Here is a 72,089-nt window from a genome sequence, read left to right as displayed (position 1 = left end):
AGTTAAGAAATACTTCTAAGCTTTTTTTTTTAAAAAAACTATTTTCCATAGTAAAAATGTGATGTATTTAAATAGTTAAAGGCTTAGATGATAGCATATGGCATCATATCAACTAAAACATACTATTAAAATACATATTAAAATCCACTTTTTGTGGGAGTACTGTGTATGAAGATCATTGTGAGAGTGATAGTCTGGCCTTCATCCATACATTTCAAATATAACCTCTTTAGAGATATAAAAGACATTTGGGATGAGACCACTGGGTTTGCAAAATTGAAGCAAAACCAAAACTGCAACCTTCCAATTATTAACTTTGTAAACTTAAGGTAGTTTTATGATGTTTTCTCATCTGTAAATTGGGATGGGTTTGGTTGTGAGGATTAATTGAGATAATATAGTCCAGTTCCTAACAATTTCCAGCACATTACCAGTTACCTACAAATGGTAGATCTTTGTCATTAACAGGATTAGGCATTCATGGTAACTCAGAAGGACTTATATCTTGCAATCCATGTGTCATATTATCGTCATCATTTTAAACTAATCTGTGTATTGAGGAAATACCAAATACCAAAGAGAATTGCTTTTAAAAACCTGGAAACAGAAGTTTAGCCTACACAGAAAAATAACAAGCTTAGGCCCGCCATTCAAAAATAATTCTGTCGAATTTCTATGCCAAGAAAATGGAAAGGGAAGCAAAGTTCTCTTTTTAGGTATCTACTGAGTAGGCCACATAGCAAACTTTAAAACAAACAGCAGTAATTTTATTCCAACTCCCTTTTAAAAACACTGGTAAAAATTCTTTACATTTGTATACTACTTTACAGTTGACAAAGAGCTTTCACATACATTATCTCCTTTAAAAGAGACTGGAAGGCGCCTTTCCTGCCCTGATTGATGTTTATGAATGTACTACTTTCCCCTAGGCTGTAGTCATCAATAGTCAATGAGAAGAAAGGCTGGCCTTTTTGGAAATGCTTTGCTGCCAGGTAACTGCATTAACTCTGCTATTGTTGAGTGGAGCGATGTATTAACTGTGCCACAGGACATCATCCATATCAACTAATGAATATTTGAATTCTTGTTCCTTGTGGAGCAGTGTCTGAGACCCGTTCCTCTCTGCTTATCCAGTGCCCTCCCTCAGGATCTATATCTTCAATGAGGTTCTGTCAGAAGATTCTAGACATTTCAGCAAAACCTACACTAAGCAGACTTTGTTTTAAAGAAAAAAAATGTGGAAGTTACAGAAACAGATAAACTGCTGCATAGAACAAGAGTTATAGTGTTCTGAGGGTGGAAATTGATCCTATTTGTTCATGTGATGGAATCACATTTTGTTTTCGTATAAAGAACTTTCTGTAATTGGAGAGATGGCATACTAATGAAGTCTCTCACTGTGGAAATATTTGACACTCTTCTGGGATGTGCAGAAATCTCTCTTCGGTGGGCTTCCTATGCTATTTGGGAATGTAGAGAATTTCTAAGGTCTATTCTGATTCTAGATTCTCTGCTTCTGAGATCCTACTTGTTCTTAAATTCTCTGTGTGTCCCATTATGACAAGTAGAATCCACCATCCGTTGACTTAAAATGGAAGCCAAACCAAACAATACAAACATCGCATTATGTTCTCTGGAAAATTTGTAGGAGCAGGGGTAGAATTAAATTTTGGGACTCAGCATCTCTGAACCAGCACATTTCAGTAATGCTTTGCTTTATGGTTATATAGGATTTCCTCAATCTTCCCACCATTTATCATCTCTACAAACAATGATGCTCTTGATGTCTTTCCAGGATGACTTCTTAAGTTTCAGCCTGAGTTCCCAGGTTCAACAGGCCAGTTTCAACTGCTGCTTTAACACTGCATGGGGAGGCAATACCCCATCTGAGCACTAGGGATTCTCTTAGCAACTGAACTGAGTCCACTCTTCAGAGTCTTTCACTTGTGATGGCCCACTTCTAGGAACTAGTTTCAGAATCAGTCATAGCTATTTGGTTGCAAGTGGCAACAACTCAACTCAAATAGCTAATGGCTAAAATGGAATGGATTAATTTGCCACTGGAAACTGCTTTGTGGTGAAGTTGACCTCAGTCACAACTAGATACTTAACACATCTTGATATGTGTTAAGTAACCTAACCCTAACCCTAACCCTAACCCTAATTGTCCTAAAACAAAGACAGTACAGTGTTTGCAAATAAATACATTATCTTTAATATTTGTAAGGTAAATCATGTAAAACATTTGTCTTTCAGGGACAGTTATCATAATACTTCTGAAAGTTTATATACAATAACATTCAACAAGATTTAATACACATGTTCTAGTTTATATCACTTATAAATGGTTTTTAATGTTTGCTTTCTTCACTAGACTGGAAGCTACTTGAAGTCAAGTCACTAATACTAATTATAATAACACACAGCCTAGTGCTATACATACTTATTGCATGAATGAATGAATGAATGAATGAATGAATGAATGAATGAACAAGAAGAGAAAATCTAGCATGGCATGGTTGAAAGAATACAGTTTTTAGAATAAGACAGTGTCATTTAAATCTGAACCCTACCAACTTTCAACATGGTGTGGGTTCACATATATTACTTAAATTTCAAGGTTCAATTTTTCAGTTGTAAAAATCAGATAGCATGATATTCTTCTGTGAGCACTGTTGTAAAAATTAAATATGATGTATTGAAATTATCCAGTACTAGTGAAGCTTGATAAATTACTGTTGTAATAAAAGGCTCTTTACTAATTGCTAAGGATACCAAGGGAAACCATTGAGAAGGGAAGAAAAGATGTGTGAGCAGATCACTTCATACCAAATGATAAGATGAATTTTAGAGGACGGTATGGTATGTGCTATGGAGAACACAGGAAGGACCCTGCAGAAAGTAGTCATTGTGTTGGATAACTTTAAAAGTCACATGCACATTGCAGTCTGTAAGAATGGAGGATGCTGCATAGCTGTCATTCATCTAGCTTATTGGTTGAACTATATGAAATTACTGATATTTAACTATTTTTGACATATAAAAATAAAATGCGAGTGTGCCCCTGCAACTGAGCCATGTGGAATCACTTCATGGGGAAGAGGGAAGAATCAGAGACGTCATAGAAACAATTATGTATGAGGTGAATCATGGAAGGTGAGGAGGCATCACAGTAGTGAAGAAGCAGAAGCTGGCACATGCACAAGAATTGAGGCTTGATACAGCATTTGAGAGGCAGCTACAAAAAAATTAGTGTTTCTGAGAACAGAGATGGAAGCAAGATGAGACAGGGTGTAAATCCAGACAAGGGTGGATTATTTGAAAACTACAGAGACTCTACAGCCTTGAAGGAGGTTACAGAGTGGATGTTGGGGAAGACACTGATTCTAGAATCCCAAACAGAACTGCTCGTTACTAAATTAAATATTGCCTCCATCAGGGCCTTCTTTAACTTTTCACTCTAAGTCTAGTCTTCCCTCCATTTTCTTTTATGGCAGCCTATTCTCCTTTTTAATAGTTTCTTTGTTCTTTTTTTCCCCTCATGTTTTTAGACTAGTGTGTATTTATTTATTTATTTAATATTTGTCTCTTCTAGTAGATTATAATTACAGAAAGGCAAGGACTTTGTCCAATTTGTTTAAAATTACCTACGTGGTACTTAGGAAAATGTCTGATACTAAGTAGGGGCTCAATAAATATTGGGTGTAGCAAATGTGAATTTTTCAAAGTCTGCTCTTCCTAGACTAGTTTCTTTTACCTAGAAATACTTGAAGGAGGTCCATTGCCAGAGTCTCTAAGAGAATTACCTCTAGCACTTGTCTCAATTACTTAATTCACATAAAAGGGGCCCTTTAGCACAAGAACCAGATGCATGAAAAAGATGGTATCCTTTCCTCATGGGTACTCAAGACTCAACCCTGAGTGATGCCAGGTGATAAGGAGAGTTGGCTGCATGCCAAAACAGAGAGATGTAGAGAAACGTTGCTTATTTTTCTTAACTCATGAACTCGAAGCCTCTTAGCTGGAGATGAAGAGGTTGGAATGTTGGGGGTAATAGATAAAGACAGTATCTTTTTAAATTTTTACTAAACTCAAGGCCATTTGTCATGGAGTGTCATCTGAGAGCTGTTTCAGTTACAAGAATGCAGCATGCAATTCAATTTGGCAGGCATTTGGATATTGTAAGAACGTGAATTAGATCTTGTACTACATCATTAGTCACTAAAGGGAGTGGGGAGATCCCTGTTGTTGGGCTCTGGCCTATCAGTGTTAAGTATCTCCTTGCTCTACCATAGTGACTAGCTTTTCACTTTAAAACTGTTAAGGCAAATCCAGAATATTTCCTTCTTGTACCCAGTGTTTTAAATGATGGTTCAATTGACTTCAGTAGAAGGGGAAAGTCTTAGATAGAAATACAATACATGACTACTTCTATTTCTCTTAAATTCCCACTCCTCTGTGAACAGAACCTGATCTCCTGAGTTCTTTTTCTACTTATAGGAACTATCAACTTTTACAATGTATCAACTACATTTCCATTCCTTTCAATGCAGAAATCCCCTTTGAATGAAAACATTTAATATCTGAAATATTAAATATGAAATGAAGGGAACGATACTCTTAAGAGTGGAAAGATCTTCACTCAAGTGAAGAGAATTCTGTAAACCTGATATTAGTACATGGAGTGTTTTTAGGAATAACCTTTGAACATTAACAATGTCATTGTTGTCTTAGGTATTTGAAACAAAACATTTATTACTAATCTTAAAATGTGTTAATTTTCATATTGATTGAAGAATTTACAGAAGAATGTCATACTTGAAACCTTTGATAGTCCTTAAATATTGCTGCTTTTAAGAGACATCACATCAATGCACCATTTAAAGAGCTCTTCTTTAGAGTTTCAGTAAAATTGGCTTTCAAAGTGTTGTGTTGGGCTTGATGCTATGTGGAACTGTAACAGTGAAAAAAATCAATTTGGATTTGGGAATGCAAATTTCTCAAGTTATGAGAACAATGCTACTATGTGCCTGCAGAGGTCAGTGAGGAGAGCATCCATATCAATGCTCAGCAAAGCCAGAAATCCAGGTGGAAGATTTGACCTATGTAAAACCTTTCCAGGATCACTGGCTGTTGTGAGATTTAAGTATTGTGAAAAACTAATGGCTTTATCAGGAAGCCATGAGTATTAGATATTAGTCACCTGTTAGAATGAAAGTGACATTTACAGGTAGTAAGGTGAACAACTGATAGTGATTTGGGCACCCAAAGAAGAAAGTCCACTAAGTGAACCAATAAAAAATAGACACTGGGCTTGGGGTATAACTCAGGGGTAGAATGCTTGCCTAATATGCTTAAGGCCCTGGGTTCAATCCCCAACACTTCCAAAAACAAAACAAAACAAAAAACAGACTCTCACTAGGAATTCTCAGATCACATCCTCATCATCAGAGCTGGAATGATCTATTACTGCCATGGAGACTGAATGAGATGAGAGTAAAATAATGTGTACACCAGTGCTTTTTTGCAGAAGAATTAGAAATTCTGAGACATCAGATGCATCTTGTAGGAAATTAACCCTAGTCCACACTTGACTTGCATGGCGATTAATTGCAAAGCACTTTTCAACACAATGAGTGGAGAATTTTACTTTACTTTTCTGAAGGGCTGATGGTTTAAGAATCGAACTCTATGTATTGGGAAGGAAAGAAGGTAACACTAAAGACTTAGGCTTCCTGCAGAAAGATATTAGGGAATCTGCAATTTTTGTTCGATAAGAGTTTTAAAATGTGGCTGGGATGTTTTTCCTCTCACAGTCTCTGAACTCAGCTGAGCAGTTGTACCCAGGTAGGCCCCTTCCTCCCTCTGCAAGTGGTAACTCTTGGAGAGAAGTGGAAGAAGCCAGTGCTCACATGAAGGCAGGCAGGATTGTGAGGGGCACTTGGGGAGGGGAGAGCAATTAACTCTCTCCCTCAACTGCAGAGAACTAGGCTTCTCTTGATCTCACAGGAGACTTCAGCCAGTGGCCAGGATTCTTTTCAGTGAGTGAAATGGAGAGCCATGGTGCAATACCAAAGAGGAGACCCGCCCTGGTCTGGCGTTCATAGAGAGAGAACTTTCATAATGAGGCCAGTGGATAAAGAACAGAGATCCTTTACAGCAGAGGGAAGTGCAAATAGGGTGCGTCTGAGCTGATCTCTTGGAGCCACTTCACCTCTGAGCAGGTTTGGAGCTTTCAAGCCCCTTGAAGTTTTAAAAAGGCACTGATTTCAGCATGAGATGTTTGCTGCACTGTGCTCAGCTGGAATGAAACGAAGGGGAGGAAAAGTAGCTTCTTTCTTGCATTCAGAAAGCAGAGGCCAATTGAATGGATTCTACTCAAACTGATTGCGTTTGTAGTTTTTGAAAAGAAAAAAAAAAGCTAAGAAGTTTAAATCCTATTCACTAAGTTCACAAAAACAAAACCCGGTCACAGAAGGACTCTGAGAAGTGCACACATCCTTACAAGAGATGGACAATTTAAAACAAGCTTCATTAAATAAGTCCCTTTCAAACTGGATGCTTAGTATAATTCAGAAGCTCATACTTCTTTGCCTTATTTTAAGGGCTTTCTTTATGGTGGGCTAGTTTAAATCAACTGTTTTACATGACTCTGTAAGTTTACAAGGGTTTATTTATTCATTGAGTTAAAAAACAAAAATCTTTTTCTATTTCCTCTTTAAAGAATAGAATATGTTTCTGTACCTCCCCTCCACTTGCCAATTACTATTGTGCTAGGTAACATGAAACCCAATCCCAGTGTTGAAAAGTGAAATATGGTGATTTTTGATGTGTTTGCTTATTATGCTCATCTCCACTCGCTCAAAATGCACAGAACACTGACAGGGCTCTTACTCACCTCTCTTCCACTTATTCTTTGCTCCTGTAAAACATTTTACTTATATCTACCCACTTAATTCATGCAATGCTTTAAAGCTTATTCAGCTACCTGATTCTCCTTTACATCTGCCTGCTCTAGCATTTTTGGTCTTGGTCTGAAGGCCTGCAGAGATCAGGGCATTGAATATTACTTCATTTTATAGAGGACCCAAGACAGTACCTTATACAGATCTGTGTTCAACAAAATCTTTTAGATAACGATGACAATGATGAGCAGGTGCCATCTCACTACGTATGATGAACCTTGTAAAGAGAGGGTCAAATTATATGATGTTGTCTGTTGGAATTTGCATTTAAGGTGATGGATTGGCTTATTCAAGAAATTTTGATGCTTAGGAACAGGACTACATTTAATTAAGTAGTCTGAAACTCACAATAGACTACATAATTAACACATAGAGAAGAATTTCCAATTTTATATTTTTAATGCACACGAAATAAACTGGACACTGAATGGCATTAGATTTGTCAATTAATTAGGAGTTTACATTTTAAAATTACATTTCAATACATTTCTGTAGTCAATAATTTATGATGTATGAGTCTGCAGAAGTGGTGGCTCCCAATTCCATTTTATGGATCAGGATCATTGATTATAAGAAGTTGAGTGAAATTGGAAACATCTCGGGCTAGAATCACCTAGTTAGTTAAGATTTGAAGTGTAATTAGAGGTCACATTCCAGGAACCCTATGCTACTAGTTAAACTATTGAATACCAACTGCAATATGTGGGTACTCCTATTTTCTATCCCCATCATTCTTAACATAATGCTAATATGCAAGTGTTGTTTTAGTTACAAGCAGTGAACCAGCTTGAAGAAAATAGCATGGCTCTTCGTAAAAGTGGTATATGTGCTGTCCCTTATATGATGTTTCAGGAAATGTCATTATAGTGAATGACGAATTGTTGCCACACTTATGGGTAATGTAGGATTACATTATGCACACACCAGGTCTGTTCATCAAGATGTCCTACACATAGAACTGGCTCCCTCCCTAACTTCATAGGCCAGCCAAGAGAAAACCATGGTTCATAGGAAGACAAGGAGAAGCCTGCCAAACTCACCCTCCAGCATAAGCTGGAGCCAAGTTGGCTTTCTTCTATAAAACTTGTGGAAGTTGATTCCCAATATAATCTCCACTGCTTCATCCATCTTTCTTCTATTCCTTTCCCTTTTATCCTCATCCACATTAATGTTATTAAAGTCACTGATAGGTTTAAGGTTTAGAAGAAACCTTAGACATTAGTATCTCTAGGTCTACCTTACCAAAACATTAACACTACAACTTTTACCTGCTTCAAGTAACTGCAAGTTAATTGTGTTCCCCTCAAGGAAAATAGTGCAGTTTTTTCTTATGGGCTTTTGATTTTTCAGTTCTTCTTCTTTTCTAGTGATGATGCCAATCCTGAACACTTTAATTATCCCTGCTAGTTTGTACTTTGAGTTTGAATCTGTTTAATAAGAATAAAATCTGGTGCTAAACATTTTATCCCAACTAGGTGCTTAATTTGTCATTTTTTCTCTAGTGGCAGAATAATTATGTTTCCCATTCCTGTTCCTATTAAAGAAAGTTTAAGCATCAATAAGCAGCACTGAATTGTGTTTTGGGGTAGAGGTGGAAGAAGACAGTGGAATGAAACTTCATTTTTGGTCTCAAAGGTAAGTTAGATAGCTTTTTTATATGTGCATTGGTTGAGGGGGGATATACTGCCTGGGACCCTGTGAGATTTCTATGCTCTGGGTTTTTTTCTCCCCCATGGAGGATGAATCCTTAGTTGGTTCCATGAGCTGCTGGAGGGTGAGAGTTTGGCAGGCTCCTTCTTGTCTTCCTATCAACTGTGGGTTTCTTTTGGCTGAACAAGGAAGTTAGGGAGAGAGCCAGCTCTATATGCATAGGACATCTTGATGAATGAAAGCCAAAAGAGGGCGGCTGTGGTCTCAGCAAGGAAGACTGTAGGCAAGTTCCTGTGCCAAGGTGTCAAATCAACCAGGTTAGAAATACTTACTCAAATAATGATAAACTTACAGGAAGTTCTGTGCATAATGGTTAACTGGATGTAAGAAAATTCCTTAGTAATGCCCCCAAAATCTGAATGAATTGAGAAGGACTTGAGTCTGGAAAAATGATAGTTGGCACTTGATTGGAGATGATGAAATCACATAGGAAGAGTCCCATAATAATAAAACAAAATAAAAAAGGAAAATTGTCTTCAGTGATATTCTCTATCCCTTGTGAATTACTTCGTACTTGGGAGCATTAAATGTACCTTTTTGTTCTCTTTGAGATTTTGGTTTAGGGCTGACTTAAATTATCTAATTTAGGGCTGGAGTTATGGCTTAGTGGTAAAGCACTTGCCTGGCATGTATTAGGCCCTGGGTTCGATCCTAAGCATGACATATAAATAAAAGATTCATTGACAACTGAAAAAAAATTTTTAATTATCTAATTTATTTCCCTGGATGGTTTCCAACATTAAAACATCTTCATAGCAAGTCTTTTTTCTTTAAAAATATTATTATTGTTGTTATGGTTTGGATATGATTCCCCCAAAAGCTCATGTGTGAGACCATGCAAGAAGGTTCAGAGGAGAAATGATTGGGTTGTAAGAATCTTGTCCCAATCAGTGATTTAATCTCCTGACAGGGATTAACTGAATGGGAACTGAAGTGTAGGAGGGTGTGGCTGGAGGAGGTGAGAATTGGGGCATGGCTTTGGGGTGTATATTTGTTTCTGGCAAGTAAAATCTTTCTCTGCTACCTGATCACCATGTAAGCACTTCCCTCTGCTACACTCTTTCCCCATGTTGTTCCTGTCTCACCTGGAGGCCTGAGGATTGGAGCCAGCCACGTATGGATTGATCCCTCTGAAACCATGAGCCCTTAAATAAACTTTTCTTCTTCTACAGTTGTACTGGTCAGGTCAATTAGTCACAGCAGTGAAAAAGCTGACTGAAACAAGTATAGTTAGTTTTTATTAACAAAAATTTTTTAAGTAGATTTAGAGACACAGTAAAATTGAGAGGAAGGTATAGAGATTTCCAAAATACTACCTGTTCCCACACATGAATACCCTTCTGCATTGTCAATATTGCCTACTGGATTGGTATATTTGTTATCATAGATAAGCCTGCATTGATATAGAATCACCTGAAGTCCATTAGGTGAGATATATATATATATATATATATATATATATATATATATATATATATATATATATATATTGTTCATTCTTTGTGTTATATGTTCTTTGGGTTTGGAAAAATATTGAATGATATGTATCTACCAAAAGAATATAAAACACCAAGAGTTTTGCCTTTTTTAGAATGCTGTGAAGGTGGGATTATATAATATGTAGCATTTGCAGACTGACTTCTTTCATTTAGTAAGATGAATTTAAATTTACTCCATATCTTTCTGTAGTTTAATAGCTTACTTTTTTTTAGTGATGAATAATATTCCATTACCTGAATATAGTAGTGTTTATATATTCACTTACTGAAGGACATCTTGCTTCTAAGTTTGGGAATTAATGAATATATTTGCTATAAACATCTGTATACAAGTTTTTGGGTGGACATGATTTAACTCCTTTAGGTAAAAAAAAAACACTAAGGGATGTGATTGCTGGATCATATGGTAAGACTGTTTAGAAAGAAACTGTCAATTTGTCTTCCAAAGTAATTGCATCATTTTACACTTAGTCCAGCAATGAGTAAGAGTTCTTGTTGCTTCTCATCCTTGTCAGCATTTGGTATTGTCGGTGTTCTGGATTTATGGCTTTATAATAGATATGAAGTTGTATCTCAATATTGTTTTCATTTACATTTCTCTGGCTGATGATGTGAAGCATCTTCATACTCATTTGCTGTCTGTATATATTATTTGGTGAATTTCCTGTTGGGGTTTTTGGCTCATTTTTAAATTGGGTTCTTGGTTTTCCTATTGTTGAGCTTTAAAATTTCTTTGTCTGTTTTGGATAGCAGCCCTTTTCAGATGTGTCATTTGCAAATATTTTCTCTCTGTCTGTGGCTTATATTTGCATCTTCATGACAGTGACTTTTTCAGAGTAGAAATTTATAAGTTTCATGTAGTCTAGTTCATCAGGTTTTTTTCCTTCATAGATCATGCCTTTGGTGTGTATTTAAAAAGTCATTGTCAAACCCAAGGTCATCTAGGTTTTCTTCTATGTTACCTTTTTATAGGCTGCTTTACACTTAGGTCTGTGGTCCGTTTTGAGTTAATTTTTGTCTGTGTCTATATTCCTTTTTTTTTTTTTTCATGTGAATGTCCAATTGCTCTAGCATGGCTTGCTCCTTTGTCAAAGATCAGTTGATAGTATTCTGTGGTTCTATTTCTGGGCTTTGCATTCTGTCCCACTGATCTGCCTATTCTCCTTCCATACCACACTGTCTTGATTTCTCTAGTCTTATAGTAATTCTTGTATTTGGGGATTATCAGTCATCCGACTTTGTTTTTCTATTTCAATATGGTGTTGACTATTCTAAGTCATTTATTATCTTTTATTATCATATTTTTATTTCTAGCAAAGTAACACATGTACTGACTTTAAAAAGATAAATACTCGTGGCTTCAGATGGGTTTTTATGCAAGTTTTTTTTTCCCAACACCTAAGAAAATGTATAAAGATATAATTAAAATCTCACATCGACATTATTGCAATGAGCTTCTAATAGTTCTTGCTTCTTGTACTGTTACCTATCTTCACTCTACTCCCAATAAAACAGCCAAAGAAATCCTTTAAGAACTTTATTCAAAACATGTCTATGACTAAAACCATAATACTCAGAGTTGACGCCTTTCAATAGTCTGCAAGGCCCTGAGTAGCTGGCCACTATCCCTCGCCTAGTTTAACTTTATGCTTCCCTCCCTGGAGTCCAGGCACACTAGCTTCCTTACTTTTACCATTTCTCAAATATACCCAAGTTTATACTCCTTAGCCTAGGTGTTGGCTACTCCTTCTGGTTCTAACATTCTTGCCCTGGGGCTCTTCCTGGCTCCTTCCTTTCCTCCTTCAACTCAGTGCTCAAATATTACCTTCTAGCTGATGTCCTCCATGATCAACTTACTTAGAACTGAAATTTGATATTTTTTACACTTCCACCTCGCTGTCCCCAGTCTTTCCCTCTTTCCCCAAGCTTTAGTTACCTTCTAGCATATTCCATTACTATTCTTTTCTTCTTTATTATGTTCCCTTTTACTCTTTATCTTCCTTCATTCCTCCTTTAGCAACATATACTGGATGTTCTTTCTTTGTTTTTTATCTATCTTGTTCATCTGGTACACAGATCTTTAATAAATATTTATTGAGTGGATAAAATACATAGTAATTTCTCTTTCATGAAGAAATAATGAACTTTCAGATTAAAAGAGTGTGCAGTATTCTTGAAATTTGGATATGGAGTATTTAACATGGATATATAGCATAATTAAGATATTGAACTTCAAGGATTAAAAACCAAAGTCTTTAAACTTAAAGGAAGGTAAGGCAGATCATCTACTATGGCTTAAAAAGCAGCCAGATCTCAGATTTCTCCTCAGCAACATTTAATACTAGATATGATGGAAATATTTCTACAAAGTTTTGAAGGGAAGAAAAAAAGCTAAGATGTCAAGAGAAAAAAGGATAGCATACAGGCATTTTCAACATGAAAGAATTCGTGGACCATGGCACTCTAGAGTCCGTCTCGAAAAAAGTGCTTGACGATTAATTCTAGTTAATTAAGAGATAAATCAAAATAAAGAACTTGGGAATTGAGAAGCAGCGATAAAAAGGACTGATGGTGTTTGAATCCATTTAAATATAGAATTAAGACTAAACAACTAAGGGCATGATTACTATGGAAGGAAGTGTGAATATTATTAATCAGAACAATGTAAAATTAGTAGTATAAAGACAATTGGAAAGGAAGACAGTCTCATATTTCTAAGTAGGAGTCTACTGATAGTGTCTCATGTGGAAATATGTAATAAAATAGTAATAACTCCAACTCGTACTCATTCACATCCCTGTAGCCCTGCCTGCACTCTTAAATCCTATAGTGAGGAAACTCTTATTTGAAAAATCAACAATTTAGTTTTGCTTTGGTTTCTCCTTTTCCTATTAAAGTAAAATTAAATTTAATACTTTTAAAATGAAAATGTTATCTACATATGATCTCTTTTTACCCAAAAGCAATTTGATTAATCAAACTCTATTAATGTATCTAACAATCTCATTATTATTTCCATCCTTATCTATTTAAACCTTACAAAACAAGGTCTGAAATTGTGTTCACCAAATATAATGGCAGTAATTTTTGGATGGCGCAATTTGAAATTGGCTTTTTATTTTCTTCTTTGTATGTTTCTGCATTAATTATTTTGTAGGGACTATCGTTATTTTAAAAAATAACAACTGAAGAAAAGTAGTATAAAGACAATTGGAAAGTATGGGGAAGGAATTTAAAAATTAAATTTAATAATTAAAGTCTTTCCATCACCTCCCCCACCAAAAATTGGAAAAAATTAATCTTACATATTGATCAATAGTATATACGGAAATATGGATAATCATTTCTTTTATCTTTATACCATTCTGTATTCTGCCTTATAACGTCCTTGCTTAGCATCTACGTGGCCATCTTAAGTGACAGCTGCCATTTTAAGTAAAAAGTTTTGCTTTCCTGCTCAAGGGCGTTTCTGAGAAAGGCTCACCACTCTCTCATACCAACCCAACCCCTAACCGCCTGCATTAGGACCTGCCTGGCTCTGATTCCTGAGCCTGCCCCATAAAAGTCCTGGAACCCAAGCCTGTTTTGCCTCTCTCCACTATACAGAGAGGACCTTTATTTGTCAGCTCTGACAAATAGACTCTCATGTGTATCTCTGCCTGGTCTCCATCTTTCATTTGTTGCTCACTCATCTCCTGGTTCTACATTTTCCCTTCATTTTGGTGCCAAACCCAGGATCAGGGTCCCTGGTGTGCACATTCCCCTCTTCGAGGGTCACTGAGCGTCCTGGGGCTGATCCAAATTCCACGGTGGGACCAGGTCCCCCATTCTGCCGAATGCCCTCACTACACCCACCATCAGTCATTCCAGGTAAGACCTCTGTCTCTGGTCGACCTAAATGATCTACAGTCCAGGAAATGACCATTGAAATGTCTGGCATTCCTAGGGTTATCATGTGGTTGGGGGCACCCCCCAGCCACAGCTTTCACAGCTATGGCTGATCCCTGCTGTCAACTGAGTCTATAGGTGTTTTTATTTATTTATTTATTTTTTAATTTAATTTGTTATATATGACAACAGGATTCATTACAATTAATATTACACATATAGAGCACAATTTTTCATATCTCTCTGGTTGTACCCAAAGTAGAGCCACATCCTATGTATATAGATGGTTTTTTATTTGGGTCCTGGGTTTTTTTATTTGGGTCCTCTCTCTCACCCCTGACCTACCCCCCCCCCCATTTATCTGCTTGTGCAATCAGATCTGGCCTCAATACCCTTTGGATAACAACTCTAAATGGCTGCTTAATGGCACTCTAGATCCCAATATTATCAGGGATCTTTTCAACTATTATGAGCGTTCAGGAAAATAGAAAGAGAGATATAATACGTTCAGGCCTTCTCCTCTCTATGTTCTAAGCCCTCTCTCTCCAACTCTTGCTTTCGTGTACAAGTACTCATAGCTCTCACCTCCCCTACACATGCTTGCAAAGGGACAGAAGATCCGAAGCAGGACTCCTCCTCCTTCAACCAAGAGGATGATCCCCCACCTTACCACAATTCTTTTTCTGATGAAGCCGCTGCAGCAAGTGTTCCCTTGGCTCCATATCTCCTCTCTCCTCCTGCCATTTGCTCTCAGGCTGCTGCTGCCCAACCTGCATCTCTGTGTTCTCTATGCAAGGTGACTGGGATAGATGGTGTAATCCGGCTGGGTTCCTGTGTCTTTCTCTTTGTCAGCTCTTTCACAGATGGAAAAGTGGCTTGGGTCCTATATCAAAGAGTTTCAGTATCTGACTCAATCATATGATTTGACCTTGTCTAACACCCTCCTGCCTGAGGAGCACAGGTGAGTTTGGGAGCAAGCTAGATGCTGATGAGGTACATCAGACCTCCCATGCCCATCCAATTGGCACTGAAGTGGTCCCTGATCAGAACCCCAACTGGGATTATAATTTGCCTGGAGGAGTAACTAGTACAAATCAATTCATTACTTGCCTCATGGCAGGACTTAGAAAGGCAGCCCATGAGGCTATCAATTATGAAAAGCTCCAAGAAATCATCAAAGATAAGAATGAGCATTTTTAGACTGCCTGACCAAGGCTTTATTACAATATACTAATCTGGATCCTAAAATTCCAGATGGGAGACAATTACTTTTTTTGACCTTTTTTCCCCCCAGAGTTTCCCTGATATTAAGGCCAAACTAAGGTGCCTCAAGAGGGGTCCCCTAGTTCCCCAAGCTGGGGTTCTATGAGTGACCTTTAAGGTGTAGTACCGGAGAGACCAGAAGGCCTGGAAGCAGAAATATTAGATGCTTGCTCAAGCTGTCTGTTGAGCCTGAGCATCTGTCCCTTGTTCCACTGGCCCTCAGGACCACCTGGACCCTGTTTTAAATGTGGTCAGATGGGTCACTGGGCTCGTACATTCCTAAGCCTCACAAGCCTCTGGGCCCTTGTCCTAAATGCCATTAGGATGAACACTGGGTCATTGACTGTCCCCGAGCCCTTAGCAGCCCCAGGACATCTGGCCCTTCTGGTTCCCCTTTCCAACTTTTAGGACTGGCTTTTAGTGGTAGGGTGATGGGGACTGGCCCAGGTCCCCATCACCCTATCACTACCATCACTTCGTGGGAACCCAGGTAACTCGGGTATTTCAGGTAGGCCTGTCTCCTTCCTCCTAGACACTGGGGCTATACATTCAGTCCTTAAGGAGTTCTGGGATCCTACTACACATTCTATGACCTCTGTTGACTGGGTAGAGGGTAAACCTTACCAACCCTTACAGACACCTAGTCTTGTTTGTGCTTTTGGTTCTCTAATTTTTACCCATTCCTTTTTGGTCACTCCACAGTGCCCTGTTCCCCTTATGAGAGGGGACATCCTCACACAGTTGGGGGTTACACTTTTCTTCTCCCCTCTTACGCTTCCATCCAGGCTCCCCTGCTGCTCCCCTGATGCTCACCCTTACCTTAGGACCATCTCCTATTCCATCTGCCAGTGCCTTCCCATTACCCACTTCCAAGGTGGACCCTACTGTCTGGGATGTCTCGAGTCCTCTATCGCCTCACGCCAACAAGCCCATTCACATCCTTCTCACAAAACCCTTCCATTTTCTGGCCCAATAACAATACCTCCTCTCTCTCCTTGCTGCTGCTGTCCCTCTCTTTTTGCAGAGCAGCCTTGTCAGGCTCCTCACAATAAACCTGCTTCTTATCCCAGGTGTGTGTGTGTGTGTGTGTGTGTGTGTGTGTGATTAGACCTGCGCCACTTTTCTTTCAGCACTGATCCTCTTTCTCTTATGATTTCCCTCCAGAGAGCCAACTGCTTTTTATCTTTCCAGATATTTCTTCCTATGTTTATCTACATGTGTTTAAATTTGTATTACTTTCGTCATTTTAGACATCATTTATTTATTTCCCAGTTTTCCCATAGAGATTTTACTTTTATACTTCCTCTCTCCCATCCATACTACAATGTTTTCTTCTATTTCCCTCTAATATCGTTGTATTGCAATTTATTTGTCAAATAAAAACACGTTTACTTTGTGATGGCTACATACTTGTTTATGTTTGGGTCAATAACATGTCATGTTATTTTCCTCCATCACAAGATCTTTTGTTATTCTTGGAGTTAATAATCACTTCATTTTAAAAGTCTACTTAATTTTTTCATAGCAAGGACTCAGACCCTTCACTGGGCCTGCAAATGTCCAGTGGGTAACTAAAAACAGGGTTAAAAGCTTGACATCTCTGTCTCCATTTTGCCTTCTGTCTCCGTTGGTCAGACTCATCTTAGATTCCTGGAACAATAGTTATGATTAATAAATATCTTGTTTTGAGGAAAAATGACCCTCAAGACAACATTAGCTTTCTTATTACAAGGAGGTGCTACCAAACCAAGCTTGAGATGGATCAGACCAAGAGCATTTGCTCTGTGTAAACCCTCCATCTATGCAAACCCCCAAACCCTGCCCCCAATACCCTTGCTATAAAACCTCAAAGTCCTTGTCAGCCCCACAAAGATAGGGCCAAGGACATGGGTCCCCCTGTCTTCCTGGTGTAGCTGCACAGATAAAAGCTCCTTTCACTGTTACTTTTTCTACTTTATTTTTGGGATGAATAGCCATATCTGATTTGTTGGATCCCCCGCAGTCAGGCTGTACCTGTTTTCCCTTGTGTCTTCATAGGTCAATCAAATGCCTAGCAATAATTCTTCCAAAATGCCCATATTATCTACTAATCACACCTCTGTATTCTTTACTTCTTCATTTTTTTTTAAACCTGGAGGTTTCTGTTCTTCTGTTATCCAACTTGCTCCAGAAAAGTCTGTTTTCCTGTAAATTCCTTTTGCTGTTCTCCTGTTTTAACATTGTGTATCCTTTGTTTCCATTTCTTGGAGATATTCTTATTTTTGTGGAGTACTTACACCAGCCCCTTTCTGAGAATGAGTAATACTTTTAGAGCTTGCATGCTTCAAAATTGCCTTTATTATGCCATCACCTTTGCTTAGTAGTTCAACTAAGCATAATATCCTACTTATTTTATTTATATTTTTCTTCTAATGGACACATGAAAATTGTCCAACTTTGGGATTAGAGTGTGATGATCAAATCAGGATAATTAGCATTTTCATCTCACTATCATTTCTTTGTGTTTGGAGACTTTATACTGTGCTCTTCTAGTTCTTCATAAAATACACAGTAGTTTGTTGTAAACTAGTTCTACTGTGCTACTAGGACTTAGTCTTCCTATGTTGATACTAATTACCCTTCCCCACCTTCCTCCCAGCCTCTAGTAATCTCTATTTTACTCTCTTCTTCAAGATCAACCTTTTTTATCTTCCATGTGTGAGAACAAGGCATAAAGTTTTAGAATGAAAATAACTTCAGAACTCTAAGGGCTGTGTTCTAAGGTCTTCTGTCCTTCAATTGTGATACCAAATGTCTGGTGTGAGTCAGATGAAGAATCCTCTGTAAATGACCTTCTAATATCTCCAGAAGACCTTGAGATCTTTTCTTTATTCCCATGGTTCTGAATTTATGTGCTGGTGTTCTCTGGTATGGGTCCTTTGTGATTCAATCAGCTGGGCAATAAGTGAGCCCTTTGAACCTTGATCTCCGTGTCCTTGTGTTTGGTGAAATATATATATGATTCCATTTCTTTCATCTTTCTTTGTTATCTGAATGTTTTTCTTATCTTCTCTCTTCCACTTCACAGGTCTGTTTTTGTTATTTGTATTTCTTAATTCTTTGTGGGATGTTCTCAACTTTATCTTTTATCTATTCAACTGAGCATTTTATCCATTCAACTGAGCATTTCATCCATTCAACTGAGCATTTTATCCATTCAACTGAGCATTTAATTCTTCCACATATTTAATTTCATGATCAGTTTAATATATTCTCATTTTTCCTATAAAATAGCATCATATTTTTATCTCATAAATGCATATTTCACCTTTTTTGTTTAAATATTTTGATTATAGGCTGTAAGATGCTCTGTATTCTTCTATTCTTCATTACCATTTTCATGACTTTCATTGCTCAAAGGAAGGAAGAATACCTTATCACTGGGAGGTAAAACATTCTGGCCTTGAACTTTGAGAGTAATTTGTTTATATTCAATTCATTCATCATTTTACTGGTACAGTGGTTTTTCATTTCCACTGATCTTACTATGCCATTCTTTTCCTTAAAATCCTTCTGTGGCTCCCAAGTCCTTCGACATGAAATTCAAGCACCATGTACTTCCTGTATATTCTCATGCTATCTCTGCAACCTGTCTCCTGCTATTTCACTGAACAGACCCCACATACAGTCCCATCAGGTTCATCCTGTGTCTAAATGACCCATGCATTTCCTCCTCTTCCATGCTTTGCAACATGACTTTCCTTCCCTCTAATTAAGTCTTCATCCTTTAAGCCTTGGTCAAATTTCTCTCCCTCTGGAGTCTTTCCTGGTTCCTACTTCTCCCACCTTGGTTCATGCTAGTTGGTTCCTTGCTACTACTCTGGCACTTCATGCTTTATCATGGTGCTTAGTGCATTATCAAAACTGTTGGTTTACTCTTCTCTGTCTCCCTTTAGTTCATAGACTGATTAAGGACAGGGATTATTTATTGACCTCAAGATCCACATTGTCTACTGCATTTCCTCCTGGCACCTGGTAGGCATTTAATACATATATTTGAATAAATGAATAAAAACTGGAACCTAACTATGTAGCTTTCTCCAGTCTTGCTATCTGAATAATGCTTGGAAGATCTTCAGGGTTGAGTAGGTCACATGTTGCAGAGAAACATCATCTCAAATATCAACTGTCTCAGACAGACTTTGGAGAGCAACTAAATAGCAGAAAAGTGCAGGCTGAGGTTACCAGTGAAAAGAAGGTATTCTGCTTTGTTGGCTGAAAACACAGCCACATGCTGACGATGCCAGTGATGCTTTATAGTGGGAATTTAGCTTCTGTGCCTGTTTGAGGACCATGCTGCTCATGTCTGCACAGTTGCTTCTTGCTATTTTCCTCTGAAATCTCAGAGTTGCAATGCTCTCTGCTCCTTCCACAACCACAACACTCTCCTCTGTTTATGGCATCAGTGTCTGGCTGTCCTGTCTCCAGTTCTCAAGTTACTAATTCTCCTCTTTGAATGAACAGCTATGTGCATTTGTCATGTTTGATTCAGATATTTTTATAACAAAATGAAAGTTTAAGATACAGCAGAAACTCCATTTGTAGCTGTCCCAGATCTCATCTTCCTTTTTTCCACCTCATACCCAGGGGGTCTATTCAAAACAACTATTATACGTTTACAGATCAACAAGGTAGCAGGGAATCAGATCAAGGGAAAGTTTCTGCTCAGAAGTATAAGACAGAACAAACTAGGTGACTATCACTAAACTACCACTAGTTAAGATACAGCAGATTTATGAGTGTGAGTTTGTACCTTAGGCTTGTCATATTTTTTCACCTTTATGTTAGTTAATTGCAGAGTAACATAAATTAACTTTGGAACACAAGCAAAAATGGGAACTTTATTTATGAATTTCTTGGATTTCTTTACCTCAAGCCAAACAACTAAATTGCTACTTAGCATAAATTATTTATGGGCCCTGGCTCAATACCATCCAGCACCAGCCCCCGGAGGTATGGGAGATATAAAAGATTTAAAGCATCGCTGCGACAGTGTTCGGGCCGCCACGGAGCTCTGTTTCTTTCCAGAAGGGTCCACTTTATTTTGTTGTAAATAAATAGAGGCTGGATTTCCAGGGAGGGAAGTTAGCTTCCAGCAGGACTGTGCTGGTGTTTTGCATATGTTAATTACACAACCCTTTTATGACAGATAGACACAGTGTTTGCACAGCTATTTCTCAAAAGACTCATAGACCAAAATGGATCTTTTCATTTCCTGGCACAGAGTCATTTCTCTCATTTGATCTCACTTCAAAATCTAAAGTTATCAAAGCTTGCCACTCCAACTGCTCAATAAAAAATAGTCCTATCCATACAATTCTAGCAGAAACAAATGCACATCTGCAATCCTTAAAATTCAAACTCAATAACACCTCCCTGACACCTGTGACAAACTCATTGTCACTTCCTAGGTTGTCTTCCCATGGCTCTGACCTCCGCATGTCATCCTTTGCTCCCATATACCTGAATATACCTTGTTTCTCAGACATAGTCTGGTTCTAAGACAAGGTCACCCCTTCTTTTTCTTTAGGTCAGACATATTTCACTTGGTTTACACATTGTTTGATATCAGAAAACATCACACAAAAGTGTAAATTACCAGGGTTTTTTTTTTTTTTTTCAACTTTCAAAATTGAAACATTTAGCAATTCTGGACTTTTTTTTTTTTTTTTTTTTACCATGAGGCAGCTGTTTGCCTCAGCTGAACAAACAGCTTCTTGCCTCTTCTCTATCTCCAGTTTACTGCACTCCCTGCTACTCCCTAACATTCTCACCTAGCCTACCTCATCCAGTTAGGTGACCTCCGTCATTCATGGAAGATATCTTGAATCTCTCATTTGGGTCATGCCTTGGCTGATAATATTTATAGCTGTTATTTTTTGGGGGTAACGTTATTTATTAAAAGTTACTAAGTCCCCAATAAAAGCTTTTGGCAAGCTGTAACAGGTTTAACTATCATTTTTTAGGAAGCAAATACACAAATTTTCACTTAAACACAGATTAGGCAGATTTGCTTCTTTATCTTTTGGAAGCCATCACGTGTATAACTACATTCCTCAAACAACAGAAAAAGCCTTCATTCTCCTAAATCCTTTGTATAGTCTTCAAAGTACCATGTTGGCTTGTTCACTTGCCCAACTTAACACCAGTCAGGCTATGCATCCCTTTCAGACATTCAAGCACAAACAAACCTTGGCTTGTTCTGTCCTATCTGTCAAACAGGTGAAACACTACCCATCTTGCAACACTCTTATAAATATAATTGTGAGTGTGGATTTTAAAGGTATTCACTGATTTACTCCTATGTTTTAGTATTGTATGCTATAAATCCTCTTGCTCCATTCCTCTGTCTCTGACCACCATGCTTGTCTTGTCTTTATTTGCTGATGAAAACACAGAAAGTCCTTGCTTCTTTCTTATGATGCTGGATCACCTTTGTCTTGTCCCAGTTCCATCCCAAAATGTGATGCTCATCAGGGAAAATAGAAAGAGTGTCTGCAGAGCTGGATTCCAGCAGAATCTGGATCAGGTCAAAGCAGAGTTGATCCACTTCAAGACCAAAGAGGGGACCCCCGTGAAGGCTGGGAAAGCTTGTTCTTCCATCTCTCTTTGCACCCATTCCCAAGGAAAGAAGAAGAAACCCATATGAGTGATCATCCCCAAACTGTCCACATTGCATATTTTTATAACAAAATCGTATGTGTGGATATTATAATAGATAATCTGAATGTGCTATACACATTCTACATAAAACATAAATAGTTGCTTGTCTCTGTCTCACATGCATTTAAAAAGCTCATTTTAATATTTAATGCTCCTAACAGCCATCTAAATCTCAAAAGGTAAGCGAGGTATACCATATAAAAAACCCAGAGTCTAAAACAAATGTTATTGATATGATCTGGAATTTTCCCTCCTTCTTCCACATCATTCTAGCTTCTAGAGAGTGCTAACATGGCGTAAACTGTTTCCTCCTCTATAGTTCTGCGAAGTACTTTTGAAATGGACGTTATGAAAAGATACAGGGAATATCTAAACTCTTATAATCCAATATCCATATATAACTTCTTAAACTGTTTTGCATTCTTTTTTTGCATTCCTTTTCCTTTTTAAATTTGCATTGTTAATTTTTAAATGTATAGTCTAAGCCATAGTATTTTAGGCAAGAACACTCATCATTTAGCCAGCCTGTTTAATGACTTCTGGGACTAGGGTATATCACTTCGGGGTGACACTGAGGGCTGCTATCTATAGCAGCTGGTGTGTTGGGCAGTTCTTTGCCAAACTTGTTAAATCCCCTGGCATGCTCTAGGCGAGGCTATTCACTTGAGTATTGGAGCATTCCTCAGCAAAAGGAATAGAATCTCTTTCAGAAGAGATTGTGTCACTCAGGTCCTTCATTTTAGACTTAAATGTCAGAAAACACTGGAAACATTTTTTTTTCTGTATTAGTATTTTATTAATTTAGTATTTTTATGTATTAATGAGTATTTTAGAGTGTTTTGCATGTGTGTGCATGTCAGTGTGTATACATGTAGATTCTGGCCTGCTAAGCAATTGGGTATTCTCTCTGGGTTACTTTTCTATTGTGTGTGATACTGTGGATTCTAGAAGAAAAATGTTTCTCTTGCTGAGATGCAGGGGAGGGTCACAGAGTGGGAAACAAAGGAAAGGAGAGGTAGCAGAATAGTGAATTAGTAAAATGATCAGTGTTTTCCCCTGCATTTAATGAAGAGCTAACTCTTACAGGTAATCATTTAAGGCCAAAAGATTGGCCAAATACTTCAAGCTCACAGTATGGAGTGGGCCTCAGTTTCTTTCAGCTTCTGCTAAAGCATCATCTTCCCTTTGCCTTGAATCCTGTTGAGGCTGCTGTAATTGGCCAGAATTCAATTGTGGTGGGATACTGTGGCAGGCAGGTGAAAAAAGAGTGTGGTCAAGGGAAGTTTTTAAAAATTCACATTTTTCTGCTACAAAAGCAATTTCAAAAGCCCCGCCCTATTCCTCTCTGCTAAACCAGACTCAAAATATGTGAATTTTGCATTTAAACTTTGAATGTGCCTAGCATGCAGTACAGAAAGCTCTCCTGGGTAATTTGAGGAAATATATGTATTAAAAATGAAGTTATGAAAAATTGAAAATTGCTTTTGAATATCCATGGTAGTAAAGCCCATATATTGCAATTTCCCTTACTATTCTAATATGGAATTTTTGCATGAGAGTTAAGTGGCCATGCCTTCCAGCTTCTGTGAAGGGGTAAATCATGCCTTCTGTGTATAGTCACTTTATTTTTGTATATGGATGCCAACTCCTTCTATAATGCATGCTCTAACTTATTTTTTTAATTTAAAGAGCACAAAAATCTTAAATGTATTTTAAAAGAAGCTAGTATTTTAAAATATACATAAAGAAAAATAGTTACAATTCTCAATTTCAGGTTGAATCATCCTATTGAATAGTTACAAAATTTCAATTTTTGATTGGAATCTAGGAAGCACACTTTTTGCCATAGTCCATTCTTGGATGGGGCAGGGCATATATTGACCTATTCTTTATTTTAAACAAAGTTACCCTTGCAAGTGACCTTTGTATTCAGAGGCAGTCCTTGAAAGGGGCCATTTTTTCCCATCTTCAGACACACTTCAATCTTTTTGCCCATACAGGGACAGAAATGTCTCTGGGGACCCCCATTAGAGGGCAGATATAGGTTAGAGAGGAAATCTTGGGAGACCTGTCATCCTGATAGCCTAGGGAGCTTTTCTTTCAAGATTCATTTTTCTCTACCTACATGTGTTTATTCAAGTCTTTCTTTTTCTTCCAGAGTTTATTAGAATGAAAACAAAAACAGTGGGGCAAATCAGAAAAAAAAATCAGTATCAGTTACATTTTAACTACCTTATATCCTTTCAACTTTAGACTTTTCTGAAGTTGTCATTGTATGTAAGATCTCTAAGATAGGAGGACCAAATTGTAAGTGAATATGTATTTTCATAATCATTTTGATCCCTCTTTCCTGAAACAGGATGGGAAACAGAAGTAGGAAGATTCAAGAAACAGTAATACAGATCCTTAGGAGCCTAACCTCACCATCTGAGTGGAGAGAAAGGGTGGCAGGGAAAGAGAGAGGGATGGGTGAAACCAGTGGTTTCTCTACAGGAGGAAAAATCAAGGTGGTTGAAAGAAATTTCACTGTGAGAAAGGCACAATGTGATATAGGAGGAAGAGCACTGGATTTAGAGACTGCTAACAGGGTTCCCAGCCTTTGCTCTGACATTTATTTGTAGAACAATTGTAGGTCACATGGTCTCTCTATTGTCTTCTTTTCTAACAGAGACTGCTGTTTTATTCCAGAATATGGTGAGGTCTAATATACTAATCAACTCAACAGTTTTTTCAACTTAACTAGGATACCCTGGGGAAAACTGAGTTATTTTCACAGAGATCCGAATGCTCCTAAACATAAGAGCTGACTCAGCTCATTCATTTGGAAACATTGGGGCCAGGTAATGCTACCCACCTCACAGCCCTGTATTTAGTCCTGTCCTCTGGTCATCTGCCCATTTGCACACACTGGCTCTCCCTAGAGCATCATGCTTCTTTTCTAGCAGATGCTCAGTTCAGGGTTGGTTTGGAAGAAAAAGTCTTACCCATTTTCATTCTTCAGGATTGTGTCAAGGTTTTTAAAACTGTGCCTTTCAGCAAAAACAACCCAATTCTTTGAGATATCATGCCCTCCTCCTGCACCTTCTTTAATAATTCCTAGTTGATAGCATATACACAACTCCTGTCTGAGCCTCTCTGTTCACTGATGACGTTGGAACATGGTTTACCATTTTCTACTCTAGTTCTGACATGATTCTGGCATTTAGGTGCTAAGTGGACATGATGGAAAGTTGGAGTTCATGTTTCTTTATTTTCTTGATTCTCATGTCCCTAACCTCCTTGTTAGTTAGTTCAGCTACTCATGTCTCCTCCTTGACTAACTTTTCCAGGAATGAATCTACTGCTGAGTGCTTGGATTCAGCTTTCCATCTGCAACTATCTTGCCTTCTGGTACTTTCAGTATATTTCCTCATAATTCCTCATAGTCACTTGCAAGTACTATATTGAAAATGGTCTGCAATGGACCTTGTGAATAGGTATAAAAGGAATGGAGTTTCCCCTTAATTCCAAAATGTAAAAGGTTGGCAGTTTTTAAATGAAGGCAGAAGTGTGAGTATTTGTTGGTAGGAGTGACCATCAGGGGTCAGAGAGAGAAGTAGAGCTGCATCTTGTATAAGAGAGAACTTTCCAATCAAAGTTCAGAAAACTCTGAGACACAGGACTCAGCATCTGGTTTATTTGCAGTTTTTTAAAATACAAAGATATAAAAATATCTATTAAAGAAAATAAATTTTAATCTCACTATATAAGAAATTTATTTCTGCTAAATTAGATTATATTGCTCTATTTTTTTCAGATTCATCCTTCATGAGGATACTTTTGCATACTTAATTTACAAAGAGAAAGTATGATAAAACTAAGGAAAGAATATACAACTTGCACACCCATTTATCTTCCTTCACTTATATAGATGTTTCTTAGGTACAATGTCTGGTGACACACTGGGATTATCAATGTCCAGATGCAGATCCTCTGATAAATTCTTGATTTGCCTTTTTCATTGCTCACAAAATAAAGGATACAAGGGAAGATATTATTCTGGATGGAATTCTTATGCATAAGGAAGGTTTATTTAATGGAAAGAACTGTGGGATAAAATGATGTCATTGTAGGGTCTTTGAAAAGCAAATTTTAATACCTGTTCAGAGAGAAGAGAGAGATGACCTTAGAGTTTCAAACTCTTGACATATAAAAGCATAAGAAGGATGAGGGGGGGTAGGGTTGGATGAAAGGACATTAAAAAGGTTCTGATCATAAAATTGCAAGTGGCCCTTATTAATATGGAAAAATAAAGGAGCAGTTTGATTCATGAGGAACACAGTGAGATATAGGTAACAAAAGAATTCATACAAAGATGAACACACAAAAACAAATCCTCAATAGAGAAACACTCCTTGGATAAAATTTCTAACATACTTAGAATGTTAATGTACTATTTGGGAGTGGTGGTATGTGACTAAAACTAACAGTAAAAATAAAGCTGCTATTACATAATTTTTCCTTTTAATTCTGTTAGGAAACATGAGCTTTAAAGTGAAGAGGGTAGAATGGTTTAGGAAGAAGTACAGCCACAGTGACTATGAAGATGGGAGACCACTCTGCTTCTCCAAGCTGGGAGAAATGAAATCACAGAATTCACTAAGAAGTTTTGAATGAGAAATGCTGGGTATAGGAAGGTGACAGAACATTCAAGATTAGTAAATGAAATTCTGAATTTTAAAATTTCTAAAAAATCAGATTGTAAAACAACAGATCTTTTGGCAATCTTGGCAAAATTCTAGTAAAAAATATTAAGCAAAGGGTTACTGAGATTCTGGGGGAAGAATTAGCAGTTACAAAGTATAAGGATTAGTTAATTAAGAGAAAATCTATACAAGTTTTATTAGATTTTTGAGTACTGGGTTTGATTTCAGGGGTTTTGACTCATAAATCAAGAATTCTACACATATAATTCAATTTCAGGACATTTGTATATTTTAAAATTGGATTTTAAAAATCTTGAGTTGAATTCCTTTTATTCTGAATATTTTTCTCTTGTTGGAGGAGTAGTTGGTGCATTTTCTCCCATTCTGTAAATTGTCTCTTTACTCTCATTAACTGCTTTCTTACCTGTGCAGAAACTTCTTAGTTTGATGTAATCCCATTTTTGAATTTTTGCTTTTGCTGCCCGTACTTTTGGGGTCATATCCAAAATATCCTTGCCTATACTAATTTTATGAAGTGTTTCCCCTGTTTACTTCTATTTCTTTGATAGTTTTAAGTTTCACATTTAAATATTTGTTCTATTTTGAGTTGATTTTTTATATGATAAGAAGTAGAAGTCTAGTTTTATTCTTCTGTATATGAATAACCAGCTTTCCTAGGATCATTTATTGAAGCAACTTTCCTTCCTCCAATGTATGTTCCTGTAGACTTTGTTGAAAATCCATATATAGACTAACTTCAAGAATATTCTGTTGCATTGGTCTAGGTGTCTGTTTTTATATAAATACTATGTTGTTTGGTATAGCTATAGCTTGGTAGTGTGTTTTGAATTCAGGTATTGTAGTGCCTCTTTGTGACTCTTTCTGTGGAAAATGTCACTGATATTTTGAAAAGAATTATATTGAATCTGTAAGTTGTTTGGGTTAGTATGGTCATTTTAACAATATTAATTCTTCCAGTCCATGAACATGGGATAACTTTTCATTTTTTCTTTTAGTCAATATTTTTTAAAATTTTCATTGTAGATAACATTTACTTTCTTGTTTAAATTTATTCCTAGTTTTCTTTTGTAGTTACTGTAAATGGAATTTTTTCCCTTAATTTCTTTCTCAGAAGTTTCATTGTTGGTTTGTATAAATATTTCTGAAATGGAATATATATATATATATATACACACACACACACACACACACACACACACACACACACACACACACATATATACCATAAGTACTAACTATCAGGAAACTTCAAATCAAAACCATGAGATATCATCTCCCTTTGGTAGAATGACTATTATTGAAAAGAAAAAAACAACAAATGTGATGAGAATGTGGAGAAAGGGGAACACTTATATAATTGTTAGTGGGAATGTAATTTCATACGGCATTATGGAAAAGAGTTTGGAGGTTTCTCAGAAAACAGGAAACAGAACTGTTCATATCCATCAATCCCATTATGGGATATAATCCAAAAGAAATGTAAAGAATATATTGAAGAATCATCTGCACTTACATGTTTATTGTAGAACTAGTCATGATGCCAAGACATGGACTCAACTGAGCTGTTCTCCAGAGGATAAATGGGTAAAGAAAATGTGGTATATATGCACAATGGAATATTATTCAGTCATAAAAATAATGAGATCATGTCATTTGTAGCAACATGGATGGAACTGGAGGCCAATAAGTTAAATGAAATACGTCAGGCACAGAAAGACAAATACCATGTGCTCTCATATATAGTAAAAGCTCAAAAATTTGATCTCATAGAAATAGAAGAATAGTGATTATCAGAGCCTAGGAAGAGGGGAAAGGGAGAAGTTTTCAGAAAGGATGGTTAAGGTGCAGTTGGATACGAGGAATAACTTCTTAATGTAGGTTGAATATAGTTGAATTAATTGGATATTTCAAAATAGCTAATAGAGACTATTTTAAGTATTACCAACACTAATTAATGATATATGTCTCAGAGAATAGATATGTTAATTACTCTGATCTGATCATTACACATTGTACACAAGTATTGAAATATCACATTACACATCACAAATATGTGCAATTACTTTGTGCCAGTTAAAATAGAAAACTTTAAAATATTCTGATTTCTTTAAGACATCTGACAATATTCCTTATGATATGCTTGCAAAAATATAAAGGAATATGGTCTGGACAATAGGTTTGTGAAATGTGACTAAAGAATGGGTTAAGTGAGTGCCATGAACTTCGAACAGTAGCATTAGTGGAATATCACAGGAGTCTTTCTAACCTATCATCAAAACATGACATTTCCATAGAATTGATGACTTAAAATGCCCTCAGATGTATCATCTTAATAAACATTTTAATAATAGCAATTGGTTAAGACTGTACTATGTGGCCATGCATGAATAGGACACTTCTTTTTATTGTTGCAACCAACTACAAGGCTGGTGCTATTTCATTTTATGGATAAGGAAGCAGGCACAAAACAGTTAAGAACATACATTGTCAATGTTGTGAATCTAATGAATGGCAGCATTTGGTACTCTAAACCTTATTCTATGTGACTCCAGAATTCAAGAATTCTATGGGATTATTAGGAACTCTTAATTCCACTTTTCGGAAGTAAGGGAGACTTGAATATAAAGTTTTATTGTGGCTTTAGAACTAGTAAAATCAGAACCAGAACTTGATCCAGTACTTTTGATTTTAGATCCAGTGCTCTTCATAGATATGAACAAGTGAACAATAGACTTAAACATAATATTTTGTTGGACAGATACATAACAACCAACAATTGTCTTCTTCTGAAAACTTGAAGTGTGGTTCCTTAACCAGGAGCATCAGCGTCATTTGGCAAGTTGTTTGAAATGCAACATCTTGTGAACTACCTCAGAGCAACTGAATCAGAAACTTGGTGGATTTGACAGAATAGAGATGCAGCAGACTTCGTTTCACCAAGCCTTTTAAGTGATACTGATGCACACCAAAGTTTGAGAGCTGCCAAGCTCAGGAATTTAGCTGAAAAGTAGTCATCAAAAAGCAAAAGTGAGAACACAAACAGTTCTCTTGGCTTGCATCCAGGTAACAGCACTCCCGATGATGTGTACTTGTTGAAGGAACTGGCAGTGTCTAAGCCTGTTCAAGGTGACTAACATAGTTTTCTTGTGTGAGAGGAATTAATTTATTCTGTTGCCACAAAATTTAATAAGTGGTTGAATTTTGAGCAAAAAAAAGAATTTCTAGGAATTATCCTGTTACTTATTGCTCCAAATGTGGTCCGTGGACCAGCAACATCAGCTTCACATGAGAGTTATTACAAACGCAGTCAGACTCCCACATCAGAGTGATTTATATTCTCATTGAAAGTTTGCAATCACTTCTCTGATCTCTTATTCTATATGAGAGGAAACAGAAGTTTAGTAATTTTCCAGCAGTCATAGAGCTAGGCAGATACAATCTGAAACTCACAAAGGAGAGATCTCTCATTTTATTCCAGTTTGTTTGTATCCCTCTTATATGAGGGAGTTGTGAGTTCCCCATCCATAGTCGTAAAAATTAGGGAGTGAATGCCTAATTGTTGAAAGCTGGTAGGGTGAGGATTACTAAATTGATTAGAGTCTTGGACTAGAATTATGTTCAACTCTTAGGTGCTCTGTCTTGCCATCACTGCACTTGGGATATTGGGAGAAAGTGGTAGAGAATTAAAACAACTTTTAAATTTATTATTATTCTTAAGCGCAGATGACTTAAAGGTATAGATTTCCTAGATAGTGGCTGAGAAAGACAGTTCTGCTCTTCCCAAGAGTCATCTTTCGGGTCTGTAATTACAGGTTTTCTCCGAGAGACTTCCTGGGTGAATCCTGCAACTGTTTAGTTTCTCCATACACATTTCAGTAGGAACTGCTGGAGTTGTTAACAGCCTCAGTATGGTATTTTTAAGTTTCTCAGCTTGACTTTTCTTTCATCCAATCTGTTCCTAGAATCCTAAGTTTTTCATTGCTAGCTTATGCCCCCACCATGGACTTAAAATTTCTTCCTAAAGATCATACAACTAATTGACAGATTCATCTCTTGTAGGTATGGATCTTCATCTTCCCTCCTGACCTCAGATCTACATTTTCTCTTTGGGACATACACGCATGCTTACAGCTGTTCTAGGAAATAGCCAGCAGGGACCAGCTGGGTTCTTAAGGACGCATGGCTAAGATGTGTCCTTAAGGAGATGTCCCCTCAAGGGACTCCTTCCTTAACCCTGATAGAAGCACCATGGCTACTTCTTAGAATCTAAATTCTGCCCAAAGTAACACATTCCAAATGGTAGAAATCAAATGGAGGGAAAATATGAAATAAGGAATAACATAAGGATAACCAAAAATGAGAATGCCCAAGGTGAGAGTTGGTCAGGGTTAATAAAGATCAGGTTATGTGGAAGGCCACACCTGAAGGAAGACTTTCAAATTAGTTAAATAAATAATTATTGGATATCTCAAGATAGTTTCTTTCTAATTACAGGTGGACAGAAGGGGGTTTAAGTCCCTCTTAAACACACCAGATAAGTCCCTGAATTGGAAGATGAAAATGAGTAGAATTTTGAGGACTCATGTGCTTCCTTCTTCTGTACTTTGGCTAAATCCATCAGGGGGCTGATAAAATTATTGCTGCTGGTGGTTTAGGTAGTCTAAAGTTGTAAATGCATTCAAGAAATCACATCTTTAGGGAACTTGGTTCATGATGATTTGTTTCCTCATGTAGGTCTAAAATCCATAATTATATAGAATGGAGTTGGCAAACGAAAGCCCACAGGCTACATCTGGCCAAAGCAGTCTATTTTTGACCTAAGAATGCTTTAAATTTTTAAAGGTAGTATAAAGACAAAAGGAGGAGGAGGAGGAAGAGAAGGAGGAGGAGGAGGAGAAGGAGGAGGAGGAGGAGGAGGAGGAGGAGGAGGAGGAGGAGGAGGAGGAGGAGGAGGAGGAGGGATAGAGAGCACATGTGGTCCTTTACAGAAGGTCTGTTGATCCCTGATGTAGAATTTACTTACCACAAAGCTATTCTTGGCAAGTCAAGAGCCAAGAAGTCTTTTGATTTAGTTCACATTTGATAAAATCTATTGCAACTTTTTATTTTATTTCTTGTTTTATCTATATTTTCCACTACCACATTCATTTTGCACTTTTAACCTCATGAGGAAATTAGGAATGTTTCTTTCTATTTATTTCTGAAATTAAATCAATTAGATAATGTATCAATACAGGTGCACTCTATTAACTTGCTTAATGTGGCCATTTTAACTGGCTGAGAATTTTAACTATTCACATTTACCCATTCATACAGCATTCCTTCTTTCATTCCTTTTATTCAACAATACTAAGTGGGTACCTAACATGTACCTGACTTTGGAATAAAGAGGGAAAACAGAAAGTCTAGAGAAAGTCAAAGAGCAAAGCAGAGTAAGCCAGCATGGGGATAGAAATTTATATCAACAATTATTGTAGGGGGTATTTTCATCTTTCCATGTTAGTTGTAAATGTGAATGCTAAGGGAGTGTGGGAGAAGAGGTGCTTAAGTCTTGCTGGAGGTTTGAAAGTTTGAATTGAATTGAAGTAAGTTTAAATTTAAAACCGAGGTCAAAGTCACACTGCCAAGTGGCGCCATGATTTGCTGAGGAAAATCAAAGTAATTTCATATGGCAAAAAGATAGGGAGCCCATGTTAATGAGAGCCAAAGGATAAGATAAGAAGGGTCAGATAATGAGAACTTAGAATACTGTGCTAGAAATTAGAATTTATTATAAAGGAGAGAAGTAGCAACTGAAATATTTTAATTATTTATGTATTTTAGTTCTGGGGATTTAACCCAGGGAGCTTTACCACTGACTTAAATCCCCAGTCCTTTTTTATTTTGAGACAGATTCTCACTAAATTGCTGAGGCTGGCCTCAAATTTGTGATCCTCCTGCCTTAGCCTCCCGATTCACTGGGATTACATATTCATGCCACCATGCCCACTACAACTGAAATGTTTTAGTATCTGAGTGGCGTTATCTGTGATAAACATTTTCAAAAAGTCCCTCTGGCTTTCCCTGTACAGGATAGAGAGAGTAACAAACGAGGAGACACTAGGGTGATGACTCTGACTAAAGTTACCATCAGGTGACACTCAAAAGAATCACTTGGATGATATTGTTATCATGACCAATTGGATATGAGTAATAAGGGACTGGGAAGAATCAAAGATGACTTGATGGTTTCTGTTGGAAAAACAATGGGAAAAATTAATGAAATAGCAAATGCAGAAGAAACAAGGTGAGGGAAAAAGGAAAAAGAGATGCATATTGATGAATTTAACTCTAGATATGTGAAGTTTGTTTTTTTGTTAATTAATCAATTTATTTTAATTAGGTATATATGGCATCAGACTGCATTTTGATTCATTGTACACAATTGCAGCACAACCTTTCATCTCTCATGACTTCACGTTGCACCATTTGGGCAGTCACACATGTACCTTGGATAATGATATCCATTTCATTCCACCATCTTTCCTGCCCCCAGGTTTGTTATTTTTATGGGGCCTTTCAAAGGAAAATTCTTAGCAGGTGCTAAATATATGGATTTGAAGTTCAAGAGAGAGGTCTGGGTTGTAGGTAAACATTTTGAAAATTCTTTCTTTCAGAGATTATTCTTGTCCATTTACATATAGTATGTGTATACTATATGTATGTGTATATGTGTGTACACACACACACACACACACACACACACTAACTTTAACATCGATTTAAACTAAGATTGCAACCTGCGTCTGGTTTCTAGCTTATTACAGTATGTCCCAATGTTATTAGCAGCTCTGCAATACAGTATCTTTTTTTTTTCCTATATCAGTTAGCAAATTGTAAGCTCCTCAAAGACAAGGGCTCTGCTCTTTTAATCTAAGGCCCTGGTGCCAATTGAGTGATTGGCACAGAATGGGAAATCGATAAATGTTTGTCAAACCAATAAATGAATGGGTCAGTCAGATGTGACAAAGCACAATTATTATATCCCATGGTGAATGTTTATAATAGTATTCACATAGTACTCTGGAGTGCTGAGGGGGGTTGGCCCTGTCTGGGTATGTCTGGGAAAGCATCATGGATCATTTCTTTAGAGAGTAATTATAAGTCACATAGAGAAGAGAGGAAAATCACTCCAGGAATTGGGATGTGCTTGCAAAAGCAAGGAGAATACAATGACATTCTGAAAATTTAATGTGTCTGGAAAATATGGTGCAAGAGGTTGTACATACATGGAGAAAGGAAGGACTCTGTGGGGCTGGTCTAGGGCTTTTGGCATCTTTGGGATTTAAAAAAAAGCAGCTCAGAAGAAAATGGGGACTCATCAGGGATAGCAGACAGGTCAGCCACTCTAATGAGGCCTTGTCCATAGAGGTCTGAAGTGTAGGCCATGTTACACTGAGGCACAAAGTGGCATTTGTTGGAGGAACAATTCCTGGTATTTTAAAAGTGTTAAATGAACTTAAATAAATTCCTGTGATTTGAGGCAGGTGGAAAAGCTTTAATACAGAAGCGGTGAAAGCCAAGTGTCCTGAGCAGGAGCTCAGGAGATGAGGATTCTATTGATCTTATTTCCAGCTCTTAAGCCCCAAGCTGTAAAACCTTGGGCAGATGCTTCCTTGTCATGGATCTGAACTCCTCTAGGGATCCCTGTTAATCAACTTTGTTTCCCCAGCTTCAGCAGAAAGCCTGGTTCATAGTAAAGCTCAATAAAAGATTGTTAAATACAATAGGACTTTGTCTCATTTATAGAATGAAGCGGTTAGATTAAAACAGGAAAACAAGAAATTGACATTTTATGACTTGACATTTTATGACTTCAAGGCCTTAATTTCTAATTTTTAATAGCATTGACAAATCCATAAAAGACGGAGATATCATATTTGTGTATTGCTCAACTATTTACAAAATGCTTTCACATCTTTTATCTCAATAAAATCTAATAACCCCCAAAGCTAGATTTAATCGTCTGCATTTTAAAGAAGAAATTGAAGGTTGCCACAGAAGCTAAACAGTAACAGAGCATGGATTAAAACCCAAATCGCCTGATTGCAAATTGAATGCTTTTCCCACCCATCACATGCCTTCTTCCCCCATTTGTAAGAGCCAAAATGTTCTTGCCTGTGTCAGTCATCTCTTTAGAGCATTCACCCCACCCCCACCTCCTGGAATATGAGATTGCAATATAGCCTGTTGGCATTTTAGATGAGAGAATGTGGCTTATTTGATGACTCTGAGACAGAGCCAATAGGTCTAGTAATAAAAATAATAATGGCATTTTGAAAACCTCTACTCTTTCAATTATCAGCTGTGACAGTGACTAAACATTTGCAAGGATGCGACCTTCTACCTGAAAGCATGAGGAGCCCATGCGTAGAATCACTCACAGAGATAACTAGGCACATGCATTGTGCCACTGTGCCTGCCTTGAGTTTCTTCAGGAAGTTCAATTTTAACACTGGAATCAGCTTTACTGATATGGCTTTACATGACTAGGTAAGTTGAATATAAATGAATCCAAATTCTAAAAAAGCACAGAAAAACCCAGTTTTAAACATTCTATCAGGAATTCTTTGGGTAAGGGCTCAATTACAGTAAATTAAGTAGCCAGCTAGCAAGGCTAAAAGAGTTAGTAGGCAAATACAATGTGCTCTTTTACAATAGCTTCAGGAACTATAGGTCAGCTTCTACTTCTGTTGGGAAAATAGCATTGGGGGGACATTTGTAAAGGGCCTATCATTGCCTTGATAAGTTGATACTGAAACTGGTAATCAGTGAAATTGGAGGCATCCTATTTCTTGTTTGAATAGAAGAGAGGCAGAGGCACAAAGAGAGAGTCCATCTCAATTTGTCCTAGTATTTCCTGATTCAGATCTCTCAAGCTAGTATCTCTTACTTAGTCATACCTTAGGTGTAGCTTCCAGGGAAAGTCGATGATACAGTACACGATAAGAAGTAATTATAGGAGATTGGATTAGCTGATTTTTTTCCTTTATAAAAGCAGTCACACACAATAGAAGTTCTTATTGCATAAACAAATGGAAAAAAATCTGTAAGTGAATTCCTGAAATACATCTTGGAAAATGTGAAAATTTGTTTGTAAGGCAGTGCAATATCTTTCAATTACTAAACCCATAGGTACTCTGCTGTGTAAGTTTCTAGAAGGGAAAACAAAAACCATTCGGAATCCTGTTAAACCTATGGTTTTTCACAGGGGAAAAAAAAATGTTAGCCTGCTCTGCTTGAGATGTCTGGGTATACATATGCTCAGTTACAAAGGGGTTTTGGTCCACAGCTAATGGGCCTCACTTTAGTTAGGAATAAGTTTTAGGTTCTTCCTCTTTTTGTTTTTCTTTTTTCCTGTTTTTGATGACTCTGTCTAGTGAACAAGTATTTCTATGCTTAGACCTGGGAATTGAGACACAGACACCAGTGCTGCAATTGTCTCCTCCTTATACAAGCCACTATTGTCTACTGAGTAAAGACTACACCCTTGCCATTAATTCTTCCCTTAGATTTCCTACTTATTGCAAAGGGAGTACTATGACCAAATTAATGGCAGAGAATATCCCCAGGTACTTGGAGGCTTGCAAGTTGTGGTTCTCAAAACCATGAATTAGGCAGTCACAATATATGGGCACAAGTGACATCCGAAAGCATTTTAACCCTTTATCTTCCAAAGTTATGGTCAGAGATGCCCCAGTGTGGTTATCATTTATTTTCTGCCTGAAATTTCTTCTTCCCTGTAACTTTGTGCTCTGAATTTAATATTGTGCTATTATGTTTCTCTGAGGATGTGCTGTATATACTGTTGAATAGCAATGAATATCATTGTGCAGCCTCTGATCAGACAATCATTTCTTTCTCGCCTGCAGGGCCTCACATACTACACAGCGAGTCAGGAAGCTGGGTGATTCTCTCTCTCCCTGCCCCAGTTTATCTGTAGTCCATTTACTCTGTAGTTTATCTGTGGTATATTGTGAGCCCAAAGTACTCATGTAAGACCTCAGACTCTTTAGGTAAAAGTAGTCCTAAAACAAATGATGATTTCTCATATTTACAAAGTTATGGAATTTTACATTATAAGTCTTTTACATTATAAGTCTTTCTTTGATCTTCACAGAAAAACGTGAAGGTGGACTGGCTAAACATATTGTCCACAGATGGATATAATACATTCTCATGACTAACAGGACAGCACTTCATCTGATGACTATTTTATTTCAATGTGTTTAAATTCTAGTACTGCCACTCAATGGCAAGGTAACCAGTATAACCTTTTAGTTTAAATAACTAGGGAAATTCCTCTCCCTTTATTTATCTTTAGATTATATTTAGGTTTAATTTCATCAGAGAATAATTTTCTAGTAAATAAAAAAATCCTTATGACTTGTGGCAAAAAATTTGTTTATATCATTTAGAAAGTTAAGAAATCTTTTAATGTAATTAACAATCATTTCGTGTGTGTGTGTGTGAGTGTATGTGTGTGTGTGTGAAGTCTCTGTTCAGGTCACTGTTTTATATTTCTAATAAGATTTGTGGTTTTCTTTTGATCCTTATTTGATGAGAACTACCAAAATATTTGATAATTAATTAAAAAAAACACTGATAAGCCCATACATTGTTAACACAATGAATATATTTAATGAAAAATACCTATATTGTGAAAAAAAAATTGGAAGAGTAATAGTATTCTGATTTTTCTTTTGTAAATCTCTTTAATGTCTGGATTAAAGGAATATAACTGAATTTTTATACCTGATTCTTCATGTAATTTTCTGTGATTCTTTTTCTCTGCCTGGTGTTCATTTGTGGATAAACTGGAGTTATTCAACTATTATCCAATTCTTGGACATTCATTTTGTTTCTTGTTTCTTGTTTTGTTTTTGCCACCATAAATAATTCTGCAACAAACATACTTGTACATTTAAAAAGAAAGCATCAGATTAAAAACTTCTTCGGAATCTGCTATTTATTAAGAGCCTAATGTAAATAAGATCTTTCTACGTGTGTTAACTCATTTGACTCCTCACAGGTCCTGATCAAGCCAGACTCAGCTTGAGTTAATGACTGCTGATTTATGTTGTAAGCTGTGAGCCAAGGAGGCAAAGGCAGGACTGTGGATTTCTACCTTTTGCTCTCTGTATCTGGTGTGCAGAATTCTACTCGGCCATATTCAGGGTCCTGCCACTTAGGTGACACAGCTGCTCCTGGGACCGTGGTGCTCTGCCTCTGGAGTTCATCAGCTGCTGGTTTAATGCCCACTCACGACCTGAACGCTTTCTCTTTAGATTCGGGAGCAGGTTTGGATATGGCTGCAGTACCACGTATGGACACTGAGAAATTGTTTCTTCCTTTAATCTTAAATCCTTAGGGAGACACATGGGGGTGGGGGTGGGCTCCTCTCCATGGATTTGTGATGGTATATTTCCTTCTGGTCTTAAGCTCAGAATATACTATTGTTAAGAAATTCAAAATAGTCTGTGTTTTATAAAAATCAAAATGACATTCCTGTGAGGTTGGCAAGGGAGCAAGCCTTTCCCTTTCATGGATGATGAAATCTGCTCATAGAAACATTAAGTAAAATGCTCAAGATCACACAAGTAGTACACACCATCCGTGTGAGCAAGAAGGGCTATGGAATCGAAAGTGCCACTAACGTTCCTGGGGCCATTCCTTTCATCTGCCTTGGCTTTTGTGGAGTAGAGCATGTTACCGAAAACAGACTTTCATGTTCTGAGAGGTCTTAAAATGCAGATTTGATGAACACTCCACTTTCACACTGTTCAGAACTGTTCTTGAATTCTTCCAACTGAAACTCCTGTTTGCATCATTTTATATTGCTTATACTTTTTGAATCCGACGTAAGGCAGATTAGGAGAGAGACACATATAACACCACTATTAAAATAAGAAATAACTGCACAATAAAATCCAAGTTAAAGGACAAGGAGAATTTTTCTTCTCACCCGTCTTCCTTCCTACTTTTCCTTCCTGAGTAATTCAGTCCAAAAGCTGTTCTCGGGGGTTGGGCGGGAAGCCATGAGCAGGGGCAGTGTTAGGCTGGCATGAGTTATCAGAGTCTTCATGGAATGAAAAAGGGTGTCCCCAAAGGTGGATGATGGCAGTGCCCTGGAGTGGAGTCATGCAGCCTCGGTGAGGAGATTTAGAGACACAAGAAAGACTGGATTATTAATAAATAGAGGACAGATGATACACTTGTTCTATCAGTTAATAAAATAAAAATAATAGAAATTAGGGTTCTAATTGCTGGAGAAAGGAGTAATATATATGGAAAGATGAAAGCTGGAATAAATTTTGTGATGTTGGATTCGACTCATTAAGTATAGCGCCTGGGAGCAATAACACCCCAATAATAAAGAACATGTTTAGTTTTCCCAGGTCTTGGTTTCCTAACACCATTCTCCAATTATAAAGTCAGAACTTCTTGGGAAGAAGGTTTTACTGAGCCCAGCAAGTAAAAGATAAACCTGGCACATCTTATGCTAGAAACTATGGAAATGCTCAAAAAATGAGGATGTGGCAAACCACCATAGATGCCAGCTTGAAAATACTCCAACTGCCCAAATCTGGGATAATTTAGGCCTCAAAATCACAATTACTCACACAAATATATAAATGAATAGTAAAAGAGAAAGCTTTTCCTAACAGATGCAGAAGGAATGATTGAATTAGACCACTAATACAAGCAGAAGGAATGATTGAATTAGAAAGTCACCATTTGTCAAACACCAGTGGGTAGAAGTTTGATCAGGAGTGGTATATTTACCTAGTTTCAGAGTATAATCCCCTTAATAACTACCACAAAGAAGACAAAAGGAGGAATTTATAATGGGAAACATGGTTCACTTCACCTTAAATGATTAAAGTTAGCATCACAAAAAAATGGAACATCTCAAAATCAGGTACTATCTTATTAGATGTGAAAAGAAAAATATAGCGTACTTTCCATAATGTTTCTGCCAAAATAAAAAAGAACCCTGAATCTAATCATAAGGAAATATCAGACAAACCCAAATTGGCCCACATTACTGAAATGGGCCTGTATTATTCAAAAGTAGCAAGGTCATGAAAGTCAAGGGAAAAATGAGGAACTGTTTGAGAATGAAGGGGACTGAAGAGACACAAGAGCTAATGTAATGCATAATTTGGGGCATCATTTTGTCACTAATGACATTATGGGAACAACTGGTGAAACTTGAGTGAAATTGGTGGATTTTATGATGATAATGTATCAATGTAATTTCCTGCTTTTGATGGCTTTATTGAGGTTATGTAGGAGAATGTCTTTGTAGGAATTACATACTAAAATATTCACAGGTTATGGGGAATCACATTGGTAAACTTACTTTCGAGTGACTCAAAGGAAAACATTTGTTTATTTTTTTTTGTATTGTACTTGCAATTTTTCTATGGTTTAAAAAATATCACAAAGGAAAAAAATGTAAAAGAAGAAGAAAGGGAAGGATTTTTAAAAAATGCCTTGTTAAAATTGTACTCAGATTGAACATATAATTTAGCTTGGAGTTTTCAGTAGTCAATGAACAAAGTAAACAATGAGGCCAGGAATAAATCAGTTTGTTAAGAGGATTCAACTTTCTTTTTACCAAAGCCCCTGAGAAATAGAGGTATGGAGTTTCTATTGCTGACACCTAGTTAGTTATAATTCTCCTACATGATGGTTTAACTTGCATAAGCAGTTACTTTTTATAATTATACTTTCTTTATAGATGATTTTCTTGCTAATTTTAGTCATATTCTGAAATAGTTTCTAGATAAAAATATTTTCTACATTAGGTTCAAACCATCTTTCTATATACCCTGTCATGCATTTTGTTTCCATTTATTCTGGAAAGGAGTATTGGATGCTGGAGTATGTGGAATGTATATTTAGAGAGAGAGAGAGAAAGTACTACCCCTGACATTTTCACTTCAAGATAAATATTTTTGACCTAAATATTTCTGTACCATGGCTTATTTACTTGGGGAGCTGTTTTAGTCAACTTCTGGGTTGTTGTGACCAATATACCTGACAAGAACAATTGTAGAGGGGAAAAAAAGTTTACTTTATACAGTTTCAGAGGTCTCAGTGCATGATTGGCAGACTCCATTGCTCTGGGACTGAGGTGAGGAAGAACGGCATGGTGGAAAGGTGTGTTGAAGGAAAACAGCTCCGGACATAGCAACAAGGAAGAAGATTTTATCTCTGTGCTCATCAGAGATAAAATATAAACCCCAAAGTAATGCCCCCAGTGACCCACTTCCTCTACCTGCCCAGTTAACCCATATGGGTGAATTAATGAACCGATTAGGTTAAAGCTCTCATAACCTAATCATTTCACCTCTAAACTTTCTTGCAATGTCTTACATATGAACTTTTGGGGACACCTCATACCTAAACAATAACATTGTGCCCTTGCCCCCCAAAAGCACATGTCCATCATATAAAGCAAAATACATTTAGTCCATTTTCCAGCGTCTCCATAGTCTTACCAATCTTACCCAAAAGTACAAGTCCAAAGTCTCCCGAGACTCAAGGTAAACTCTCATTCTGAATGAGCCCCTGTAAAAATCAAAAGCAAATTACATATATCTAATATATAATGGCACAGATTAAACATTGACATTCCACAGGGGAGAAACAGGGGGATAATTAATGAAGTCCAGCTTGGCAAAGAAGTCCTGTAGCTTCTTATCCAGCATTTGGGGCACATGGCATCATGATTTTCTCCCCAATGAGCTTGTGAAGCTCTTCACCTATGACCTTCGTGGTTGTAGCTCATAAGATTTCTCTCTTGCTTGTTTTTGCTCTATTCCTGCAGCTTTCCTCAGCAGACATACCCAAGAAACTGGCATCTCTTAATCTCAGGAGTCTCCACTGCAGTTTCACTTCCTTCCCACATCTTCATGCATCACTCTCTAGGGACAATCCACAGAGACTCTGATTCCCCTGCCCTTTGCCCAGGTATTCCTGTGAATTCCTAACTCCAGCATCCTGCATTCCCATAGAACAAGAACCATGTGGTTAATGCCCAGTCTTGCCACAATCTTGAGCAGCAGCTAAGCTCCATGGTCCATGGCTGCAGAAGACTTTGAGTGCCTGGGTGAATAAGTATGGTGAACAAACTTCCTAGGCACCCCTGTGCAAGCAGGGTGTCCCCATTGTCTCTTCTCAGACAAATTTTTACCTTAACACCATTGAGTCTGAGATGGGTGTGGTCTTACTAATTCTTGAGGTGCCCTCAAGCCATCTTTCCTATTGTCTTTGTCTTTAGCCTTTCTTTAGTGACTATAATGTCTTTTAACTTAGCTCCAGATTACTTGTACTTTTCTAGTCAAATTTCAAGTTTTTCAAATTTTTCTGCTGTGCTTATGATGATCACATCATTAACTTGGCTAAAAACTGCCAGCAACATCTATGCTACCAATTGAATGCTATACTGCCTAGAAATTTCTTCGACCAGACTAAATAGTTCATTACCATTAAATTCAGCCTCACAGAAATTCTCAGGACATTGGCCAAATGCAGACAAATTCTTAGCCAGAACTAACATGAATGGCCTCTGGTTTAATTTCTGTTACAGTCTTGCTCCTCTGAAACCTCATAAACCCAGTTTCTACTGTCCACAGTACTATTAGCATGGCAATGGTCTTTTTTTCTTCTTTTAATTTGTTCTAATTAGTTATTCCTGACAGCAGAATGTATTTCAATTCATTGTACACAAATGGAGCACAACTTTTCTTTTTTCTCATTGTTGTACATGATATAGAGTTGTACCATATGGGCAGTCATACATATACCTAGGAAAATAGTGTCCATCTCATTTCACCATCTTCCCTGTCCTCATGCCCCCTCCCCTCCCAACTTATATGCCCTTCAATAGATGAATGGATAAAAGATACTGTGGTACATATACACAATGGAATATTACTCAAAATAAAATTATGGCATTTGCAGGTAAATGGATGGAGTTGGTGAATATCATGCTAAGTGAAGTAAGCCAATCCCCAATATACCAAAGGCCAAATGTTCTCTCTGATAAGTTGGTGGTGATTCATAATGGGGGGGGGCATGAGAAGAATGGAGGAACTTTGGGCAAAGGGGAGGGACAACAGTCTTTTGAGCTCCCACAAGAATCACACATTAAACTCAATTTAACAACATTCTAAAGCTTTTCTGGCTTCATCTCTAAACTTTTCAAACCACCCCTACCCTGAATCTGCTCCAAAGGCTTCTGAAACAAATGGTCAATTTAGTCACAGCATTGACCCTACTTCTCAGTACCAAGTTTTGTTTAGTCATCTTTTTCTTTGCCACTGAGACCAAAAGACCTGACCAGAACAATTTCAGAGGAGCAAAACTTTATTTGGCACCCTGGGTTTCAGTCCCTAGACAGCTCACGCCTTGGGTCTGAGGTGGGGATTTTAGGCAATGATCATATCATTGGGGCTCTGACCTATCAGATAGATTGATTAATTGATAAATGAATGAACTACTGGGAGGTGAGACCTAGTTGGAGGAAGTAGGTCATGGGAAGTACCCTGGAAGTGTGGCCCTTTCTTCTTCTTCTCTCTCTTTTTCTCCATTCCAGCTGCCAAGAGCAGAGCAGCTTTCCTCTACCACACCCCTCCTCCATGATGCTCTGCTTCACCTCAGGCCAACAGCGGTGGAGTTGGCTGACCGTGAACTGAGACCTTTGACACTGTGAACCAAAGTAAATATTTCTTCCTCTAAGTTATTTTTTTTAGATGTTTTGATCACAGCAACAAAAGCCGACTAATGCAATATCTAAACTTTTAAAGATAAATATAAGGAATAAAGTACTGCTTTCAGTCCTCAGTACCTGAACACTAGAAATCATGCTGCAAAGACCTAGCTACTTCCTGTTTTCAAATTAGGAACACTTTCTGGTTTTGCATTAGATTCTAATGCACCAAGGCATTTTAAGGTAGTGTGTGCATTCTAGGACAGCTTGTCATGTGTAACCTCACAAGTAACCTCAAGTTCTTTCTGAAAGTATTATTATTCTTCATATGACTTAAAATTCCATGCTCAGTTCTTGACAGTTCCAGAGGCATATATGATTCATAGTGGATTGTATTTCAGTCCTAACTGAGAATATGTCATTCTCCTGGCAATCATATAGAACCTGTGTAACAGAGGAATCTGTGTTCAAGTTATCTTAGGGTTTAGACCATTATCCTTCTCCTGGCATTGTGGGCATATCTAGAAACTTGGATTTGAACTTAGATGGATTTAAATTTTAGTGCTATGGGCTGGAGTTGTAGCTCAGTAGTAGAACACTTACCTAGCATGTGTGAGACACTGGGTTTGATTCTTAGCACTGCATATAAACAAATGAACACATAAATAAAGGTCAATCAACAACAACAAAAAATTGAAAAAAAAATTAGGGCTAATCTGTTTCTAAGTAATTACACATTCTCACAGTTTGGATCCAGAATTTTCCTCAAGGTCTCTTGGGTTAAAGATTTTTTGAACTCTCAATGAAGCAGTGTTAGGGAATGCTTGGATCTTGAGGACTTTGGCCTCATCAAAGTATTAATCCATTTGATGATTAACAATTTGCATGTACTACTGAGAAGTGGTAGAAAACAGAAGCAGGTAGGACATGGTTGGAGGAAGTGAATCACTGGGGGTATACTCTTGGGTACTATATTTTGTCTGTGGCCTCTCCTCCCTGCCCCCCTCTCTCTTCTGGATACCACAAACTCAGCAGCTTTTTTTTTTTTTTTTATCATGTCCTTTCACAATAATATTCCACCTCACTTCTGACCCAAAGCAGTGGAGCTAGCTGATTCATGAACTGCAACCTCTGAAACCATGAGCCAAAATAAACTTTTCCAACATTAAGTTTTTATATCAGGTATTTCAGTCATGGTGATGAAATGTTAACACATGTATGCATGCATGTATATTGTTCTCACTTCATTAAAACATAATAAAGGATAGGAAAAAATATAGAAGGCTTTAAGAGACTGACTCTGATCCTAGCCTTGCAATATTTAAATTCCCCAGTTCTTTATTTCCTCAGCTGTAAGAAATCAGTGATATTAAAATCTACCTCATAGTGCTGATAATAATGCTTAACACATATAGCAGTTCTCAGATATCAAAGAGTTAGTACATATAAAGCCATTTTAGCAATGCCTGGCTCAGAGAAGGGCCTTATAAATTTTTGTTATTTTTACTGCTAATGTATTGAAAGAGATTGATACATAGTATTCAATAAATGATAATTTTCCTTCCATTTCTTAAAAATAGAATAAATATACAGAAATTTCATTTACTTTTGCTCCAAATAATCAATATAGTTATTTGTGATTAGAGATGTATCCTCCCACATTGCTGTAGAAGATTGGAAGTTACACTGGGCACTTTTTTTTTTTCAACTTTGGGATGTTGCCAATAGTGATGTAATGTACTGTTGATATACTGGAAAGTTGATCTTGCAAGCTATATTCAACATATGGATAATATTCATCTTGTTATATTGTTTCTGTACAAGCAATATTTATCCCTCGGGATAAGAAATCATCCATGTGGAATAAATAATATTTTCTCTACATAAGTGTACAATTATATAAAATGTAAGGATTGGCAAATGTTTGATTGGAAGTTTTGCAGTAATTTGAGAGTTTTGAATATTTTTGAGAATCGTTTGGCATTCTATCCTTCTTGGTTATCAAGAGTCACTAATATTAATGCTTGGGTATGTTTTATGGGAGAGCAATTCATGGGTAATCATAGCCATCATGAAACTATGTCACTGTGAGAAACTTGTTGTCTTCTATTCTATGTATCAGAAACAATGGCCTATAGCCATCCCCAAACCAGCCAGCCACATATTTTTGTATGTCCTGTGAACTCAGAATAATTTCAAATACTTAAAAAAAATCTAAATTTGCAACAGAAATTTTAGTGTGGTCTGCCAAGCCTGAAATATTTGTTGTCTAACCCTTTGAAGAAAGTTTGCTGACCCTTGCTCTAATCCAACTTTCCCATTAAAACAGACAAAGAAACAAAAAATAGAGAAAATTGAGGCCAAAAGAGGTTATGTAGTTTACTTAGGTTAACAACTCATGGGAGCAAACTTAGAACTTAAACCCACTTTCTCGACCCCTGCCTTTAGGCTTTGGCAGCAGGATCCTGCTGTCTCAGCAGTTTTCCTTCATAGGATCTGTCATGAAGCTGGTCATTCAAAAGTGAACACTAATATTTTAAACATATGTGGCATCTCCTTCCTGAAGACTTTAAGGTACCTTCACTTTTTTTTTTTTTTTAACCAATTCTTCCACTGTAGGAGTTGCTTCTGGGTGGGAACCTGGGCCATTAGGGAGCAACAGGAATGTAGGCCATTAGCTTATTACATAGTATCTGGATTAATAATGTCTTTAAAAGGTAATAAAAAGATATTTAACCAGTTTCTAAGAAGCAACAAGATATTTAATATAAGGATTATGTACCATCTTTAGGCTCCTAAGTGAATTGCCAAAACCTCAGACTAATGGTTTTAGCTCTTCCATGTTAATCTACAGGTTCAAACCTTGCTAGATAAATGTAGAGGGGTTGTGATGGGAGGGGGGTGGTCTCCAAGTTTCTTTGGGACAAACTCAAGACTTCTGCTTAATTTTCATAAATTATCATTTTGAATTTAAACAATAGATGTTTGGAAATCACTAGGAGGAAGAAGTATCAGGGAAGCCGCATGCTCCTGAATGGATTTTCCAAGCTTGCCAATTCCAAAAAACATCTGTTTGTGAGTAGAATATAAATTTTTGTTTCATTTTTTCCTTAAGATATTTAGAAGGAAGCATCCTTCAGGAAAAAAAAAGTTCATTAATTAATATTTGTCTTTTTAATTTGAACCTGTTCTATTTCTGAAACAAAATGTTAAAAATTAATATGATATGTGAAACAATTATGTCTATAAATTTACAAGGAAATTGCTAACTTAGTTAGCTTTTATTGCCTAATATGTTTCCTACTCAACATATTCACTTTAAGTCTAGGTTTCTCATAAAATCAATTTTTTAATTTTAAAAAATAAATCAAGAGCTTTAAATAAAAACTCCAAACTAGATCTATTATTGGCATTGCTGTAGCTTTGATCAGAATTTATTCTTTGCATATGTTGAAAATAGAAATATGAGTATAATTGGGGGCATGCATTTGCTTCTAATTCAGTGGAAATTCCTTTATTGATATAATAGGCAGGTGGAATTCCTGGAGTGTCTTTTCAGGTTCTTCTACCATAAACATTTCTCAGATCAGCTAAGTGATGATAAGAAGCACTGTAACTACCGGGATCATAAAATATTGCTCAGGGATCTGAAAAACATGTAAATTTGAGTGCATAAAAATGCTCTTAAGATTTGATATTTTTTTAAATGAGTGATTTGAATTCAGACTTAAGTATTCCATACATTTATTTTCAGGAATATTCTAATATACTGTAAATTATAGCATTGATAATGTACCTTTTCTTGTGATTTAGAATATCTATAGCTGAGTACATTGAAGCTGTACCCTATAGTCATCCAATATATGTATTTTTTTCTGATTCTCCTAATTTAATGGGGAAAGAAAAGCAATAGTCATGACTTTTCAACTTATGAAAAAAATCAGTGAGATGCATTGTACCAGAAACAATATGCTTCAACCTGCACTGTTCAAAAATTATGGTCAATATTGTATAGACACACAAGTTGTGAAACTGCAAAGGGCATAATGAGAATCAGAGAAAATTACTACATGTGTAATTGAGCAAATTGCAGGATATATTCCATGACTTGGTCATACCTAGGTTAGAAAGCTATTTAAAGCCTGCTGCTTCAGCCACAGACTGTTTATTCCTCACATGATGCTAATCACAGTGATTGTGCTTGTCTCTGTTATGTCTGGCAAAGCAACATGTAAAAAGTCAGCTCTGGCCAGGACAGCCAGTTGAACACACATGGCAGGAACAAAGATCCATTCAGTTAGGTGTCTTTTCCAGGCCCTTCATTAAGTTTCTCAAACTGTTGGAGATAAAATTAAATCTAAATGCCTGGGTATCTTTGATACTTGCCAATATTTGCTTTGATTTTTGGAAAAATCAAAGCAAATGATTGTTTTTATATTGTTTAAATACACTTTTCTTTCTTATTGTGTCCCATACCTCCTTGCCATCACAATTTTGGCTAATTTTGCTCCAGGAGAGATGGAATGCTTATTGAGGAGCTACAGGGTCAAGGCTCCTAATGGACCCACTTGGCATAATAAACTTAACTCCTTTGAAATTTTTCCACCCAAGCTTTTTCCAGAGAGGGGCTGGATCTTCAGGCAGCTACTAAACTCATTTCAATAGGAACCATATGCCAAACTGGTATTCTAGTCTCAGATATTTTTCAAAATTATCTTTCATGCAGAATCCATAACTATTCCTCAGACTATACATAGTCCTATTTGAGAATAATCTCTTATGAGTAAGGGACACGTTAATACTGAGATGGAAATTTTGTTAGATCAAACCCCATTTTATAGCTACAAAGCCAAGGCAAAACATTTTGCTTCTCTGAAGTCAATAAGTGAGCTGATTTGTGGGAAAAACTATAATTTATCAGTAAACACAGAGATGTAAAATATTTTGAGGGGTCATTGTTGGTACATGAAGCCATTGCACTCTCCAGATAAGGACATAGTCCATTTAGATCAAATGTTTAATATTACTTTGTTATTTATTGAAGGGTATGATTTGTAGCTATTTTATAGATTAATTAGAACTTGTGGTTAGTCTTAAGCCTTTAAGAGTGGTATCATGATTCTTATTTGATTCATAGCACTTGCATTTATTACCCTAACATTGAAGAGCTATGCAGTTATAGTGTTACTTAGAGCACTAGTGTTCCTAAAATGCTTCACTAAATATTTCTTTCATTCTAACCCTGTGATAGGGATTTGTTTTTTGGTAATGTGTGACTAGGATATTTAAATTTTAATGTCTCTATGCACTTAATAGTTCCATGCTTTTATTGCCACAATGTAAACAGTCTACTATTGAATGGTTACCTAGTTTTTCCCATTGATTTCCTATCCAGTATGATACTATGATTGTATATTACTTGGTGTTGCTCTTTATTATTCCCCTGGATATTAACTGTACTATTTTAAAGCATTTAATTCTATGGTGTGAACCTTAAATCCCATCGCAGAGCACTTACCTATGTGTCACGTTGTCACAATTTGCTCCCTAGTGTAAGACTAGGGGAGGTACTTGCTTTTATTTAAGAAAATAACTGCGAGCTGAATTCATCATACATTGAAAAAATCAGGTCCTTATTCATTCAATAAGCAGAACTTATGCATATTTCCATAAGACATAGCGCCATGTTGGCCAAGTCTCTGTGCAAACAGTCATCTATTGTAAAGTGGTGGAAGAATAACTGTGAACTTCTTTTCAAACCAATAAAATTCAGAAGTGGCACATTGTAACTTGGTTTGCAATATTTTTTCCCAATATTTTCTTAAAGCTTCATGTATGGAAAGTGTCTTTGTTTTCACTTCATTTTGCTTTTTGCCAAGAAAAAGTGACAAAACAGTACTTATCATCTTCCTTCAAAACATATGGCATGTGCCCACGGAATATTAAATGATCTTTTACAATGACAACAAATGTTGTGATATTTCATCTGAAACTCCCAGAATGTAAGGTTTCTTGAAGCAGGCAGGAAAAGCAAAAAAATGGCTCAGGAGGATTGGTTTGCTGGTGGTGATGGTGATGAAAACATATGCTACTTCAAATCTGAAGGAGGACTGTGTGTGTGTGCATGTACAAGCAAGTGTGGTGGAAAATATTTTATTTAGACTTGGATATGTTAAGTAAGATCCTATCTCCAGCTTAATGTCCTCTGGTATAAAAGAGACAAGAAATTGAGTATATATTATTAGGTTGTCTTTAATTTCTTCTTGACTCTCTCATAGCAGGCAGAACAATTTTCCAGGTAACCTAGAAGAGAGCCTCCCACCTTCTTTTTTTATGCTTACAGACTTCTAGCCAAGGAAAGAGGAGTCCTTTATTTGGTCTATGGGCTTCGTAGAAAGACTGGAACATATGTAACTTCAGCTTCCTCTGCTCTCTTTCAAATGCTCTTGCTTCAATGTGAGTAGGTGTTGCTCTGCTTCTGCCCACAGGTAAATGGTGCAGTTTGGGTAGGTCCAGTTCAACTACCTAGAAGAAGCTCTGTAGGTTCATCTCAATTGTTCCTCAGAGAGGGAGCTCTGCAGTGTTTTGCCATTTTGTTGGGGAAACAGTTGTATACTTCAGTGGGTGGTCATAGGGTCCATATTGGAGATGGGGACTGGGTTATGAGTAGAAAGACAACCCATGTTAGCCATAGGCTAAGCCGTCTTCTTCTCTATATTTCATTTTAACCAACATTAAAACTGAAATTCATTCTGTGTCCATATTTAGGGTCCATCTCTTAGTTGACTTAGAACTCAGCAAGTAGAGTTACTATTTACTACTCCTCAAATCCCAATGTTGATTTTAAGGATTCAATGTTGTTTAATATTGATATTCATGGAAGCATTGAGTTCTCAATCAATAGTTTCTATTAATAACAGATCCCTGAGAACAACTTTTCTCATCACAGTATTACTTTCATATTATTATATTTTTAGATAACAAAGAAAAATCAAATAATATAATTCTTATGATTTTATTGGAACAATATAATTACACATAATAATGATACATTTTGGCATATTTATAAATGCATATAACATAATTTGCTCCATTTAATTCCCTAGTACCTCTCCTTTCCCTCCCCTCTGCTTTCCCATTGATCCTCTTTCTCTACTCTTTTAGTCTCCTTTCTATATTTGTGAAATCTTCCTTTTATTTCTTTTGTTCCTATCTCTCTATTTAGCTTCTACCTATGAGGAAAAAACATTTGCCCTTTGACTTTCTGAGTCTGACTTATTTTACATAGAATGTTGTTCTCCAATTCCATCCATTTACCCGCTAATGATATAATTTCACTCTTCTTTATGGCTCAGTAAAACTCCAGTGCATGCGTGTGTGTGTGTGTGTGTGTGTGTGTGTGTGTGTGTGTGTGTGTTTGCACCAGAGTTTCTTTATCCTTCTGTCTGTTGAAGGAAACCAAGGCCGGTTTCATAACTTGCCTGTCGTGTAGCTATATACATTGCTTTGCATACATCACTATAGTAGGCTCATTTTAGTTCTTTTGAAAAAATATCTAGGAGTGGGATAGCTGGGTCATATGCTGGTGTAAAAGAGACAAGAAATTGAGAAATAAAAATATTCTATTTCTAGTCTTTTGAGGAATCTCCATACTGCATTTTCAGTCCCACCAATAATGTATGAGTATACCTTTTCCCCCACATGTTTGCCAGCATTTATTGTTATTTGTATTCTTGATAATTGCCATTCTAACTGGAGTGAGATGAAAGAGTCATCTTGGTTTGTACTTCTATGATTGCTAAGGATATTTTTTTCATATATTTGTTGGCTACTTGTATTTCCTCTTTTGAGACATGTCTGTTTAGTTTATTTGATCATTTATTGATTGCGTTATTTTTGTTTTTGGTATTAATTTTTTGAGTTTTTTATATATTCTGGATATTAATCTCCAGTTGGAAGAGTAACTGACAAAAGATTTCCTCACATTCTGTAGGTTCTTTCATCACGCTCTTATTTTCTTTGCGGTGCAGAAGCTTTTTAATTTGAAGTCATCTCCCTTATTGACTTTTGTTTTTATTTGAACTTCAGTAGTCTTATTAAGGAAGTCAGTGCCTGTGCCAATGTTGGAGTGTTGACCCTAGGTTTTCTTCTAGCAGTTGCACTGTTTCTGGTATAATTCTTAGGCCTTTGATCCACTTTGAGTTAACTTTTTGTGCACGGTGTAAAGGATCTAGTTTCATTCTTCTATATATGAATATTCTATTTTCCCAGAACAATTTGTTTAAAAGGATATCTTTTATCCAACATATGTTTTTGGCATCTTTGTCACAGATTAGATGACTGTATCTATGTGGATTTTTCTGTGTGTCTTCTATACTTTTCCATTAGTCTTCATCTCTATTTTATGCTAATACTACACAGTTTTGTGTGTGTGTGTGTGTGTGTGTGTGTGTGTGTATATATATATATATATATATATATATATATATATATATATATATATATATCTCCCTGTAGTATAATTTGAGATCAAGTATTGTGATTCTCCAGTATGACTCTTATTGCTCATTATAGTTTGGGCTATTTGGGTCTTTTATTCTTCCCCACAAATTTTAGGACTATTGTTTTCTAGTTCTGTAAAGTATGTCATTGGGAGTTTGATGGAGACTGCACTGAATCTGTAGATTGCTTTTGGTAGTATAGCCATTTTGACAATATGAATTCTGCCTATCTAAGAATATGCAAGGTCTTTCTTAGAAAACATAACTAACACTGATAAGTCTTTAACCAAATTAACCAAAAGAAAGAGAGAAAAGCTCCAAATATACAAATTTAGATATGGAAAAGGAAATATCACAAACATTTCTGAAATGCAAAAGATCATTAGTTACTATTTATAAAGTTTATATCACAATAATTTGGAAATTCTAGATGATACAAATTTCTAGACACATTATTTATCCAAATTTAACCAAAAGGATATAGGAAACCTAAATAGTCCAATATCAAGCAATCAGATTGAAGGAGTAATAAAATTCTTTCCAACATAGAAAAGCCCAGAATCAGATGGATTCTCAGCTGAATTTTATCAGAACTTTGAAGATGAATTAATGCCAGTACTGACATTATTCCATAAAATTGAAAGGGAAATAACACTCCCAAATTCATTTTATGAAGCCAGTTATCACAATATCAAGTAAAGACCCATTAAGGAAAGAAAACCACAGATTAATATTCCTGATAAACACACATACAAAACTTTTTAAGTCCTTGTTCAAAAACACATTAAGAAGGTTGTATACCAGGATCAAATTGGTTTCATTCTAAGGATGCAAGTTTGATTAGTCATATGCAAATTGATAAATGTAATTAATAGAATTATGATCATATAATAGATCCAGAAAAACTCTTTGACAAAATCCATTCATATTAAGAACAGTGAAGGAACTACTGATAGAAGGAACTTACCTCAACATCATAAAGGCAATATATGACAAACCCAAAGCCAACATCATAACAGAGAAAAACTGAAAGTATTTTAAAGTATTTTCTTTAAAATAGGAACAAGACAAGGCACACCCATCCCTCCTATTTAATATATTTCTTTAATTTCTAGCCAGAGAAATAAGATAGGGAAGGAAATTGAAGGGATACAAATAGCAAAGGAAGTCAAGTTATTTCTGCTGATGACATGAACCTGTTCTTAGAAGACCCAAAAATCTCCACCAGAAGACTTCTAGAACTGATAAACAAATTCAGCAAAGTAGCAGGACACAAGATCAATGAACAGAAATCAATATATTTCCTATACTCCAGTAATATTCTGGGAAATAAATCAGGGAAACAATTCCATTCACAATAGCTTCAAAACAAAACAAAATAAAAAGCAAAAAACAACCAACCTTGGGAACATATCTAATCTAGCAGGTGAAAGTTCTCTACAATCAAATACTATATATTTAAAGAAAATTCTCACTGAAATATACTTTAAAATTGTTGAAATCTATCTTTTAACACTTATCTCTCTACTCCTCCATTTAAAGGTATCAGCCGGGGGGGGGGTGTACAAAGATTAATGAAAGCTGGAGAAAAAAGTTAATGTTATACTCATAATATTACCAATTATATTAATATTAACGAATTTCATTAATTTCTGTGGAAATAATTTTTCCACAGAGAAATCAGGCATCTGTGGAACAACATAACCAGACTTCTGGCTACTTCTGACCTTTAGAGTTAGTAGACTCAATATTTTCATTGATAAGCAAATTATTTTTATTGTTGTTGCTGTTATTATTATTAATACTGGGGATTGAACCTGGGGCACTCTACTACTGAACTACATCCCCACTCCTTTTGGTCTTTATTTCAAGGTAAGTTCTTGCTATGAAAGCCTGAGTTGTTGAGGCTGGCTTCGAACTTGTGATTCTCCTGCCTCAGCCTCCTGAGTAGCTGGTATTACAAGTGTGCACCATCACACCTGGGTAAAGCAAATTATTATTATTTTTTAAACATATTCTTTTGTTCAACAACTACATATTGAGGAACTACCATTTTAAGTATTGTATAGACTAAAATCTAGGGAGTTTTATGTCCAAAGAAAACTCACATTCTAGTGGTAGGGAAGAGATAGTGAGTTATAATCATAATAAATAAGCATTTGTAGTATTTTAGAAAGGGAGAATCCAACCACAGTGGTGCACACCTATAATACCTGAAACTTCAGAGGCTGAAGCAAGAGGACTGTTAAGTTTGAGACTAGGCACAGCAACTAAGTGAGGTCCTAAGAAACTTAAGGAGACCCTGTCTTAAATTAAAAAACAAAAAAGGCTGTGGGGATAGCTCAGTGGTAAAGTAACCCTGAGTTCAATCCCCAATACCAAAGGGGGAAAAAAAGAAAGAAGAAAGTAAGAAGTGTTAGTAAAAATAAATAGAGCTGGGCCGGGATCATTGGGTCAGAGCAGCAATTTAAGTGCATTAGTCAGGGCAGTCCTCATAAACAAGCTATTTGAGAAAAGACTTGAAGAGGCGAAGAAGGCTGTCTAGATAGCTGAGAGGGAAAAGAATTCAATGATGAGGGTACAGCCGTGGGAAAGGCCCTCCAAGGTGACCCTGTGTGTGGCTGTTGAGAAAGGCCATGTGTCAAGAGGAAGGGATGGATGATGTAGAGAAAGAAGAGAGGGAGAGAGCAAGATGGGAAATGTGGCCCAAAAGATACTAGAGAGCAAGTTCCTGGGCTTGTCCATATTGTGAGAATTTTGAATTTTTCTGAGAGAGAAAGCCATTGGAAGATCTGAGAAAAGAATAACATGTGATATTGCTTAATAGTCTGATTTTGGCATTGAGGACAGACTTGTGGAAGACAGAGGTGGGAAGAGGGGAAACTAGTTAGAAGGTCATTATTATTGAGGTGAGAAATATAACATTGGTGGCTGGATCAGATGTCAAGGTTGAAGTGGAGAAGTGGTTGATTCTTGATGTATATTGAAAATTGAGCCAAAAGGATGTGCTGGTAAATTGGATATAAAATATGACATAAAGAGGTGAGTTAAGGATAGTTCCAGGGATTTGACCTAATTAGAAGGATGGATTTTCCATTTATTGAGATGGTCATGTGGTGGGTAAAACAGGATGGGAAGGGGCAAGATCAGGAATAAAGTCATGGATTTGAAATATTCATTGGAAATCCAAAAGAACATGTTGAATATGCTTTTGGATATGTGCATCTGAAATTTAGGGAAGAAGTCTGGGCTGGAGGTAGAAATGTGCAGTTTATAACATAGAGGTGATATTTAAAGTCTGTGACTATTCTTACAGAAAACTCTCAATGTTTGCAAAGACAAAACTTTGAAAAGTCCTCTGGAAGGTGAGATTTTCTTCTAAGCCAAGTTTGAAATTCCATAAACGATGAACATTTTCCTCCTAAAGGAGATATTAAGAGAAAAAAAATACTCTTGGGTATCACACACTCTCACCTCTGCAGGTACAGTGGAATGGACTCAGATAATCCACAGCTAATTTAGAGAAGTCAGAGTTGTGCCCACACAGCCTCCACTGTCAGAAGTTCTTGTCATTTCTTTTCAACTCCTTGATAACTTTGTCTTTGTTGTTTGTGACCTTGCCCTAGATTGACTTGTAACCAAAATCAGAGGTCTCATAGGTTCACCAGGCAGATGAAAACAATACATCTTCTGCTTAATAATCACATTTAATCAACTTTTATTACTCATTTATTTATTGTACAAATGTAGATATTAGATGCTGCATCACAGGCGTGAAAGAGTTAGCTCATTCTTGCAAAGAATCTAATGTAATCCTAAGGAGTTTCCACACTGGGAGAATCTGGCTCAAAATAACAATCTACACAAGACTTTCTGAGTCAGAAAACTATTTAAAGAAGAGGGTGCTAAGCTAGTCATTCCAATAAATACTGGCAACTCTTTTGCATTTGAGCATACCACAATAGAAAGGGTGAAATAACTATCTTTAGATCACACGGCAAGATGAGGGTAGAGAAGGGAAAAGCACCAGGCTCCTGCCTATTAGCTGTGTGATCAGGTCCTCCTGGCATGACTCAGAGGTTGACAATTGAATGACACTAGTTCTAACACTGTCAGACTGACTTTCCCTGTGATTTACTTCCCTGGCACAGAGTCATGTAACATCATCTCTCCTGAGAGAGTGGCCACTATCAGGAGCTTTAGGAATACAGTATGAGTTTTCAGTGCCCTTCAACAGAGAATGCTAATTTTTTTAAATGCATGAAATGAGATTTTGCCAAACCTAAAGTTAACATAATCTTTCTTGAAGAAATTGTCCCTAAAACAGTCATGAAATATTTCCTTTTACACAAACCACCATCATTCACAGAGATTTGAGAATGCCAGGAGATAAAGATCAAATATCGAAATCTCATTTTGGCACCTGGCCTGGGTAAAAGGTCAAGGGTCAGTAAGCTGAAAGGTGATGAGTTGGTACCAAAACAAAAGGTGAGGAAGGAGACCTGATCCATGCAGATGCAGACCCCATAATCTGCTTTCCTTGCCCTATTCTGTTGAGCACCTCCTCTATAGACAGGGTTTGACCTGAGCTTGATGGGAGAACTGAGACCTCAGTCAATGGCCTTTACCAAAGGATCACTGGGCAGGAATCCTGGCAACAGATTGCCCCTTCCTATTCAGTTTATCGCCACAAACATGTACACGAATTGACTGCATGTCACTGGTGAATGGGGATCTGTTTCTTCAGAGAGCACAATCTGGTAACAACTTTTCTCATTTACATAGAGTAGAGTAGAGGGAATACTAATTAAATCTGGAAATCTGCTAGATATCCATCTATTTTAATAGTCTGTTTCACCAGGTAGTATAGAAAATGATGGCCAGCCTCTCATTAGGGGATTCTTGTTACTTATGAGGAGGGTGTAAGCTATCTGAGAAACTTAAAGTCTGAAATCATTAGTGAAGAAAAAAAGACAAAGAGTCAGAAATGTATTTACAAAAGTGGAGCCTTTGATGTATCCTCTTAAATAAACCACTGCAGCCATCATTCCTTTGTCTAGTTCCAGCTCTTGTGTGGACTGGATATATTAGGGGCTTGGATATATCAGGCCAGAAGGTTGATTGGCATCTTGGTAGGTCACACCCATCTCAGGTGCTGGGTGGGACATGGCAGAGTGGGATAGAAATTCACAATGTGTCATGGCAGTTATCAGAGGAAATGTCCACTGATCATTCCCAGACACCAGATGTTCCTATCCACTAGGATCCATGCATGTTGGCCCACATGCAGCCCATGGATGGCTTGCAACAAGGTAGAGAGGTGAAGGGAGAAGAGAAGGCTGCCCACTCAGGAGACTTCCTTAAACTCATGTAAGTAAAGTTTTTAGAGGAGTTAGCCATTGACTTTCAGTTGACTCACTTTATCATTATTTAAAATGTTTTAGTTTGAAGATGGGTACCCTAGTGTTTTGGAGTTTAAGGGAATTATAACTAATGCCTACAGAATTCTGTTTCCCATATTGCCTGCTGAGTTGTGTAAGCAAAAAGGACACTACTTTTAGAGCCCCATTTCTGGCATATTTACCAATACCTAGATGTGTTTGATTAAACGTGCCTTCATAGGCCACACAGGTGTCCCTCACTTCCTCCAGGATAACACTAGGAATAGAGTATCCCTTTGCAAATTACCACCAAGTGAATGTAGGGTTGATCTTATTTCCAAAAATGTACTCATTTGGTCTTTCAGACCTTGCATAAGTTTGCTAAATTGAGAAAGCTCAGCAGGTGGTGTCTCTGAAATGTTTTTTTTTTTTTTCCCTTTTTCTTTGCTCTTGATACTTGCTGCTCTTGCCAAGACCTGATGCTTTGAAACTGACACGAAGACAACTGAAACTGCTTGGTCAAATCTCCAGTCTCAAAACAGTGAGCTGTTCAAGAGAGTGCATGGTTAGCCTGTGGGACACAGGGTAATTGCTCTCTAAGCAGTCCCACCCTCTTTGTGAAGGTTTTAGTTTAAATGGGCCTGAGGACTGTGCCTTCAGCTACAAAAGAACTCTTACCTACTTGCAGTGCAAGTGGGACCTGCCCAAAGAAAAACATGAAGTATTCTTCTAATTAAAGATTGAATGCATGTTATTTGCACTTGTCTCTGTAGAGAGAGAATGTGAGGCAGCCTTCCCACAGCAAGTATTTACTCACATTCCTGTCTGCATCTTCTTTTCTCTGTGGGAGACCAGCCCAAGGTCATCATCCATGCCCATCACGTGGATCAGCTGACATCTTCCTGCTCTGTCTCAGAGTGGACTGGGGGTTCTTAAACCCCTAGTTGGGGCTATCTGGCTCTCCTAGACTACAGCATTTCAGATTTTCCAGAAGGCCTTTGCCTTCCTCTTTTGTGCAACCTGCCTGTACAGTCCTCAGCATGGCTCAGCTCTTAGAGATGAAATAACTTGCCTCCATGCTTCTGTGCCTTTCCAACATTCAAATTAAATGAAAGCCTTCAAGGAGCCTTCAATAGTATAGCAGAAACTTCTTTGACTGTTTAACCCTGTCTCTTGAGCAGATCTTTGTGTCTCAAGTCTGTTGCAACCTGGAACTCTGTTTTTTTTTTTGGTTTTTTTTTTTTTTTTTTTTTTTTTCTGTTTTCTACCTCAATCCTTGAGGTTCCCTCTCAGTATGCTTCTCACAGTGGCTGATCTGGGAGAACAGGATAGATTTGATCATGGCAGTTATACACTTGTTGTTCTCTGCAGGACCTTGTGCAGTACAATGAAACTCTCTTGAAAAGATTCAGACGGAGAATAGATTTAATAGAAGAACGAGGCAGACACTTTGGGGGGACAGAAGGAACTGAGCCGAGGGGTCCTACTGACTGAGCATTAGGGATGAGAGAAGTGGCCCATAACCCTAGTTACTCCTGTCCTGTCTTCTTTTGTCTACCTTCAGCTCTGTCACTACACAGGCCACCCTAGGTTGTCACTGGGGCTGGACATAGGGATTAGAAAGGAAGAGGGAAGAAGGCAGGGAACTCTTAGGAGAGATGGAAGGAAAGGGAATTTTCTGAAGGAGACTCTCAGGATGTATGGAAGATGGGTTTAGATAAATCAGAAGCTACTTGCTTGTGGAAAGCTCCAGATGGGAGGCTCTAATTCCATCAGATGCATGCCTCAGTCCATGGCTGGGGTCCACCCCTCACTCCTTTCTCACAAAGCTCTGCTCTGTGTAAGATTATCTCCACCCTTCTGGTCCTGTGTTCCCATCAAACAAAGGCCCACAATTATCCTAAGCTAGGATAGATCTGGGATACACACAACCTTTGACAACTGTCTCCTTTGGGGAGATTTCAGTATTCTCCAAGTATTAACATTCTTAGCCTTTCTGAGCCTGGGAAATTTCCTAATCCAATGCAAGCAGATGGGTGGTCCTCAGTAGCCCTTCCCACTCAGGCATACTGCATTTCAGCAACTCTTACACCTAAGTGGGCTAGAAAGGTGGGACTAGAAGAAAGGAAAATGCTTTTTGACCATTACCTTCTCTAGTTTGCACTTTTCATAGGAAAGAGAATAACTTGATTACTAACCCTCAAAATCGTTTGGATCTTCTGTCTTGAGTTCATACAGTAGAAGCATTTACTTTAAGAGAAAAGAAAAGAAATATTAAAAATACCCTACTTACATGCTTCAGCATTGCAAAAACTCATTTCATGTTTATAATTATTAAATTTTAAAAAATTGAATGAACCTTTCAAAGTGAGTAATTTTTTATTTGAATTCTACATCCTTATGTATTATGTAACAATTAGCAATGATGTGATGGATAATTTTCTTTGGAACAGTTCCTGATTCCATTACTCAACTACTCGATCGACCAGTAATTATGAATCATATCTTTAATTAGCTGCTGCTCTTCAGAAACATATGAAAGCCAAGGGCATAAAGTAATTGGCATAAAAGTTTTCCTAATTAATTTATCTGTCCGTGTAAGTAACCAGAGCTAGAGTCTGGGGATCATTTATAACTCCAGGAAGGCCAGCCCTAAAACTCACTGTCGAAGGAGATTTATATTTGTGAATTATAAAAAGACAACAAACCACAAAATTGCATTATCCCCCAACTCTAACAATACAGCCCATAATGTGCTGTTCAGAGATGGGCAAAAAGTTCCTATTGATCCAATTCATTTTCATCATATCCTCCAGTGAATCTTTCAAATCTCTCTTGCCTTTTCCTCATTCAACATTGTAACAGTAATCAAGCACATTAAGCAATTCATTAAACAACAGCCCCGCTGACCACAGGGAGTACTGCAGCTAACATTCATTAGGCAGCCAATAACTTTATTTAAGTAGCAAAGGGCTTGGGAGTAAAAACCAACCCCTTTGTCTCTCTGTACGGAAAAGCACATTTCAGCAATGATCAAGGCATGCATCCTCTGGCCCACAAGGTACTTTTAAATGAGAGTTTGCTTCTGCATAAAGCAAAATTAGGTAGGGTTGAAGCGTCCTGATTATGTTCTCCCTCCTTGCCAAAAATGTAGTCCAAGACTTAGCTCACTGCTGAGCATGGCTATGGAAGATTTATGTCTAGTATGGAAATGGAATGTTCAAATATTGATATTTGGGTGCCAGATTTTTCAGACCTGACTTTAAAAATACTAAATGACATGAGAGCTAGCATGGTTGTCTGGCTTCAGAGAAACCTGGCTGCCTTTGTGTGGTTAATAAAAGTGATGGATGCATTTTCTCTCTTGACAACAGAAAACTGAAATAGCAAAAGCAAGTGGCACAAATTGTTTCTTCAAACTATAATTAGGGGCAACCTAGAAAAGTCGTCCTTGTCCCTTTGAGGTTTGGGTGGAGTCCTGGAGAGAAAGTAGTGGAGAAGGTGACATGAAAGTGTTACTGCCACTGTACTTTTCAGAGCGAGGATGTCTTGCCAGTGTCCTAGTGGGCTGGGGTTTCCTGCACTGCTGTCCTTAAGGCTTTTCTTTAGCTGGTGAACTTTTTCTTTATGGAACAACTTGAGGATATCGTTATGTAGGTTAAGTCTTCATAAATAACACTATCCATGGTTCGAAGAAACTATTTTCAGAAAGGATTATTTTTTTTTCCTGAGGGGACCAAAGGAAATCCCTTTTCACAAGATATTATTTTATTGCCTGAAGAGTCTCTAGAGGAAATATAAGAGACTTTCATTTCTAAGACGTTCTGTCCCCCACTTCTAAATAGTGGGCTATGTGTCTGGATTTGCCCTCCTTTGATACGTTTCCCTTTCAATTCATGAAATGCTCTCTTCTCCTAAACCTTTTGTCTCAGGGGTGAGGCATTGGCATCGTTCTTTGTAACCCATATCTATTGATTAAGCTACTGACATCGTGCCATCAGTAAATAAAGTAAAATTGCCTTAGTTGTAGACTCTGCTCTGCAGTACAGCTAATAAAAGCACTGCATAGCAGGATTGATGTAGGATTTCCAGCCCCCGACTGCCATGTTAGAGGTCTGTGTCCTGAATGGAGCTCATCCCCAAACTTGGGTCATTTCTGAGCTCATTTTCGGAGTTTTTGACAAGGGGAATTGTATGAAGAAAAGCAAGACCCTGGGTTCAAATCGAGGAAGGAGATCTTGGAGCCCAAAATTCAGAGCTGGGTAGGAATAAAACTTCAGAGTGACACTTCCAGGAAGTAGTAGGACTTAAAAAAAATCACTTTTAGGGAAAGTGCTTTTTAAGAGTAATTAACAAATGCAGATTTCCTTACCTTATAGGTTAAAGTCTAAGTAAATTTTGTATTATTAAAATATTTACTTTTCATACATTTTGAAACTATTATAATTATATTTTTGCTTATGAGGATCATATTCATAATTTTCAGTTTCAAAACGGAACAAATTGTTGTGTCTTCTCAAGTTGTACCCAGTGCTGCTATGTTTAGTCTGTGTCTGGGAGCAAAGAAAGGGAGAAAAAGGAATTGGAGTGCAAAGGCAATACTGCTGAGAACATAGAAATCAGAGTGAAATGTGGCTTTTCCCTAGGATTTAAATCCCCTTTAACCATGAACTGTTGTGGTTGAATTCATTTTTAATGCCAATATATTGAATGTAGTCATATTCTCTCTCTGGGTAATTCCATGGTGCTATGTTACTTTCTTGCCTTAATGTTTAGAAATATCTCAGACAACCATTCAGGAATCCTACTTAATAAAAGTATAGAGAAATAGTCAAAAGTTATTTCACAAGAGTTATTTTTAAAAAGCTATCTTTGGTGACTTTTGGCCTCTGTACTGCTTAATAATAGAAAAAGCTAACATTATTTGAATGCATAACAAGCATTATAAGTTCCAGGCACCATGGTAACAGCTTTGCATGTAGTATTTCATTTAATCCTCTCAATTATTCAATTAGGCAAGTCCTATTATTTTCCCTATTTTATAATTTGTGAAACTAGGGATTAGAGAGTTTTTATGACTTGTCCAAGATCCAGCAGTAATTGCAGCTGGCTAGTATCAGCTTGAGAGAACCAATTATGATTCTCTCTTTTCAACTCCCATATTTAATGACGTGCTTGCAATTAGAACTGGTCATGGTAGGTCCATGGAAATGGGCAAATGTTACAAATTAGGGCTCCTCATGCCTTAAAAAGCAGTTACTAAACATTTCCTAGGACACCACTTCCAAGATCATATAAGTAGCAAATGTTAGGATCAGGATTTGAAACCAAGTTTGTTTGACATTAGAGTCCATAGTTTTTTTTGTTTGTTTTTTATTTTTTCCATACTGGGGATTGAACCCAGGGGTGTTTAACCACTGAGCTATATCCCTAGCTCTTTTTATTTTATTTTGAGACAGGGGCTTACTAAGTTATTTAGGCCCATGCTAAGCTGCAGTTGCTGAGGCTGGCTCTGAACTTGCAATCCTTCTGCCTCAGCCCCCCAAGTTGCTGGGATTTCAGGTATATAGCACTGTGCCTGGCAGAGCCCATAATTTTTAGTGGTATGTTAAACAGCCTCACTAAATTATTAGTCAATTCATGGAATTTACTGCACAGTTTTTTTCCCATACAAATCAGTATATTTGAAGTTTTGGAGTTAATTTTTAAAAATATATGTTTATTTGCGGGACTAACTACCAAACTAGGTGCACACCGAAGGCCATGTAGACAGTGGTCTGCTCTTGCAGTCTGGTCAGGTGAGTTCGAAGGGCAGGCTGTGTTTAATAGCCCTGGGTTCCACTGCCATGGGTTCAGAGGAATAAATGGAGTGGTTATTTTTCAACTATCCACCTAGATGTTGATAGGCTAGGTAAATTACAGAGGAAAGGGTTATTAGATTTATTGCAGTGGGAAATAATAAAATCAAAACAGGTGTATAGACACAGATTAGCCATCTCCAAGTGTGCAATGATCAGTATCTGCCACTTGTAGGGATAATAAAAAGGATAAGAAGGAACTGTTAAATTTTTATTTTGTAGATGTAAGTATTGTGATTATTTTTAAGGGATTTGATATCTTTTGGAGATACTGGTACTAAATATTTACAGATGAAAGAATATGATCTGTGTAATTTATTTTAAAGTAATCTGGGAATGGGGAAGTTGGAGCTCAGTTCGAGTATAGATGAAACAAAAGATGAACCATAAGTTGATAATTTCTGAGGCTGGGTAATGGGTGTATGAAAGTTCATTTTACTATTGTCTGTTTTTTATTTGTTTGAAATGCTCAAAAATATAAAGTAAAACAAACAAACAAACACATTAAGAACAAAGGAACCACAGAGGAAAAATTTGTGTTATTAAGACCAAAGTACAAGATGCCAAGTCTATTCCAGAACATATTCTATGCCAAGTCTATTCCAGAACATATCTAAGTTTGCAGACATTAAAATATAGTAACAGAATATTTTTTAAAATTCTTTTAGTTGTAGATAGGCACAACACCTTTGTTTTGTTTACTTACTTTCATGTGGTGCTGAGGATTAAACCCAGAGCCTCAGACATGGTAGGCAAGTGATCTACACTGAGCTACAACCCCAGCCCCTAGTAACAGAATCTTGATGGGAACCTAGATATGAAATGGTTAATCTTGAAAGGCTCTGTTCTATAGGAAATAATAATGAATAAAATGAAGAAGGGAAGTTTCAAGATGTTAAATAATTATTTATGCCCAATGGATGAACTTTATAAATCAAAAATTTAAACAGAAATCTATTTTTTTTTGTTTTTTGTTTTTTTGTTGTTTCAAAGTAGCAGTTGAGTCTACCACATTTGCTTTTCCTTTATCAATTTAATTCTGAAAATTCAGCTTTATTACTAAAAGGAAGACAATGAGCTAGATACACTAACACAAATTTTCTAAGCACTGAGTTTTTACACAACATCTTTAGTGACTTTTTAAACAGGCCAGTGCACTAAGAAGTAAGTGGCTAATATTTGTCATCTGAACATCCAAACCTTTAAAATGGGGAGATTTTAACTGTGTTAAGTAGTTGGGTACATTAAATAATAAAAGATTAAAGTCAACTTTTAAAGTAAACTCTCTGATAAGTTTGAAATTCTTCTCCCTAATAGTTATCTTTTTCATTATTGATGAAATCTTCAATCTCCACTTATAGGCAGTACTTGATAGAAATTTTCTTTTAAACTCACTAATCTCATCTTGACTTGGAGCTCAAATGTTCCTGGGACTTTGACAGCCCTATATTTGAAGTGAGCTGGGGGTTAAATGCCCAATCACTTTCTCTCAGCTTTGGCACTGGCTTGTCTTGGTCTCAGTCACATATAATCACCCCATGCAGACTGCTAAAACTCATGAAAAGATCTTAATTTTTAGCTCACCACCATCAATCAGCTGAAGAGGCTTTTGCTGCTTCTCTAATTCCTTGGCCTTGCATTTTTTCTCATGGGACTGGTCGTGATGAGGCACAATTTCAGAAAAATATTTTTGTGTTTGTTTTCTTTTTGATAGTATTCAGTCCAACTTTTGTCCCTCACAGTCTCTCGAAGAAAGAGAAATTTCATCTACCTTAAATTTTCAAGCAAAGATCCACCACTTGACACATTTTTTTTTTCGATGGGGGGTCAGGCACTGTGCTGAAAGCTTAAAGTACCTTTATATTTAACATTCAGTTATTATGTGGATTAGGGAGACATAGATAAAGCAACTTATACAACCATGATTATAGAAGTAGTAAATACTGGAGGCAGAATTCGAATTGGTGTCAGAAGCCTGGGCTAGTTCCTGTTGTCTCACAGATTACCTAATTAAATTTTACTCAATTGGTTCCCCGCAACAACAGCTTTTAGCTCTGTTCTTGCTTAGTCAGTATGAGTTACACATCAGAACAGCAGAGATTATTTTAAATGAATTAGAAAAAAATGGATTTCTTTATACGAATCATTATTTTATAGTACTCTTCAAATAGCAACTTTCTCTCACCACAGCAATCAGTTAATTATCAGCATAGTAGCTTAATACTTGTTGAGCTGCCATGTTTCAAACTAGGTAATAAAACAAGTTCTATATAACACAGTGGTTTCTATCTTTGTTTATAGGAGCATGCACAATATTATCTTTCCCCCACACAGAGTTAACTTCATGAGATTAGCCTTTGACTTTTATTTCTGCTCTGCACCTAAAAGTTTTAGCCAGGCACAATAGTGCATGCCTGTAATCCCAGGGACTCAGGAGGTTGAGGCAGGGAGGACCACAAGTTCGAGACCAGCCTGGGCAACTTAGCAAGTTCCTGTCTCAAAATAAAAATTAAAAAGGACTGGGGATGTAGCTCAGTGGTAGAGTGCCCCTGGATTCTATCCTCAGTACTAGAAGGAAGGAAGAAAAGAAGGAAGGAAGAAAGGAAGGAAAATTAAAATTAAAGTGAATATCATTGGAAAATTTTTAGGATGAAGACTTTAGGGAATGAGAGCCCTTATTGCTATTCTCTGGATTGACAATGTTGTTTGTACTGAAAATGAAGAAATGGTAGGAACAGTGGCCTCTGTGTGAAGTATGAACACAGATACAGAAAATGGGTTATATTTTTGTAAGGCTATGTCCTGAAGTGCAGGAGGAGTTGTCTAACTGTTATGAGAGCTTGGGAAATTACACTAAACAAATCTGATAGTTTCAAAGTACAGCCAAGGAACCTAAACCAGGAGCTTATCAAAGACAGTTAATATTTATAGTCATTTAAAAATTTGCTTGGGTGAAAGAGGGAAGACTTTAAGAACAGGGAACAAAGACCCGAGGAATAGAAATCCAATTATGGGGAACCCTCATTGGGAAGTGAGGTTTTAGTAGAAAGAATGACTTTTGGAGATATTTGAAGAAGAAAGCAGAATTTGAGGATTGCATGACAGCTGGCAAAGAGACAAGTGTGTAATTGCTTATGGCAGTGATGATTCTAAGACTGAGTGGAAGAACACAGTGTCAAAGAGTAAAGGAAAAGACCAGGATTCTGTCTGTAACAGATTTGAACAGGACTAGGGGATTTTCAGCTTTTACATGGAAAACAAGAGAAGATATAACATTGGACAGGTAGGCAGAGGTGCATATTGAAAGGTAAATCTAAAAGATACAGGTGCAAGTCATCAAAAACAAAGCATCTCAGATTGGTTTATAGCTTGTTTTGAGTTAAGATGGACTTTCTGTCTACGGTGCCTCCTGAGTGGTTGATATGCCAACATTTTTGTCGCATTCTAGAGAACATAAAATGCTTTCTGTTCCTTCTTTCAATGAGATTTGGGATTAAAGACCAATCAAACTGTCCAAGTAGAACAACTATGGGGATTTTTTATTAGTGATAGTGAGAAAATATGATAAAAAACATCTGGAATAAAACATGTTCAACTGATTAGATATATTCCCTTGACTGCCATATGCACAGAAATACATGAATTACATGTGTATATAAAGCTGTGAATATATCTTGGCATATCTCCTGGAAGAGATGCCAAGTTTTATATATCTATCTATACATACTCACATATAGATACACATGCACATACTGCATACAGTGTTGTATTGGATGGTGCAGAGATGTTTGTTTAGTCCATTAGATACTAACAAGCTATTGGATAAGCAAAATCAGAAGATGGTGCCAATTGAACCTTATGTGCTGGCTTACTGTGGACGTGCAGACTTGCCTCAAGGCAAAGAGGCAGACTCCTGCTTACGCTAAGCTGAGTACCCGATAAATACTTGTTAATTGACTGACTAAATGGCCTCTTACTGTTTTTTTCCACTCCATCTGACACATGGCCAGGGTCCTTTCGCATGATAGAGATTCTCCAAATACAGAGTAGAGAAAGTTTATTATATACCTGTGGGTGACTGGAGATACACAGGGGCAAACATGTTATCTGCTCACCCTCCCTCCAACTCATTAATAACTAGAAAAACCCAAGCCTCTCTCCTTCTTTTTAATTCCTGGAGATGCCTGAAGATCTTTGTTATAAATGATGATCTCTATATAACACGGTTTTGTTGTTAAAGAATTGAGAGTTACATATCCATGTTCAAGTATGAAAATCTTGTTTACCCAGTGTTCCTGAGAGCCAGGTCTAAGGTAAAGGCAGATAGTGTGTGAAACCATCAAAGATACGAATGCACTTTGTGTTCTACCCAGATGAACTTCAATCCGAAGTTTTGGTTGAGATCTGAGAGAATATATTGAGATATGTTTTCTTTTTTCATTCTGAGACTCTTAATGGGTTCTAAGATTATTCATGGATGTCTAATATTTTCCATATCCAGTCTTTTTATTTCATTTTCCTACCATATTATTTCCATTTTCAATTAGTCCACTGATTTTAAAGAGCTGCAAATATATTATAAAAATTGTCAATAATATCCTTCTTTGAAGCAATTCTTTTTGCATGGCATTTATCTTCTGCATTTATATTCTCTTACTTCTACAATAATTTACTAAGGCACTACTAAAAATGATAGCATCTGGACTTCTGATGGCCTATTTCATATTTGACGAAAGTTGCTTCCAACCAAAATCACATTTCCCTTTCAGACTTCAGAAATAAATTCTTTACTCCTAACCAGGGTTTATTTTGCTATTGAGGGACCCAGTTATATTCATAAATATCACTGAGGCATATATAGAAACTTTCTTTTCACGAACTTACTGAATCTAATTTATTGTTGTCTATTCTTAGAGTATGATAAAAAAATCATAGATGTTTCATGGATGATAATGAATCAATAATACTTTGATAAATATGTTCCTGCATGGGTTCTCTGTTACTTTTAAGTAGGAGTGTATGTATAGGTAACTGAAATGATTGCTCTGTACATGACACAGAATGACACATGTTCTAAAGTAATTTATATATTGATATTAAATATTGACTAATCATAATATGAGACTGAGCAAGAGAAAATTTATAAAATATTACTTGTAGATGTTCTAATAATTTTAATATTATCTTTACATCTTTCAGATAAATTGTTAGAATTTTTTTGTTATATCCCTGTCCTGAATACAAATGAACCCTTGGTCCTCATGGAAAGTCCTCAATTTTAAGAGTCAGAGTTATGTTCATATACAGATTTTCTATTCAATGAACTTTCTTCTGTCCTGGGTTTCTAAGTTTTACTAAGTTTTACTCAAAGCTTAAAAGTTTGCTTTCGGCATATCAACCTATGAATTTTTAGAAGATTTACTTATTAATGTGTATATTTAGCTTATAAAGTAGTCAGAATTCCTTATGAAAGACAAAGTACAAATGATTAATATGGATTTATTTCAGCCAAAATCTATTGAGGTAGTGACATTTTTCAGTGTTGAAACGGAGGTAAAGCCTACAGATTGAAGGAGGCAGAATATTAGATTCTTAGAACTAGAATTTACATTGAAGGTCATGGAGTCTGATCATTTGAGCAGAGAGAAACTCAGACTCTAAGTTTTTACCTAAGTCTCCATTCTAAAGAATCAGGACACGTGTGTGTGTTTATCGTGAAACAACTGATTGCAAAAGTTTCTAATATTTCCCTGAGTGCAAAAAGACTTTACAATGGAATACTTTTATGTCTTTCTTTCAAAATCATGACAAAGTTTTACCCTTTTTTGGATGCTTGATTTTAGCGCCTCTTGAAATTGAATTGTGTCATCCTTAACTTATGGTGAAATGAACTTGGGCTTTGGGAGTTTTTCTTGATCTGAGACTGGTTCAAAGCATGACAGACAGCAGAAAGGCTCATAATTGGCCCACATAGGATTCATCATGTCTCTATGGAGAAACGTTTACTAAGTACATTGCCTACCTTTTCATAGGAACAGTCCAGGTATTTTTGAGTTTTGTTTGTCTGTAAATTTGGTAAAGGGATTTTGATGCTGGAGCAAAAAAACTAGTTGGACAGTCTGGTTATAGATCTATGGACCAAAAAAAAGGTGATGATTAAATTTCAGCACTTCTTTTAAGATGATAGTTTAGGCTATCTGATAAGAAGTAATATTTTAACATATTCATGAGGAAAAAGAGGGAACAATATTTTAGAAATAATATCAGAGAAAAAAATCATGAAGAAATGTTTGAATACTGATATTATATTTCAGTAATATTTCCTGGGTATAAAACCTTTCTTCTCTACTATTTTGCTAGCATAATAAAATCATAGAGAATGAGCATTTCTTGACACAGGACTTTGGATTCTTTTAGCCAGTTCTAGGTAAATCCCCAATTCTTTTTTCCACACCTTATACATACTCTAGTTCCTACATCAAAGCACCATTGACTGAAACTATATAAAATCCTTGGCCTCCAACCAGAGAAGGCCTAAATGCAGGAAAGTAAGGATAAATTAAAGTGACAGGGTCTCAGCAGTGGAAATTAGTGCAACTCTTCTAATTGCATGTCTAGCCTGAATGATGGGATACTTAATTCTTACACATCCCAGACAATTGCTTTATACTAACATGAGCTCTGGGAAAAAGGCAGATTCCACAGACATATGGAGCAGTAGATGGAGTGGAAAAATAAATCAGAGGCTCTAGCCACTCTGGAAAAAATGTTTTATCTACATTGTTAATAAATGTATTGCCACTGTTAAGCAACATTGATATGGTCCTGTTGGTCCATTCTTTCTGTAAAATCTGAATACTAAATAAGTAAATGGCAGAAATCTGATCTGCTTATGTTAACTCCTGTGCCACAAAACAACAACAAAAGCAGGGTGGGTAAAGGCGTCATCGTTTTAGTAAAGGGCAAGGACACAAGCCTAAATATGAATCCCAAGGGACAAATGGATCAGGAGCAACAGCATCCTCTTCTCCCTCTACTATAAGGACTGCTAATAAAAGCCTTCAAACTAGCATGGGTTCTTATATCTATTTAACCTTTCGCCCCAAGAAGCAAAGAGCATCTGGTTAAGTGGAGAGTAAAAGCAGAGCAACTTTTCATTATCGGAGCTCACAGGCAGAGTGTGGGGAAGCTGAGCTGCCAAGCCTGGGTTAAATGCTGGTTGCCTTCGCTGCCTGAGGCCATCTAGCGTGTTTAGAAATGATTAAGTACTGCAGCCTAGAAAGGACCTGTCCTGAGCGTTCATCTCTGACTCCCAGCAGAAAGGAGAGGCTGGCAATGACAGAGGCAGATGGATGAGTCTCATTAGTATGGTGAGGCAGCGAACCAGACTGCCTTCACAGAGCTGTCCAAAAAGAGGGAGCAAATTAAAATAGGATCTGGGAAAACCAATGAGCAAGTGTTTTAACTCTCTGCTACCTGGTTTCTTCAGCCGGGAGGTTATTTAGGCAGCTTGGCTTACTCTGAAACGGTGCTGCACCATGAAATGAGAGTGGCTGTGCAGGCTCACAGTTGCATATGGTCTGTCATCTTTTTCCTTTTTTCATACTTTAAAATATGGTTTTTGCATTTCCTACAGCAGAACAACACAGATGATTTCATTCTTAAGCGTGTGTTACTGCTGCTGAGCAGAGCAGGATGGAAAGGAGAGGGGGACAGACTTCTGTCTGCAGAGAAGGTGAGATGCTTTGCATTACACACCCACTGGACCAACTGGAAGTAGCACAGAACGATCAAAGGTCTGTTCAGGAGTCAGAGTTCCATGGGAACAGCTGAGGCCCATGCTGCAAAAGCAGCAGTCCTATTCTGAGCCCACTACCTTTTATAATGATGGAAATTCAGGTTCTTTTAGGGTTGCCTAATCATGGGGTTTCAGAGACAAAAAGTTTGCAAACACAGACCCGAGAGATCTATCTCCTGAGAGTATATGTGCTCACAAGATTCTGTGATGTTCTCTTGGGTAGCTTTTGCATTAGGGGACCCAAGTCCAGGTAAAACCCCTTGTGAGTTTTCTGAGTGCTATTAAACTAAAAGCAAGGGGCAATTCATTCAACAATAGGCTTGATCTGATGAATGCCTCTAGCCTTCTCCTCTTCTCTTTAGTTGCCTACTTAACACCTGAAGTTCAGGAAAGGGATGTGTGGCATAGTTAATGCTCCCAGGCCCGCCTCAAAGTTCTACAAAAACTTTGGTAAAAATTATTTAGTTCTTTATTCATTTATTCGGCAAACATTTCCTGTGTTCTTAGGCTGAAAGGAAGCCAGGTAAGTTGAGAGCCGAGTAAGACAATTTCCCTGACCACTTTTAAAGATCTAAGTCTGGTAGGAGAAGACTGAAAAGCAGAACAACCATGTGAGCTGTCTGTAGAAGAAGACAGCACTTCTCCAGGTGCTGAGTGGAAAGTAATCACTGATTGACACATAGAATCTGCCACCAAGGAGCTTATAGTTTGGGTTAGGAGCCAGACATGTGAACAATCAATTTTAGATCAAGGAGGAATGAAAAAAGTGCCAACTAAATGTACAAGAACCCTGTTGTGAGAATCCTGATGCAGAAGCAATTAATTCTGCCTGGATGGAGAGCAAAAGACTTCACAGTGTAGTTGGCACATATATTGTGCTTTGCAGGGCACATTGAAGGCACATTCTTTAAATTAAAAAAAAATTATAAATAAAAAGGGGTTTTGTTCAAAAGAAACTAACATATCCTTTTCCAAATAGATATTTGCTTCGTCAAGGTTATGTCAAAGTTAGGCCTTACTGCATCTTCACTTGTTCCAGTTGATTGTGTGCCAAAA

Source organism: Spermophilus citellus (genome assembly GCF_964194105.1).
Source record: "Spermophilus citellus genome assembly, chromosome: 5".
NCBI lineage: Eukaryota > Metazoa > Chordata > Mammalia > Rodentia > Sciuridae > Spermophilus > Spermophilus citellus.
Note: the sequence above shows the minus strand (reverse complement) of the source record.